The following is a 60,948-nucleotide window of genomic DNA, read 5'->3' on the forward strand; positions in this document are numbered from 1 at the left end:
GCATTAGGACATAGGTGCCAACCTCGTTGGAATGTATGTTTCGAGTAGTGATGCATTCTTACTCTTTCCTTTGATCGATATACCCTTTTGAATTTTGAATAAAATTTCTCTTTTGCCTGACGAAAAAAAAAATAGTTCGTTCAAACTCGGTCATAATTAAGTCTCTCGCAAAAGTTTTTAATTTTTGTCTGTGCAAACGCCTCCCCTTTTTTTTTGATCGGCAATAAAATATATTACATGTGTATGTTAGAAGTCTAGTTCATCACTAGATGTTGCATGTGCATCTAAATTCTCACTTGATCAAGTATTATACATCCATTAAACTAGCATATCTGTAATTGTGTTGTACTCGTGCGTGCTCGTGCTTGTATCGTGCCTGTACCGTGCTTTATCATTACCTTATCATGTGCCACAAAAATGTTGGCTTAGGTCGACCCGCTTATAGTGTCCGCGATATGCAATGTTAGCCCATACAATGTCGTGCTGACATTTAAATATGTCATGCCCGTATCATCTTGTGCGAATCGACTTGACTGACAGTAGATACTTCCAATTGGATTTACGTATTCAATAATGTCACTTGTAACCTTTATATAAGCCTTGGCTTGTAACATGTTCATCACTAAAATTGCTGATGAGGCATAGTTGTCACCCTATTGGATTCATGCAGACAGCCCACTTCTAATCTCTATATAAGCCTTTGCATGAAACACTATTATTTCATCCCTAGATATTGTTCCATCTAAATTTCATTTCTTCTCTCTCTCTCCCTCTCTCCAAAGGTCAGAAAACCTGAAGAACGATTTGTAGTGAGTTGAGAATGTAACTGTACCGAGGACGAAAAGCGCATTTTGTCGAGGAATTCCTTGAGGAATCATGGAACAACCTCATAAACAATGGTAAACGAAGGGAGGATTTTTGCGATTCAACTACTGAGGATGAAGAGCCTTTGCATGAAACACTATTATTTCATCCCTAGCTATTGTTCCATCTAAATTTTTATTTCCTCTCTCTCTCTCTCAAAATGTTTTTCTTTACTTTGGAACTCTTTAGTCGTTTTTAGTTCTCTTTTTATAATCTCTCTCTACGTCTCTCAGAATTTTGCAGGGTAAAAAGATTTAGGAAAAAGCAACCTATGAACTAACAACCTATTATTATAAAATAGGTTGCTCCAAAGATAGGTTGTGGAAAGGAATGGGCTTCAATCACTACAACAAATAAGGCTTTCAATAGCATGCCAAAAACGCTATAGTATCATATACATAGCGTTTAAGAGAGCGCCTTATTAGCCGATGCTATTAAAAGTCTTCGCTTTCAATAGCGTTCATTGTCCGCTATTGTTGATCTCTTTTATAACGGGCAATGAACGCTATGGAAAGTAATAGATAGCATTCAAAAAAATGTTGTATTAGCCCATGCTGTTAAAAGTGGGGCAGATCATAGCGTTTTCTGACTGCTATTTATCATAAACTTGTAACATCGTTTCCTGAATGCTATGTATTATAGGCCTTTGATAGCAGTCTTAGAACGCTATGTATTCTCTACAAATTACCTAAAAAGTATTTCATAAGCTCATTTGACAACACGTTTTTTGCCAAAATACTAAATGAACAAATGAACTACACATAAATTCATCCAGGATTTCATTCAAAACAAAAGAGAAATATATTTCCATCCAACATCAAGTAACTTTAAATGAAAATAAATTCAATAGCAAGCCTTCATGTCCTTCCAACATTTTGAAAGAGAATGGCATGAGTGAAACAATCTTATTGTCCCAAAAGTTGCCCACATGTCTTGACACAAAACGGGAAGTATTAGGGAAAAAACTTCAACTAAGTTCCAGCGGCACCATTGTAATCTCCATCTTCATCAAAGTGTGAGGAAATATTGATCTTTTCTTCCAACTCGAACACCTACATAGAGATATTGAACACTCATTATCCAGACATAATTTACTAATTCATCTACAAGAAAATGGAATTTCAGAAAACACCACTACTGACCAAGGTCCCCTACCGAGACTTCATACACACGACAAGCACATGCACAATAGATAAAGCACTATAGAGTTGGAAATTTTACAAATGTTAAGCCAATGTGTGCGTGATATCCAAAATTACATGCTACATAAGGGGCAAGTTTTGGTTGAGCAGAGTATTTCATTGACTTTCCAACTATTACTAGGCGATCAAATGTCCTAAGTTCAACTTTGTTTTACAACACATAACTCTTCCTGGACCTTGTACTGTGAGACAGCTTCTCTCGTTTAGTCAATAAGCATCTTTGTTTCCATTTCAGAATCAGAATGGCATAAAACAGAACTAGCATCAGCATCAAATAATCCTTGGTCATACTCATATATCCAGAATTCAAGTCCCTGGACTAAGTGATCACTAGGTGTCTCTCAAACTCTCAGTTTCCGTAATAGTTTTATTTCAGTTGACAAATTAACTGAATGTTAAATTTCTGAACTAAAAAGCAGAAATAATTTCTAACTCTTATATATGCTCTCCAACAATAGGTGTCTCTCAAACTCTCAGTTTCCGTAATAGTTTTATTTCAGTTGACAAATTAACTCATACTAAGAATGCTAAAAGCTAAGCACATACACAAGACAAAGATCGATAGGTTAATAACCACTATCACAATTCCACAATAGTGAAAATAAGAGTTACTGTTAAGATCTACCAAGGACTGCACAAAGTGAAACATCTAGAATTTTGACACTACAATATAATTTGTTGATGTTACCATACCTGATGAGGCCATTTTTTCACCATTTGCAATGGTTTGAGAGATATGTCCAAAAACTTACTCCTTTTTCCCAAATCAACTGTAAATTATTCCTTCTCCCAAATCTTTGTTGAAGAGTTTCAATATGTATTGTGACATGTGACAAGTTCAGTGTTCAACTCTACATAGCTCCTAACCAAGCTTTGAAACCAAGAACATAGAAGTAGAAGGAAGCTATTTTTTATGGAGCAATTAGATATCAACAAATATATATGATAGCTATAGCTATAAGCAAATCAACACATACACATTTACCCATTGCATAATCAAATTTCACAAAAACTGCAACTTGAAGGGAAAAAAACTAAACAACTATGAAATCACAATATCGGAGATTTGGTTCAAGAGCAGGGGATTTCTTTCGACTTGGTTAGAAGATTGGTGAATCGGGTGGCGCATGAGGTGGCCTCCTTGGCAAAGACGAGCAAGCTTTCTCTTGTCTGGAGGGCTAGGCTAATCCTCCTTGTTAAGCTTTGTCTTTTTTAAGCTTTGATAGCTCTTTTTTGTAGCCTTGAAGGCATGATTAGCGGATTAAAAAAAAAGAAGGGAAACCTAATGTCGCAGATTAGACAAAAGAATGTACCTGCATTTGATCATTTTCCGCTTTGTACGCCCACACACGAGAATACAGGAGATGATTTACTGTTCTACTGTTCTCTAAAGGATTACTAGATGAAAGACTGAGATTAGTAAAGGGCTTAAAAGCGCCTTAGGTATCTGCTATGTATGGGTAAAATTGCTTCGGCAAAAATTATTCTGGGTTTCATTCTTGTGATGTATTGGCTAAAAAGATCCAAGCAATGCTCAGTTCAACCACATTCCCGTGATGCTTGTGTGCAAATTAGACAAAAGATTGTACCTGAATTTGATCACCAAGATTGACAAATAGGGCATGAGGAATTACAGGAACTGTAAGCCACCGGTCCTCTTTCAAAACTTGAAGGCCCTGTACTTCTTTGTCTTGCAGTAGAACAGTGACCCCTGATCCGTCTGAATGGGGTTCGACCCCGAACACTTGGTCTGATCTGGTACAAGTTGGGTAGAGGGCAAATCTCCCCTGCATAAACCTAAAAGCAAGATTCACTCAGATGCAAGAATATAAAATTATCCCTCTATTGCAAATGCTAAAATATATAATTGTTTACTGAGGAAGAAACAAGGGTGTGGCCGGTGTTTCTTCAATTGTTGCCTAATTGTGAGCCTAAAATGTTCAAAAAAAATAAAAACAAACAAACAAACAAAACGTTAGTCTAAGTAGTCTGCATAAAACACATAAATAAAAAAGGAGCCACGGCCTTGCAATCTTTTGAGCGACATTTGTGTACAAACAAAATTTTCTTGCATCGTAGAATCCGTATCGTATCATATTTCTGTCCTGTTTCGGCATCTATGCTTCATAGCAAGCCGTTTGTTGCTGGAAATCCCAGAATTGCAGCAGAAGCTAATTTGCTTCCTGTTTTGTTTATAAAGATCACTAATTTCGCTGATGAATCTAGTGTTGAAGTGGATACTACCAGGGATACTTCTAGCGAAAGAAGTGGATACAACTCTTGGTTGAGGTGTGACTCTTTGTGAGTTGCCCCAACCAGGGGGACCATTGTGGGCGGATACATGGATTTAAACTAACCTAGTTTCTACTTATTGACCACTGCTATCTCTAACTCTTTCGGCTTTGGTTAACACAACTCGGAGGTTGTTCTTGCTACCTTTATACCATAAGAGGGGAAAGAGAGGGAAAGAACACTGTTTGCACATCAAACGGCTGAGAGTAATTTCAGTGGGAGGCTCAAAAAATCTTCTTGGTCCCTAATATCTGCTGAGAGGGACTAACTTGATGAGAGGTGAGGCCAACTACCCCACAAAGAAGACTAATCTCAACAATGAAAACAAAACAGTATATAGTAAAAAAAAACAATTGCACTATTAGGCTTTGGGATTTCATCTTCTTTTTAGGGCGGTTTTGTTGGTTAGTGACAACATGGACCACGGTGGTTAAGATAATGGTATTATTCGACAAATATGTAGCTAGTAACTAACATTGAATGCTCTAAAACATTGCATTTCAGTAGTTCATCTCAATATCCAGCAAACTAATCCATTTTCAGCATTTAACATCAAACTCCAAGACTTAAGTCTATAGTTCTAGCTTTCTCTTTACAATTTCAGCAGTCAGCTAATTTCAGTAACAATTATGTTATATTAAGCAACAAAAATATCATATTCCAACTCTTTATCTAAACAATATACTAATTTTCAGCACTCAATATCAAATTCACTTCCTGCATGTAATTCATAGTTCATGATTGCAATATCAGCACACCACAACAACAAATATGAGTTGAATAAATTTGACTTAGTACTTTTCCCAACTCCAAAAACTACTCATTAGATGATTCTTTAGTCTTTCGAGGTCAGAGTATCCAACCTTAACATACACAAATGAAAAAAAGAAAAACAAACTCGATCCTTCCTATACACCTCAATCACCCACAAAGTGGCATAGATCTAATTTTACAACATGACCATGCGAACACAAAACTTCAATGAACCTTGTTCTTGACACCACGTTTGCGATTGTAACTATTTTCAGGTCTTTCATGAAGAACATTGGATCGGGCCAACAAAAAATGTTAGACGTCTGCTGGAAATCTGTCATGATGGAATTGAAAGGTGTGCTCAAATGAGTAGAACATACCTCGATAGGGGAGAGCAAAATTCAAGTTAAGCCTGCCATCTTCTGCAAGCTGTCACTGCACCCTCAAGCACATTTCAATCAAGCCTGCTATCCTCTGCAAGCTGAAACATAAAATGTGAGAAAAAGATTGAAACAAAAATTCAGAAAAGTAAAAAATGCTGTTAGCACCAAAAGTAGTGACTTACGGGCACTTCTCGGTACTTCACTCCAAAATCTTGCAAGGAACCCAATCCATGAGAGTCCCTAATACCAATAAATTCCTCTAAGGTATCACATGGAGCACCAACAAAAGCTGATAACTTATTTAGCATAAACCATATTCTAGTAAGAAATATGGAACCAATACATATAACGGGGTTGAAATTATAGCCCACCTCATGCCCAGGCCTAAGAAAGCAAACAAAGCACAAGTGATGGCATGGGTACCTGAGAAAAACTTATTGTGATAGAGAAGAGCTTATTAACAAAGCTTCATGAGGGCGCACATATGGTAAGGAAAAAGACAGTTAACACTAGGCAAACCTGCAAACAAACTATTGCTGATTCAGCAACGAAAATTTTGCAAAAGCTTGGTCAAGTGCTTCACGTCCTCCAGCATCTTCACATCCATAGTTTGTACACAAATAAAGAACTCAACAGAAGGTGACAAATAAACACACACACACTCCCCCAATAAGAAGAATAAACATCTCAAGGAATTGGAATCACTAATCATCTACAGTAACCAATTGGGTTAAATTTTCGACCGCGCACCAATAGACATACACACAGGAGAATGCTAATCTTAGGGCAACATCAATAACCACTTGTTCATAGTGGTTGAATATTTGGCCTAGCCAAACAACATCCATTTGAGATTACCCACATATAAATTCACCACACCCATTTCATTTTTTTCCTCCTCTACCATTTGCATAACCATCCCTTTTAAACACCATCCACACCATTGTTCTACAGACAGAAACTAATTGGGAAAAAAAGTTGAACAGGTGGCGGGCAGATTTGTGTTACATGTGATTTCAAACTCAAATATTAAGCCCATAAAAAGTTCAAACCTAGAGCATATCAATAAAGTTCAAAGTAGAGCAGCCCCAAACTAAACCTGGAGTCGAAACCCTCAAAATTGAAATCCCAAAACAAAACCCCAAAATCGAGAACCGAAATTGAAAACCTAAAATAGATCCCTGAATCAAAACTCCAAAGTAAATCAAGAATAAACATTGAGAGTGCAATTATTCAACTAACCGAGTTGTGGTCGAGGTCAGACAAGCGATGGGGCTTGGAGATGACGAGTTTGAGGCCGGATGGTGGTACTGCTGGTGCTCGATTGGTGAAGGCAGTGGCTTTGAATCACGCCATTCCTTTGCTCTCCTCTCTTCGTGTGTGTTTCTGTGTGTGTGTGTGTGTATGTGTGTGTGTGAGAGAGAGAGAGAGAGAGAGAGAGAATGACGATGGTGAGATCGACGGAGAAAGAGAAGGGAGAGAGAGAAGGAATTTCCTAAATTGAGACTGGCACCTTTCTTATTAATTGGGTGAACGCTGTAAATTTTTTTTTTTAATATATGCGTGAACGTTGTAATTGAGTTAGTGGAATGCTATCAAAAGCCTTCCGCGGGACCACAGTGCCGTGCACGCTATAGATGCGCCTCTATTATAGCATTTTTTTTAAAACGCTGTAAGATTATGCTATTAAAACTCAAGTTTGTTGTAGTACAATTACTTACTAAGGTCAACCATTTGTGTACCCTGCAAGTACCTTGAAAATCTCGAAAACACTATGGAAGAATGCTTTCCAGATGAGAAACTACTAACTTGTATTTTAATGACACCCTCCCTACGGCCATCGTAAGACCACGTTGAACAACCTCTACTTAAGGAAAAAGTGATTTCTTAGATATGGAGGGATAATCATGCAAAGCAAAATGCCTAAGCACTAAAAAGAGGAAATAGCGAGTTGAACAGCCCTAGTGGATGGCTGTTTTTTCCGAGTTCATCTAGTCTTAGGTTCAACTCTCCCAAGCCTCGCTAACATATTCATTAACAAATATTATATGATGTTCTTCCCTTCCAAAAGGTAAACCAAAAAAAAACAAGGAACGGACATTTTGACAGACTCAGAGAAGTTCACAGCCCACCTTCAGGGCCTTTCCCTTAGCTGCAATAGAACAAAAAATGAATAATTGCACATGAAATCTTTCTCTAGATCCTTGTCCTTATCGCTTATCCTACCAAAGAGAATAACAAAATGCAATACACAGTGCAAAGTATAAAAATTTGGGAGTTAGAATATCGACTCAATGATATTATAGCTAATTGATTTTATACTACGGATATCAAGGTACCATTTTTGTAAAGATGTTTCCAATATCTATGAATAAGCTAAGAAATCTGATAAACTATTAAACATATAATAGCAATGGAAGCACCTAAAAACATACCACTTCCTTTCAGTAGGTATATGCAGGACACATTGTAGCTATTGTAACTTCGAAATGTACAGATCATGAACAAAATTTCACGTAAGCACTAGCAAAATTTCACTAAATCACATTACTAAACCATGGTTTGTATGCTGATAACCAAATCATGAACAAAAGACTGGCGAGAAAAAGAGTTAGACAAGAACCGTGCTAACCATGTTTTGTATGCTGATAACAAGATCATGAACAAGAGATTGGCGAGAAAAAGAGTTAGACAAGAACAGAATGTGGTCTCAAGCAAACGGGTGGACAATAACGTTTGTGGTCTTATTCGGAAAAAGATGAGAGGAGGAGTGATGCATCAAAATATGAAAGGGCAATATTCATTCAGAGCAATATTCCTTTTGCATTGCTGGCCAGGTAAAGAGTTCAACTTTGAAAGTGCAGAGGTTTTTCCAAATCTTCACACTAAGTGCACCAATGTGATTATCTGCATTATAGAGCTCTTCCCATTCCCATAGAATGATTTAACAGAGAACAAGCCAAATTTACTATCCCACTTGAGTTCAATCGAAAATTACTCAAGCCTTGTTTTCCTCCCAAACAAAAAGCCTTCTTCTGAAGTTGAGACTCCGGGAAAAGTTCACATGATCATACATTTCACCCAATTGCAATTGCAATATTTTTGTTTCGAAAGTATGCCCAATTAACCAAGAAATACAACAACGATTAACTGCCGCAAGACATCTATGAGCAATCATACTAGTCTTTTCCTTCATCAGTTCATCACTAGATAGTTAAACAAGTACTCTGGAGCTTGATTTTAAATAACACAGTACATACCTATCTTAAGTTTGAAAACACAGTACATACACATACAAAAAAAAATCCATCAAACACATATATCCATTGAGTAGTGCTACATGTACCGACCTCCCCGGTACCGAAATCGTACCGCCGGCCGCCGGTGGGCCGTCTCCGGCCACCGGACGGCCGATCCGAGCCGTCAAAAAATTTAAAAAAAAAAAAACGAGGGGGCCTACGCGGGAATCAACGGCATCCGAGGTGTGTAAGGTTCTTGATCCGAGCACCCTTTTTTCGTGTATATATGTATATTCGCGGGAATATACATATATACACGAAAAAAGGGTGCTCGGATCAAGCACCTTACACACCTCGGATGCCGTTGATTCCCGCGTAGGCCCCCTCGTTTTTTTTTTTTAAAATTTTTGGACGGCTCGGATCGGCCGTCCGGTGGCCGGAGACGGCCCACCGGCGGCCGGCGGTACGATTTCGGTACCGGGAGGTCGGTACCAATATCATTTCTGTATATCCATTACTACATAGCTAAGAGAAATGCTATACGGACCGATGGTGTGAACCGATCCTCTACCGACCTGAGCTGGCATGGAGGGGCCCACCCCCACTTACTCTCACCCTTCTCGTTTTGGGGTTGGCTGAAAAGGGCGGGTACAATTTGGGATAAAATTCAAAAAAAAAAAAATGGTTTTGTTCTTAAAACGTTTCTCTCTCTCTCTCTCTTAAAATCTCTTTTTGGGAAATACAGAGTACATTTCTCTCCCCAAATGGAATCTGCAACTTCTCTTGCTCACCACCACCACTGACGCCCATCACCGTCGACGCCTTCCCTCAAACTTATCGACGCTGGTCCGACGCAACCATCACCGCCTTCCCATCGTCACAGCTAGTGTCTCGCACCACCATCGATGTCCTTCTCCAAACTCACCAACGCAGGTCCAACGCAACCATCTCCACCGTCACCGCCTTCCTCTGGTCGTAACATGTCTAGGCCATCCCTCTGGCAAGGAAAACCCCAATCAACTTTGTGCTATTTTTTGAAAATCCCTAAATTAGGGCTTGTGAAGGTAAAAGGGAGATTTACCGTGTTTGCTTTGAATTTGTAGACATAACAATACTTTGATGAGAATTCTCATTCAAAAAGTCCTACAAATTCGTGTAGCAAACTTACCCTTCATTCGGATTAAAAAAAAAAAAAACTTACCCTTCATTTAGTAGCATACATTTTTTTTTTCATTTTCTCAACGTTTCTTGCCTGTTTTTGGTCTTAACCTTACTAGATTGTGGTTTGTTGTGTGGGTTTTGGAGCTAGAGGGGAATGCGGTGAGGAGGACAATAAGAACCAAATAGTTCCAAGGCACAATCAGTTGGCTGTGAGGAACGATTGGGATTTCAGGAAGCTGCTGCGGTCGCCAACGATTGCGAATGGTAGGTTTTGCCTAACACTCATGCGAAGAAGTCTGGAAAAAGGAAAGGATGAAATGGGATATGATTTGCATGAGTTCTAGCCAGGGTTTTTAGGAGTAGTGATTTACCTTTGTAATGGAAATAGTTATTGTTGGTTTCTTTTTTTGCTTGTTTTGTTGAATACTTTTTTTTTTCTTTTTCTTCTATAGCTTATTTCGGACAGTTGTTTATGGCCTTTAGAGCTTGTTATAGAAATAGCTTGATGAATTCTTGTCTCAACAACTTGGTCATTTATGGAAAATAAGTTGTTTCAAATGTTAAGAATTACACGATTGAGTACAAATTTTGTCTGATTTAAACACAAGGCTTGTGTATCCTGATAATAAGAATCAAAGGAGAAAGAAAATGATTGAAAAGGCTTGAATTTTGTTTGGTTTGCATAGTGATTGATTACTTGATTTTCACAAATTTCATTGTTCAATACCATTTGATTTTGGTGAAACACATGGTCTGTATAAGATAAAGGTGCACGGTGCACCCCTCCCCTATGTTACCGGATTAGAATTTGAGTTTTTGACGGCTTGCAGCTTCCATTACACAACAACAGGTTACAAAACAACTCTCCAGAGGAGGAGCTCCAAAACCAGAGCTCAACACTCAACTCACACTAGTTCTCTTTTACCCTCACTGCTCCCTGTATTTGCCACACATACAAGAGTAATACACCAATGAATTTATGAGCCAAAGGGGAGCCAATTTGCAACGACTAAATTGGGATAAGGCACACCAGCCAAAGCCCTTTTTCGAACTGGTCTTCTGATTTCTCTGCTCCTAGACCACCGAACTTCTAGAAGCCCTCCCAAATCAGGTCCAATTGTGAGCCAACCCTCACAGCTATGTGACTAGAAAATCCTCGTATGCTGTGGGCCACAGACATGCAAAGAACTTCAGAAAAGCTTGGTTGGAACTTGCCATACAAGAATAGGAAAACATCAAAAAGATGGACAATGGGATAAACAAAATTACAGAAAAAGGTTAATGAGATAATCAAATCTCAGTTCTTCGGTGGTGGTCGAGTGAATCTCCGGTGATTGGCGGTTCTTGGTGAGGGTGGGGCCAGGCGTTGGGGACAGTTGATTCACTCGGCTATGATGGTTGGTCGGTGAGTGGTGGAAGGCGTCGACGGTGGTGCGAGACACTAGCTGCATGCGACGATGGGAAGGCAGTGATGGTTGCGCCGGCCCGGCGTCGGTGAGTCAGGGGAAGGCGTCGACGGTGATGGGCATCGGTGTGTTGGTGAAGAAGAGAAGCTGCAGATTCAATTTGGAGAGAAATGTATTTCCCAGAGAGGGACAGAGATTTTCAAAACAATGAGAGAGAGAGAGACGTTTTATTAGGACCAAAATCCAAAATTTTTGAATTTCTTCCCAAACTGTGCCCGCCCTTTTGGGCCAAACCCGAAAAGAGAAGAGGTAGAGTAAGTGGGGGTGGGCCCCTCCATGCCAGCTCAGGTCGGTAGAGCGTCGGTTCACATCATCGGTCCTTATAGCATTTCTCCATAGGTAAATAGAAAATTTGATCAAACAAAAGAAACATAAGAAGCAAGTCTCTACAACTAAGAGTACCACACTTTCAACATATAAACTAGGCAACAAATTCTTATAGCAATCAGTTCTTTCCGAAGTATCATCCACCTCTTTAACTTCAAACTGCAATATCACGGTTCCATAGTTTACTAAAATGTCTATTCGGGCAGCCAATTCTAGCTCCAAAATAGGACCCAATTTTGTAAAGAATTCTTTCAGCCCAGCATGGCTTGTATCTTCCAGTAAGTTATCAATAAACAGAGTAACCCATTGAGCATCCCCTTGTTCTCCTCTGTTGAGATTTTCATATCCCACTTTAGCATCCAATTTACGTTTGTTACCCAACACAGGAATCCAACCTCATGCGTCACTTCTCAGTTTTTCCATCGACACCCAAAATTATTCCGTAGACATAAGCATACCAAAAATCAAAACCAGAAGAGAAGAACACCAGATAAACAAATGGAACTAAACAAAACAGAGCAGTGCAAAAACAAAAGCCTCAAAGAGATGGAACTTATACGAAGATACCACGGATGATGGCAAAAGGTGACTTTGCAACGAAGACCGGACGTTGGCGGTCCTAATCAGTGGAAACCAATCGAGCCTGAGCAGCGGAAAATTGGACACCCAATGCAAGCAAGAAAGTGACCCAGCAGCTGGAAAGGGCCCGCGACTACGAGAACGACTGGAGGAGGTGGGAAAACTCGAGGGAAGGTTCGGAGAGGGGAGAAAAGGATACGGAAAAGGAAGATGGGCCTGAGGCGTGGGGGAGAGATAGATCTGGGGTCGGGAAAGTGGTGGCCGGCGATTGCCGCCAGGGGAAGCGATGGAAGGGGCTAGGGTTTCATAATTCTAAATCGCCTAAATCCTAAGGGTGTATTGTTAGCTAAATGAAAGGGATTGAACGTTGTAATTGAGGTGAACGCTGTAATCGAGTTTCATGAAACGCTGAGAAATTTCTTCCGCTCCGCTACAGTACCGTGAACGCTATGGTAACCTCAATATACAACTCTATTATAGCATTTTTTTTTAAACGCTATAAAATTATGCAATTAAAAGTCATGTGTTATAGTGAGTGACTCTGTACCCATTTCCGAAGTGGAATCAGCACCACGAACGGAGTAAGCAGCGAAGGAAGTAGAGGCAGGCATGAAGGCAAGAGCAGTTATGGTTCCGTCAGTGCCTTCCCTTAGGTTTTTACCTTCCGTCCGTCCCTTCGGTAAGTTAGTTAGTCAATCAGTTCAGTCTCTGGGTTACTACAAGTGCTGTGACGAGATCTGTATTTCGGCTTGGTCGATCAAAGAGTAAGCTCTCCTCTGTCTTAACAAAGAAAGAATTTTAATCCTCTTATTATCCTTAGGAATCGATCTAGACTAGCTGCCAATCGTGTGCTGTGAATGTGCAGAGAGAAAATGGCGGCAAATGAAGGCCTGGTTGGATGCATGTAGTGATGTAGATGTACAGATCCCAAAGGGCTCAATTGTCCCTTCTAATCTTGCAAAACATACCTGAGGATCGATGTTAGAAGATTAGTTCATCGGTAGATATTGTCCATCTAAATTTAATTTGGTCAGGCATTATACATCCTTTAATCTAGTATATATACCTGTAATTTTGTCGTGCTCGTGTTGTTCCCGTGCCGTGCATGTGCTTTAACGTTGGCTTAGCCCCACCCATCTATAACCGTGTAGTTCCATGCATGCTGGCACACACCATATCATGCTAACATTTAAATTCGTCGTCCCAGTACAAACCTAACCCAATTGGTGCCTCTAATTACCTGAATAGGTGCTTCTAATCTACTTTAAATTTGGCCCCAATCTAAACATTATCATGCATGGAAGATAAAAATAATGCCCAAGTTTTTTTTTATACACAGCTAAAATCCCTGAAGAGATAAGAGTAACGAGTTAGCTGAGTGTAATGAGTTAGTGAAGTTCAGTTTTGCAGTTGTTTTCCAGTGGTTTTCTCGGCATTTTTAACAAAACAGTGGAAAAAATTTAAGTCTGAAAAAAAATCCTAACTTAGCTAGCTAACTTGGATGTATGTACATTACTCACAATTCTTTGTGATTTGGCGACAGAATTAAGATCCACTCGTAGCGAAAGGGCTTGTTTTGGAATCTAATTTTTAACGACCGGAATTTCATATGGTGTGCTTTTTTCTTATTTACGTAGCTAAAGTTTCGATCGTAATATGTGATTCAATTTTGATAATTATTCAGGTACCAAACCAGCTTAGGTTCACCTCTATTAAGCTTGGAAAACCAATGCCACCATTCAGATTCACAGTAATTTATATATCTAGGTCAAGTTTTACTTATGTGTATGATGTATAAGTGAATATCTTCTATAGATGCTTTTAATCTGCCGTAAATAATAAGGATTTGAATTCAAGATTCTCCACAATAAATTTTCTCGTCCAAATACAAGGTTTTTTTTTTTTTGGTAAGTGAAAATTTTATACCAACAAACGGAGCCAAAAAGCTACACAAAGCAACAAGGGCATCCCCCTGGAAACCTATACATCAAAAGCCCCAACAGAAGGCAAAAAACCAACTCAAAAACAGGAAAACAACATTCTATCAACAATTGTTAACAGCGAAAATTCGAGAGTCCAAGAGCCAAGCATCACAAAGACCTCGGTTCTGGGCCGAGAACTTCACTGTTGCCCAAGAGTTAGCCTTAGCTCGAATTGAATTAAAGATGGTCAGAGAAACCGCAGCCACATCTCTGGATCTGTCTTGAAAAATTCTCATGTTGCGCTCCCCCCAAATATAACTGCCAAAGAGAGCTTATAGAGAGAATTACGGATCCCTTTTCCCTTTCTGTTCTAGAGTGCCCACTCCAATTCCTGAGACAGGGGCAATATAGATCGAGTAATACCATTCCTAGATAGAATTTGTTGCCAAATTGAGGAAGAAAAATGGCAATCAAAAAATAGATGAGCGTGAGACTCCATGCCAGACGAACATAGGACACACTGAGGAGACACCACCATACCCCAACTCACCAACCTATCTCCAGAAGGCAATCTCCCCAAAACAGTCTGCCACTCAATAAAGCTCCACCTAGGAACTCCATAACCAAACCACACAATAGCATGCCAAGGTTGAACGGGATTTTGGTGCCTACATGCCTCCCAAGCAGATTTGGCAGAATATTTACCATCTGCAGTCAGAGTCCATATAACCGTGTCGCTAACAGATGGAGATGGCAGAAACCCATCAGGAGTTTCCCTCATAATTTCCATAATAGCCCTGTTACGTTGCCTAGGCCACTTCCAAACACCCTCATCAATGATAGAAGAGACCTCGGCCTGTAATGCTCTTCCCCTATGAGCCACCATAGTTTCTCCAAATCTCTTGTATAACGCCCAATAGGATGCCAATAATCTATCCATAAAAAAGTATCTGTACCATTACCAATGACATACCTAATCCACTCTTGGCAAGTATCCCTGAGCTTCAGCAATTTCCTAATCACCCAAGAAGCCTCACAAGGAATCTGAACCCCCCACAAACTTTGACCTCTCAAGATATAAACATGAACCCATTTAACCCATAACGTATCAGCTTTTTGACTGATGACCCAGAGATGCTTCATGTTGACAGCTTTGTTCCACTCTTTAATGGATCTAAAACCCAAGCCTCCCTCATTCTTTAGGACACAAAGTTTGGCCCAATTGACCTTAGCACCAATGTGCTTTAAATCTGCTCCAGACCATAAGAAAGCACAAAGCAAACTCTCAATCTCCTTGATAATTTTCTGAGGCAAAATAAAGGTAGCGCTCCAGTAACTCTGGATATTAAAGAGAACTGATATATTGAACTAGTTGGGCCCTTTCTCCTTACGAAAGAAATTTCTGGGTCCAACTATGAATTTTCGCCAAAATCCGCTCTTTCAAGACAGCAGAATCAGATGAAGTTAATCTAGTACTTATTAAGGGAACCCCCAAATACTGCACTGGAAGTTGTCCCACAGGAATGCCCAATAACTGAGACAGCTCTTGCTGTGTTGTACTAGGGACACCAGCAAAATAGATTGCACTCTTGAGCAAGTTGGGCTGCATTCCAAAAAATCCATGAAAATCCTTCAAAGTCTGAAAAATAATATGCAAGGATTTCTCAAGAGCGCTACTCAAAATGAAAAGATCATCTGCAAACACAACATGTGAAATTGCTTGAGCCTGACATTTTGGATGGTACGTGAACTCCCCAGCTTCTATATTCCATTGTAGCAAGGATGAGAAAGCTTCCATAACTAAGAGGAAAATGTAAGGAGAGATAGGATCCCCTTGCCTAAGATCTCTAGCTCCTAGAAAGTACCCTTCAAGCCCTCCATTAATCATAATAGAGAATTTAGGAGTTGTAATACATTCCTTTACCCAACCCACAAAAATGGTAGGAAACTCCATAGCTTTCATTGTGTCCAGCAAGAAATCCCAATCCACCGAATCATAGGCCTTCATGATACCAACTTTGATAGCACATCTAGGAGATCCATCATTTCTATGATAGTTCCTGATAAGCTCGTGCATAAGCAACACATTATCAACAATACTTCTGCCTTTAATAAAAGCTGATTGGGATTGACTCATTACAATTGGCAGAGCCTGTTGCAGTCAATTAGCCAACTCCTTAGTAACAACCTTATAAACCACATTGCAGCAATGGGTCGATACTCCTAAATAGAAATGGGATTTGAAGTCTTTGGAACCAGAGTAAGGGCAGTAGAGTTCCATTCCTTTAGAATATAGCCTTTCTCAAAGAAAAGAAGAACAGCATCAATCAAATCCTGCCCCACAATATCCCAATTATGCTGGAAAAAACTAGAGCAGAAGCTATCCGGGCCTGGGGCCTTATCCCCCTTTATGGACTTGAGAGCACCCCTGATTTCCTCCACTGTAATAGGTTTAACAAGGTCTCTGTGCATAGAGTCAGGGATTTTCCTCCTAATAATTTGATGTAAACAAGTTGTAGCATCTGTTCTATTTTGAAATTTAATACCTATCAAGCCTTTATAGAACTGAATGATTTCCTGTCGAATCTCTTCTGGCTTATCCAATTAACCTAACCCCATCAGCATTAACCAATTAAGCTCAAGATCTTCCAAATACAAGTTACACACCCACTTATTTAACAGTCATGCTACTTGCACATACACTTTTACACATATCTTGCATATACATTTTTATGGGGCCCACTTTGAGTCCCACCAATATGATCCGAACCGCTCATTATTTTTAAAATAATGTTTTAAAAGTTTCTATAAAAAATCAACTCGATAGGATATCGGTAAGAGCTTTTTCAGAAATCATAGGGTGAAACAGTCTGATTCGCACTGCGATTTCTAAAAAATTCCTTACCGATATCCTATCGAGTTGATTTTTTACAGAAACTCTTAAAACATTATTTTAAAAATAATGAGCGATTCGGATCATATTGGTGGAACCCGAGGTGGGCCCCATAAAAGTGTATGTGCAAGATACGGAGTATGTGTACAAATGTATGTGTCCTTAGCATTTTTGCTTAACAAATCCTTGGTTGTTACCTACCCTCCTCCATCTCTCTCTCTCTCTCTCTCTCTCTCTCTCTCTCTCTCTCTCTCTCATAAATCCCTTGCAATAAATGGCATCCGACGCGTGTAAGTGCTCGATCCGAACTTCCAAAAATTAGATGATCCGAGCCATTAAAAAATGGAAGAATGGTTCGAGCACTTACACATTTCGGATGCCGTTGATTCTCGCAAAGGCCCACTTGGTTTTTTTTTATAGAATTTTTGAACGGTTTGGATTGGCCGTCCGGTGACCGGAGTAGGCTCGGCAAGCGTGCGGTGGGCGGAGCGGTGGTTCGTGGGCGGTGGGTGTATCATTTTCGTTTTCTTTACTTGTGCAAATCGTGTGGTGTAATTGTGCAGAGAGAGGAATGGCGGCGAATGAAGGTCAAGCAGAAGGAAATCAACAAGGGCCACCGGATTGGAGAACCGATTTGGTAATTTTGTTGCATCCACTTTGCTTTAATTCTATCCAATCAGCCCATTTTTAGGGTTAATCCAACCTGTGAATTTAATCAGTTGATGAATTTCTTTAGCTTTCCTGTTTAAAAATTAAAAAAAGAAGTTTTTGGATCATTCAACTTTCTCCTGGATGATGTTTTTTGGGTTTTCTCCTTGCCTCATGTATCAACATCACGAGGGAGGCTCCTCTTTTTGTTTTTGTTTTCCCTCGATCTACCCTTTGCCGATAAAATAAATAAATTTGATGTCGGATTTTTTTGGATGATCAGTCTCCTTGATTTTTTTGGATCAATTTTCATTTGCTTGATTTTTTTGGATCAATTGATCAGTTGCTTCAAACATAGGGTTTTGGGTCACCTAAACATTTTGAATTTTTTCAACAGTTTTTTTATCGGCATTTTCCCTACATTTTTTAACCCCGATAAAAGCACCAAAAACCCCCCACAAAAAGCATTTCCGCATTTTTTTTTTTAACAGAAGTTTCTAATTATTTGCGGCGTTTCTGGAAATTATTGCCAGCGGAAAATAGAACCCGGGATAGTCATCCATCTCCGGCTAAATTATTTACTGGCGTTAATGTCAAACGCGGGGAAAATTGGTTTTTTTCATGAAATGCCAGATCTTGCCTTATTTTGGCGTGATATTCCGAGTACAAACCATAATTAATGTTCTTCACAATACAACTAAAGAGACTTAATTGGCTTATGTTCTTTAGAGTTGGTAATAGATGCTTGTAATCTACTTGGCCAGCAAAGAAAACGTTGATATCTACTAAGCAAAGTAATTATAGAAGACTAATTAAGACAGTAAAGATTATAATGGATTTTGATGAGGATTTGAATTAATAGTTTCTAAAGCCCTGAAAAAAAAGCCGCAGCGAGCATAGCACGGTGTTTTTCCTGGCGTTTCTGACAAACCCACGCAAAAGGCGGCATTGGGAAAAAAAAAATTTGTTTAACAAACACCAGTAAATATTCCTGGCATTTTTGGAAACTATTGCCGGCGATTAATAAAATCCTAGGAAAATGTCCAAGGCTGGCAAGTTTTCCAGCTCCAACAAAAAATTTAGTGTCGTTAATTGAAAAACGCACAAAAAAAGATTTAGGTCACAAAATGCTGGAGATTTCAGTATTATAAAGCTACTTTAGTTTTTTTTTTTACATTTTAGCCCCATTTCAGATGACATCGTGTTCATTGTACCACACTCACACAAGAGGAAAACTTGAAAAATTAAGAAAATATCCAATCTATACATACGAATTAACATTAGGCAAGCAAAAAAATTTAAAATGGTGCGGGGAAACCCCTCTTTTGTTGTTGTGTCAAATTCTCCGAATTTATATTTTGTATCGAATTGTATGCGATGAGATGAGGTGGTTTCAAAATTTTTAAAAATTTTGAGTTAGAGGTGTCAAGTAGGTCAAGTCTGCAAGGCCACGGTATGGTATGCCCCGACATGGCAGATCATGGCTATATGTGGTGGGACTGCTAAGCGAACATTATAGCGCATGCATGGCACAACCATGACACGGACACAATACAAGCACGAGCACCACACGACAAAATTACAAGTATACTACGTACTTTAAAGTTAATGCTGGAGCAAATAAAGACATTTTGCACCTCGATTTGATGTTAGGGTGACTATTCGGTTTGATGTTAGGGTGATGCCACTCTTCCTTTGTGGCTCCATCCAAAGTTTCATTGGATGTGTTTTCTTTTTTTTTTTCCTTTTGGTCTTCTCTTTTGCTTCAAGGTTCCTCTTATAGCTTGGGTTTTGGCCACCTCGATGTACCTTTTGTCGAATTCCTAATAAAATTTTGTTGCTTATCAAAAAAAAAAAAAATGAAGACATTGTCCGTCTAAATTTTCATTTGCACCAGCATTATCCTTTAAAGTAGTATGCCTATAATTGTGTCGTGCCTGTGGGTCAGGTATTCTGCAAGGCCATGGTATGGCCCGACATGGCAGATCATGGCTATAGGTGGTGGGTCGTTAAGTGAACTTTATTGCACGACACGACACGTGCACGATACAAGCACGAGCACGGCACGACTAAATTATAGGTATAGTACTTATTTAAAGTATAACATTGGAACAAATGAAACAAATGAAGACATTTTCGGTCTAAATTTTCATTTGTTCCAGCATTATCCTTTAAAGTAGTATACCCTGTAATTGTGCCGTGCTCGTGCTTAATCGTATCATTTCCGTGTCATGCTCGCACCATGCATGCATGTGCTTTAACGTTGGCTGAGCCCCACAACTTAAATCGTAACTTTTCAGCAAAATGGTTCGTAACATTTTCTTTATTAATCATACATAACATTTGGGGGTACAAATGATGCACATCAAAATAAAAGTGCGTATTAATTGTAATCTTTTCCGGTCAAGTTTTGACTTTCAAATACAACTCGCAATATATACTTATGTTTGAATCTTCAATAAATGCTTGTAATCTGTAAATCTGGCCAGCAAAGTAAACTTTACAAGTTCAACTAAGACCTCAGAGATTATCTCGGTTTGGGGTGAGGATTTGATTTCAAGATTCTCTGCATACAATAAGTTTTCTTGTCCAAATATTACACATCCACTTAATAACCCTAATTTTAGTTGTTACCAACCCTCTCCATTTCGCTGTAAAATCTCTCTCTCTCTCTCTCTCTCTCTCTCTCTCTCTCTCTCTCTCTCTCTCTCTCTCTCTCTCTTCTCTCTCTCTCTCTCAAAACCTTTCTCTAGTTCTTTTTAGTTCTCTTTCAAAGCATGGATTGTATATATCGGCAATGACAGGAAGCAATAATTAACAACCCCATTATGTTTTTTCTGAGTGAAATCATAAAATAATCCGGAAATACTACCACGAAATATTCTGGACTATTTTATAATCACACATTTCTGTAGGATCCATACACTTATTCTGAACGACTTTACGACCGCACGTTTCTTTGGGGTCCATATGCTTACTCTGAACAACTTTACAACCATACGTTTCTGTGGGGTCCATACACACGTTTCTGTGGACCCCACAAAAACGCGCATGTGATTGACCCCATAGATACGTGTGGTTGTCAAGTCGTCTAGAGTACCACGTGGCGGCCGTATTCCCGAATTATTGAATAAGTACTCATTTTTTCTTAAAATGCTTTATTAGACTTGTCATTCAGTGCATATATAAAACATTGACGAGATACCTGTCCCTTCTCGACGCTATAAATAAACCTCATAGAAGACAAATACACTTGCCCTTCTACTCTCTCTCTCTCTCTCTCTCTCTCTCTCCACAAATCCCTTGCATGTAAGTGCAAAGTGGTACCTCGTTGTCTTAGACAAGTAGACAACTGACATTTCACTCTCTCTCTCTCTGGTTTTTCTTTACTTGTGCAAATCTTGTGCTGGGATTGTGCAGATAGAAATGGCGGCGAATGAAGGTCAAGGAGGAGGGCTAGGAAATCACCAAGGTCCACCTGGTTGGACAGTTGAAGCAAGGCCTCGCACCAACGAAAAGTATTTGTGGAAAACTGATTGGGTACGTAAATATTTGTTACATCCACTTTTCTTTAATTCTATCCAATCAACCCCAATTTAGGGTTATTAATCCAACTTCTGAATTTAATAGGACCGTCCATTTCGGCAATCAACGGTTCGAATTGCCGAGACGATTGAGATCACGCACGGCACCTTGCAATCCGGACCGTTGATTGTAGAGACGGACGGTCTGGGTGTGCATAGCACCATCCCCCATTCCGAATTTCTTAGCTGTCCAAAACAAAAAAAGGTTGATGGCAAATGTTCATTTGCTTGATTTTTTTGGATCAATCTACGTTTGCTTGGTTTTCTAAAATTAGGGCTAGCGATTTACCTAGTTTTGAGTGGTACTAAAATTGCCCTAATGTGTTTTTTTAATTCTTCAATTCTTGAGATTAGAGATCTCTTTTATTTCATTCATGCAATCGCTTCAATTATAAAATAAAATTTAACTTTTCTGTGCATTTTTAAAACCCCACAGAAAGCCCCGAAAATGCCGCCCAAAACCCTTTCCGAGGGTTTTAAAAATCGTTGGTAATTATTCCCCGCATCTTTTGAAATTATTTGCGCGGGTTGGGAAAAACCCGGGAAAATGTCCAAGGCCAGCCACAGTCTTCCAGCTTTGGCCAAATATTTATCAGCGTTAATTATCAAACGCCCAGAAAACCGGTTACCAAAGCTTGAGTTTTCACTATCATAAGAGCCAATTTATTTCAGGGTTTTTTTTTTTTTTTTTGAATTTTGTCCCAAATTAAATAAACAAGCCAGACCTTTCCTTCGTGGGAGTGATTTGCAAAGGACGAAAGATAATTAATGTTCTTTACAATACAACTAACCAAAGAAAACGTTTTTGTCTTCTAAGAAAAGTAAATAAAGAAGTTTAATTAAGACAGTAAAGATTATCATGGATCGGATTTTTATGAGGTTTTGAAATTAATAATTTCTAGAATATGTATTTTCTAAATGCCCTAATTAAGAATACGCCGCAGAAAGACTAGCCCAGGATTTTTCCTGGCGTTTTAGACAAACCCACACGAAAGGTGGTGTCGGGAAGAAATTTCTTGACTTTACCAAACGCTAGTAATTATTCCTGGCATTTTTGGAAATTTTTTAGGCGGCAATTAATAAATCCCCGGGAAAACATCCGAGTCTGTCAAAACATTAGGCCGTTAATTGTAAAATGCCTGAAAATATATATATATATATATATATTTATTTATTTATTTATTTATTTATCGTCCGCCTGGAAAAAGTTTAGGACTATTTTGGTTTTCCCGCACAAAATGATGGGGTTTTCAATATGGTCCGGTTCCTCTCCAGTCCGCATCCACCTAATTGAAAAACCTTAAAAAAAAAAAAATCCTAATTGTTTAGATGTATTGAGATGATTTTTAAATAATCCAAAAAATAATAATAATTGGCCATTTGTTTCCATGGTGCATACGGAATTACTAACCCTAGAAATACTGCATCATTTGGCCTTCAAACAAGTGACTAAAAAAATTGGTTAAATCTAGAGTAACCCAAACTGCTTTTCTATCTCAACTTGCTATCTTGGGTCCTTCTGCATTAATCGTACTCCTAAAGTCTCAGGTTCAAAACCTCTTACGTCTTATCAACTCTTTTGGGGGCTAGTTCATACAGAGTTTTGCTCCGACTTTGATCGGGACCCCCTGCAAGTGAGCGATGGAATCAATCCCCTAGAATTATTCAAGCTGCGCACGCGAAAGCCGGCCCAGACGCTTGAGTTATCAAAAATCATGCTCCTCTGGGGCTTCAACATGAACTTACATAAAAAATTGTTGCATTTTGAATCTTTCCTTTCAGTCTGCTCGATTCTATCTTCTAGATTTCTCTCTCTTTTTTCGTTGTCAAAAACTTTTGTCCTGTCAGCAACGGGTCCTAAATTTAACGAAAGGGTTTTTGGATTATGCAGTTCTATTATGAACCAGGGACCCAGAGGCAATACCGGTCCCTAAAAAAAGCATGGGCTCGCTACGAGGAAACGAACCGGCAAAACCTTGAGGTCATCGCACAAGAGAGGACTCGATCACATGGACTCGAAAAGGCAAGCTCACGAGACTTAGCATCTTTCTGGCTAGCTATGTTTACATTAATTTTAGCTACCATTTCATTAATGCTGTTTTTCAAAATTCAATTTTACGCAAACGATTTTTTCAAAACTTGTTCGGTTAGGGGTTGGGTAACTTATTTTCCGTTGGTTTTCTTCGGTAAATAACTCGTGTTTTTTAAATTATTTAAATAGTTGCTTCCGATTTTCAAAAGCTATTTACGCTAAACGAACAAAAATTATCAATAGGACCGAGGAGTTTTCAGAAGATATTCAGAAGCAGTAGTAGTATTTTTCTGAAAAGTATTCTGTGAATCAAACCCAATTGTGAAAACAGAAACCAAAAGTACGGTTGATAGCAATTTCTATCTTAATGATTAAATTGCAATTTCTTATAGTTGTTTTTGTTAAATTGTAAAATCAGTAATTAATTCTTGTAATTTACATTTGCAGAAGCCAAACATGAAGAAATTAGCTAGAATGAAAATGAGAACAGCAAGCTTTGATTCTGCCAAACCACCCGAATCAGTCACATGGGCTTTCACCGACCCGGATAATGATCAGTGGGATCCATATGTTGGGGGTGAAAAGATCCATGGGCCTGAGAAAATGCTATGGGCTGAGAGCTTTGAACTTTCCATGCTTTGGAAAGATTGGCCTGGTAATTTAGGAGGTACTACTTCTCTTGAGGACCCTCTTAAATATACACACTTAACCCAAACTCCTAATATGGAGAAAGTAAAATACTATTTGTATCTTAATTCATAAAATACTATTTGTGTTTTGTTTTGTTTTTCTTTTTGGAGAAAGTAACCATAAATTCTCAATTAATAGATCGGCTTTTTATCACTAGTAAAAATCGTTGTTGAAAATACAAGACTTTTTTTTTTTTGCTCTGCAAACAAAACATTTTATATAGCTCGAAATGGAAACATCGAGAAAAAGCATTTAATCGCACCTCCAAAACACCACGGCTACTAACCGCGCGTGATCGATCTTTTACTATTTTTGTTATAAGGTCTTGGAGTAGAATTGAAGTATAAATCATCTCAGCAAAAGATTAAGTTGATCGGACGTCGATAACTCGGTGAACTATGTTACGTTTGTTCTTTCCAAAATGAATTGCAAATGTGCATGATTTTGAAAAATACATTTGCAAAACAACTAATTTCATGATTGATATATCATCTTGATTTTCTGCAATGATGTTCTACCTACTGAGCTCTACAAACTTAACAATTTGGATTATAACAATTTTGGTCATCTTGATTTCATGATTTTCGTTGTTCTGCTGTGCAATGATGTTAATGAACTGACAGCTTCCGCTCCGTTTTCAAGTATACAACTTACCGCAGGGGAGTCCTCCCTTTGCCAACCTCGTAGTTTTGCTCCGTTTCTGGTTTTAGGTGGCGTATGATTCTCGGGTGACCAATTTAGTTGGGATACTTGTCTCCGTTGGGATGCCATCTTGCCTACCTAGCGTCCATTTAATCTTTCTAATCATTCTTCAAAGATTAATAAATTCCTTTTTGTCGTTAAAAAAAAAAAATTATACCCTTGTTTCAGGAGATTTTGTGGAGGGGGCGATGGACGTTGATGCAAGAGCAGAGGAGATGGTTGGTGGGAGTGGGAATGCATAATTGCAAAGATCATCGGAGCTTATTTTGAGAGTGGTGTGTGTGTGTGTGTCTATATATATATATATATATATATATATATATATATATATAGTTCTTTTAAGGTCCATGGAGTTTTACCTTAATGCACTGAATATAATAACTATGTTGTCAATGTCTGTGTTTTTTTGTAAGCAGATTATATATCTTGTTCTATTTGAGATTGATCATACTATACATAGTCACCCTGGCTTTATATATATACTTCCTAGCAATCCTTAATTAACGCATTGTATTCGCACTACAACAAAATCATCTCTATTATATATGATCAGAGGGAAAAGAGAGACGGGGAACGTTCCGTCTCCCATTCCCATTGTGTGATTTGTGAACAAGAAATATATTCCGTTGCCAATTTGAAGAAAGGAAAAGAATATGAGGCGAAGAATTTAGTTTCGGTACCATATCATGAAGCGAATTGGCAAGTACATGGTTCGTCACAAGTTGGCAATGTGTACTTCTTTTGTCTCAAATACCTTAGTTGTAGTTGGATTGGAAGGAAAATATGAGCAAATGCATGCGCGCGCGCGCGCGCACACACAAATATATGCACATAGCTAGATGTATAACTACTATATTTTGATTTCCACTCGATCTCGTTCTAAGAAGTCATTTGATGAATAAGTTATAATCAGAAGTACATGTCTCTCTCACTGTATTAATATTAAATCTCTAACAGTCGGAGCCTACGCAAGGTTTATGCGTTGTACTATACCATATAGAAGAAGATTTCATCATACATAGTTAGGTAACCCACATCTTAATTAGTAAATTCTCATTCATATATATGTAGAAAATATTTGTTATAGCAAAAAAATAACAGAACATTGTTGGCTCATGTTTGGAAAGGGGGAGAAAATGAAACATTTTGGAGTCATTTCTAGTGTTCGCGCATGTACAATAGTATTACGGAGGCGAGTGCTACACAATGTTTTTGATACATTAGAATGACGTTCCTTGTGCTAGGAAACAGTGTGCTAAAGGCTTTATATTATTTGGATTCTTGTTGGGTAGTTTCTTAAATTGTTGAGAACTATTGAAGCATCTGAAAGTTGGAGTTTTGAAAAGTAATTTGTGATAGGTTTGGACCATCACAATTTAGTCCACACTGTTGGGCGTCATGGTGCACTAATAGTTGTTGGACTTACGAATCAGTCTAGTTGTCCATTTGCTTACCGATCCTTTTGGTCTTTTCGGTAAGCAAATGGACATGCAAGAGCATATTTAAAGACATTACTTGCATAATACTACTCCATAAGGAACCTTTGAGACAAAGGAAAAATGATAGTATTTCACTACAAAAGCCACTGCATAAGTTGTATATTCAATGTTCCCTTCCTTTCCGAGAACATGTTGAAATCCAGATCCCAGCTGAAGCTACGAATCAGAATCAAAATCAAAATGGTCCTGTTTCAGTGGAGAATCGGGATTGAAATTCTTTGATCGATATAAGTACAAATTGTGACAGGAAGGGAAGTAAACTGGAAGCAAAATCACTTCTCTATATCTTCCGTTTCTATTTGTACGTGAGTCCCTTGTTCAAGTGGGGGCACATGTAGAACCGTTCCTGGATGGGTACCTAAATCAATGAATGTAATGAACCACTTACAGCTATAGGCAACGCAAGGGGCAACCCACTTGATGGGCCTTCTGAGCCTGAAATTTAGTAACCCAGCTCGAAATCTAGTATATATTCTTTTTTTTAGATAGCCATTGGGCTTTCACTGGTAAATTTCTAGACCAATGATTAGAGTGCATATGCCTGCTTTTGTGTCCACTGAAAAAGTCCACAGTTTCAAAAAAAATATAGATCAAACTTGGGTTCATCTCCCTTTCTTACCCACCACTTGGAAGGATTTCTAGACTACGGACCATGTTCGGTTTGGATTTTGAGGAAAGTTTTTAAGAGTAACGAGTGGAGAGAGATAGAGAAAATTTATTGGGGATCGCGCACAGGGGTTTGGAGACCCCAAACGAACAATCCTACATGTCCCATACCACGTTCCACAACTCACTTTGCTTACAATTTTTTTTTGTATTTTTTCCCTTCCAAATTTTATGCAATTGAATTGTTCAATTATTGAAAAGCGGTTAAACCGCAGATTTTCTCCACTCACTCGTACAAGCATTGTGTGTGCCCAAACACTAGTGATAGGAAACGAAACATTCAACCTGTGCTTTTGATCCCGTTTCTTGATATATTTTTGCAATTTTTTAAAATTTTCATGTGGGTATTGAGATGGATTAGGGACAAAAGGCAATTTCATACAAAACTTCCCATTTTAGGATTCCATTCCAAGATGTACTAAAAGCTCCTTTAGTTTGGAGATATAGCAATTACTAGGAACGTATGATGGCATAGTAAAACTCTTGCTCTGCTATAATTTAGTTAGAGGTTCCATTTATCATTAGTTAGTAAGGAGGCTCTCTAAAACTAATACTCCAATGGAATCCTAAAATGGCTCTTACACGAGGCTCTCATCCAAAGTGTCAAAAATAGCAAAGCATTTTGTTACTTTTGTGCTCCAATGGACTCTCTAATTTACTTCTAAATTAGGCTTCTAAGTTTGGCTCCCAAATGGTTTGTTAAATCGAGGGACTTGTTTACGAGCCAAAAGAGAGAAAAGTAGAGAGAAGCAGGGAGAAAATCGCAAAAGTGGTAGGGAAATTGCAAGATTAACCAAGTTAATGTAATGTGCATCAGTGCATTTAGTGCTAGAAATCGTAACACTGAGATAACATACATCAAAGGCAAAAGACTTGTCTGGTGATTAAACATTAGACAAGATGAGTCCAGTAACATTCCAAAGATACAATACAACAACATCAAACGAGTGAAACTAAAAGGCCAGTCCTCATGCAAACAATGCCAACAGTGAACTGGAAACTCGCCTTACCGGCACCCCATCTGCTCAAGAAACTTGGCAAGTCTTGCGTGCTTCGCTGCCCACTGCTCGGCCAGTTTCTGCTCCTTGGCTTCCGCATCCCTTCTCAGTCCCACTAACTGGTCTCTGCACTCAGCTTCAATCCTCTCCAAAGCAGCATTCTGCTCCTCCCAAAGCGCCCTCACCTTTGCCTCCATCTCCTCGATTTTCTCCCTCCTTCGACATGCCTTCTCAGACTCCAGTTGCAGCTCCACTCTCTTCAACCTCCACGCCGCTTCCTTCTTATGCGCTGCCCAAGCGCGATGCCCTTCCTCCAATTCCCTACAGCATTCCGTCATCTCAGAAATCAACATATTCTCCCCGTGAGGAGGGGGGAAACGGCTGTCATGGTGATTTAGCCAAGGAATCGTGGGTGGGGGAGGAACAGTCGCCGGGGAGAGACTTAGGGTTACAGAAGGAGAATGTGGCCTAATATTGGTGTTATTACTAGAATTAGAAAGCCAAGGAGGAAGTAAAGACGGTGGTGGAGGAGCAGCAGTAGGCGGTGGATCGGAGCGAAGAAACCCTCCGTTTGAAGTCGCCATGGGAAATGTTGGATTAGGACGCTCTTTAACCAGCTTCTCTGCGAAATTCTCAAGTATTCGGTCGTACTTTCCGTCCTCAACGGGGTCTACAACCTATTATTATCAGCAAGGCAACATGAAATATTATTAACTTGAACAAAAAAGAATTACGAGATGATAAGAGGAGAGACAATGGTTAGAAACGGGCACAACCTTGCTGTTGTTCTTCTCCTTGTGCTCTCTCTGTTGCTTCTCTTTGAAAACTTCCCACCACTTTCCCAATCTCTTTGCTGTTCTTCCAGGGACTTCAGCTGCGATTTTCTTCCATTTGTTGCCGTGTTTGGCTTGGAGGCGGATCACTAAACGTTGTTCCTCTTCGGTTAGGGATCCCTTTTTAATGCCGGGTTTGAGATAGTTCTTCCACCTCTCTAGACAGGATTTGGCGTCGCGGTTGAGGGGTGTGTTCATACGCTGTGACACAAGGTTCCACTCTCTTGGTCCATATTGCTTGACGTAAGCACGCAATAGGGCATCTTCCTCAGGTCGCCACCTCTGTCTTTCCTTCATTTCCATGTGCAAATGATACTGCCCATTGGAGCAAACTCCTCATAATGTATCTGATAACAAAATGGAAAGCAGAATTACACAGACTTTTTCAGCAATTTAGGATTTAAGAATTCAGCGCAAAGAAACTGACCCCGTAACACTGGCAGGGTAAACTAACAGCTGCCCACTAGCAGGGTAAACTTAATAGCAGCCCACTACAGTAAAATGTTACTCTAAAAAAATGCTAAAATCTAGTGATAACCCGTAAATGGTTCTCTACCCTGATACGGAGAAGTGTCAACGAAAGAAGAATCCGAAGGGCTTCTCTAAAACAAGAAGAAACTGTAGGTAATTTAAAGAAACGCGAAGCAATCTGCACCGCAACATGGATTCCTCAATAAAAAAGATATTCACGGTATTTAAGGATAGAAGCTATAGCAAGCATCAAGAGATGCCATTTCCCTACCCTATGCATCAGAGGCCATGAGTTCATTAATACTTGGCTTCCTGCATTAGAATAATATATCCGCACGATTGCTAAATAATGAACTGCAACACAAGTTGATTCATGCAATTATGACCCGATTCCTTAAATCTGTTCTCTAGGATGATTCACAATGATGAAATTAGATCATCCATGAATTTTGGTAGCATCCGAGTTTGAAACTGAACATTGGGATCGACCAACCAATTAAGAGACAATTCTTAGTTCGCTCAAACAACATTGGCACTCAACGATGAAACAAAACACATGCAGAAGTTCACATTAGAAGAGAACTAAGAACCAGACATTAATAAGTTCTTGGTCATTAAGACATTAATAGCTGGCACTTCACCCATTATTAATGCTAGGTCTTGTGTTATACTTGGCTTCCTGTTTTAACATGAGCACCAGATCATCTGTAATGTGATATCATATTCTCATGACGAGGATAAGGGTAGCCCGTGTACCCAAATTGGTCAGTTGGATCCTTCAAGTGCCATATATATGTTTGAGGTAAGAAACCGCAAAACCACTACATAGCGGCCGACATTTAAATCTATGGAAGAGAGCTCACATTGGTAAAAAAGAAGACCTTTTAATCTCTCGCATGGATAGAAGATAAGACTTCCTTCTCATCTCGAAGATCATTTAAACCTCAGATACATTTCCAACTACTATGAAATTGTGTCAAAGAATTTCGTTAAAAACACTATGTCGAAATAGAAACAGGGCTTGCAATTCAAACCCCAAGAAATGATCAAAACTAGAAACAGAAGAACTCTAGAAAGTACAATTACAAGTCTCCAAAACAAGGACAACAATTCAGTGTTATACCTGTCGGTGTCATGAACACATTAACAACAGACATTGCAACAGATTGGGAAGGTATCACACCATACCTTAAAACCAAGTAAACACTGATTGTTTCACACTTCCCCGAATCCACAGCCTATTACAAACTCAAGCCAAGGATTTCCAATCTATCACATACATGCTGTGAACTAGAACCACTATTGGCCGTCCACGGTTACGACCATGTTCTTTTTGAGACTCAAGTCTCAATCTTTTCTTTCTGTGCACGGTTTTCAATAAATTTTCTCTCAATTATTACTCACATTTATCTATCTATCCCTCTCCACTTATTACCCAAAATCTAAAATCCCAAAACGAACATGGTCATAGACTCGTAATCTTATCAGTAGTTAGGTAACAAGATCTTGGAACTCAATACAAGGCAGCACGAGTGTTTGAGGGGTTTAGAATCCTTGGACTCAAAAAATGCACTAAAATTTTTACTCTTTTACATGTAATTTAACTCTTCTTTAATATTTTCGGAACCAAATTATTCCTAAATAGCTAAAGTAAATGAAAATTCGCTTAAATTTGTCGATAAGTAGATAATACAGCTCCAAAAAATCAAAATATATATTTATGTGGAACAAAAATCTTGGAGCCGCCCTGCCGATACCACTTTACCAACAATACTCGGCCAAACCGATACCGCTTTACCTACAATACTCGGGCAATATAGTCTCATGTCCGCCTACAGACGATCGTAGCGCAGTTACATATCGGAGTACACCGATTTGGGTTGATATGACAATGAGCTGTGCTTTGAAAAGTAGTAGTTCACTACCACATGGTCACTTACACAAGTAGTGTTTTTCTTTTTCCCTTGATAGATGTCTTGCCTACATCAATGTCTTGCCTATCTCTAAGGTGATGGAGAATGGAAACCGCTAAGCGGCATACGGGCGTACGGGCGGGACAAGCTGAAAGGGCATCAACCACAAAACTAAGCACTCGCATCTCGAGCGAGAATCAAACTCTCACCTTCCATCAGTCAGGAAGAGTTGAGAAGTGTCATTGGGCTCCAGTCAGTTAACAGTTCACGCATCTATCGCAAATAAATAAATAATCAAGGGGAGCTACAATATCCCTTAAAAAGCTGGGGAAAAAAAAAAATTTGTTCATCTGCTTCAACTAAGCTGAGCAAAAAAATAGAAACTGAAAATTTCCTGGCTTTTAAAATAAAGATAAGAACCATTAAAAAAAGGCCCGTAAATTAGAAATAGTCAATCCTAACTAGGAGCTTTTAACAGAGCAGAGAAAACCCCATCATAGCAGCAATGGAAAAGATAGAACTCCCAAAACTACATATATACATTTTGTAAATATAATATACCAAAAAAGAGAGAGCAATGATTGCTGCTTTTTTAATTCAAGAACTGAGAAGAAAAGGCCCGAGAGAGAGAGAGAGAGAGAGAGAGAGCGCTCACATTTCTGTTTGACAAACCTAGCATCTCCTTCGCGGCATTCGTTGTTTGATTTCTTTATCAAAACGGAGCAAAACCCAAACCGTTAAAAAAGGTCTCTACGGACTCCAACTCTAGAGAGAAAGAGAGAGAGAAATATGCTAGAGAGAGAGAATCGGCGACAGAGAAAGCAAGAAACAACGCCTAGACTAGAGAGAGAGAGAGAGACTTATAGAGAGACTGTGGGGGAAAAGAAGGGCACGCGAATGGAAGAAAAAGGCGAGAAACAAATCTCTCTCTCTCTCGTGGATGACGTGTGTAGGGGAATGAGGTTACGTAAGCGCGGGTGGTTATTCTGCCCTCTTCTTGAAACGAAGAAGTAATGTAGAGAGAGAGAGAGGGGGGGGGGGGATGTGAATTTAAGTTGGTTTAGAGAAAGAAACTGAAGCAGAATGACCAGAGGGAGAAATGTTAACGATAGTGGGTGCAAAGCTCGAATTCAGCGCCCATCAGCACCACTTTCCGCTTTTTGATCGGCTCCATATCGCTCAGTGTGCGGCCTGGAGTGAATTCTAAGCTCTAACGGAGCAGTAATTTTGGAAAATGACAGACCCATCGGTAGATTGATTTTATGGAGCGGTAGTATGTGGTAATTGAGAAAAGAAGAGGGAGTGAGTAGTCGTGGCTTACGTTATGGAGGATTCGGCTCAATCCCATGTTTGATTTTTATCCGATATCTATTATAACTAATTTTTTTACTGTATTTTAAAGTTTTTGGGTATTTTCTATATTTTTGTGTCTACGTATGGTAATTCAAGACTTTTGTAATCTTCAATTGCCCAATTATTGAGAACCAGACAAGGCTCAAGGGGGAGTGGTTTGCTGGGCCAAAACAACAGTGTTTTGGACGAACAACATGCATGCCGATCGTGCCAACAGGGTCTTGGATTAATAAAATTTCAAGAAAATTTACAAATCAACAAAAAAAAACGACATATATATGCTGAATGATAGAGGGAATTGCATTGGAGTGGTAAGAGAGGGAAAGAATGGAGAAGTGATGGTTAGGTTTTTTGGAATCTTGAAGTCATGGGAAGGTAAAAACTAAATTGCGCAAACATGGTATTGAAAACATACCCCAATAAAAATAACCATGTACCTTTGCTATATCATTTCATTTTGAAACCCTTTTCCCTTCCGGAATCATGTGCAATTTAGTTCTACTCGAAGTGCAACAATTAGGACAAAATGTGTGAGTAACACACACTCAGGAAAAAACGTCTCCATATCTTATCTTACAATGTAAAAGTTGATTTGGACATGATAATAACATCCAATTTGTCCTAAATGGGGGTATATTAGTCATTTTAAATAGCTTTTTCCATGTATATATGTGGGTGATACTTTTTGCTTGGCCTTCTCGGATCCGCTCTCCGTGCTCCTCCTCATGACCTGCAACGAAGACGGATGGCTGGTGGCAATCTTACGTCCCTCAGACGAGCAAGTAAGTACGAACAGAAGGAGAGAGAAGTAATGTAGCAAGATGTGACTGCGTACCTTTTTAAGGCTTATCCCCTCTTTTTGCAAATATATAGACATTTGGGGGACCTTTTTAAGGCTTATCCCCCTTTTTTGGCAAATATAGACATTTGAGGGACCAGGTTGCAATTTCCGGTGGTCAGCCATTGGTTAAACCCATCGTGTGTTAATTCGGCCAGGCTCGGGAGAAATTTTTGGGCGCCAGACAGATACCACACACATGGTATTCCGTTGACGATCTCAGCTGTCAAAACATATTTTGGACCTTTCAAATTTCTAAGAGAGATAAAAAGCAAAGAGAGTGGTCAATTCTACATCTAATTTTATGAAAATAAAGATTAAGCAAAAAATTAATCAAACTCTTATCGATATCTCCCACCGAGACCTTCATCGGAATATTGAGAATCCCTGGGACAGTATTCATTACTCTACAGAACCCCTAGTCCGTTCCACAGCATGTGGGTGGTGAGGTCGAAAATTGACAAAATTCTTGCGTACGGACAGCACAGTGCACCCAGCCACCCACTGACTTGATCTTTTTCTCTCTCTTCCAATTTTTCTCTTCAAACTCTCCCTCGTGCTGGACCACTGACGTGACTAGATATACGAAACAGCAAAAACACATTTTCACAATATAATGGCAAAACTACTGTGTGCAACGCAGTCCCATCGATCAGTGACATATCTCCATTCTGATTACTAACATCGGACCGTTCATTCCAGAAAAATGGAGCCCATGGCTCCCCTGGGAAGTGGACCAACCCATTTTTTGTACCAGCTGCAGCGCTCCTTCTCAATTCTTGTTTGCCCTTATGTAAAAAAAATTTGATTTTCGCACCTCGCAAATTTTTCGATACTTTCACTTTAGGGGTGTTGGGAGTAATTTCGTGAAGTGCACAATTTACATATATTTTACAAATGTAGGCTGTCTGGCTTAGCATGGATCCTTGAATCATCGGATTCTATTTTGATAGCTACATGCATTCCCTTTGCAGATACTAACAACGATGCTGTGCGCTACGCTCCTCTAATGCAACCCACGTAACAGGGTTTTCGTGTCCCGACGTATATTGGGTGGTATAAAATGATCAAATTCGATTATAGATTCGACTCATTCAAGCCACAAGTCCCGAGGAAAAATTATTCGAGGAGTAGAGTTTCTCTATGATTCAATTGCCAAAGACGAACGTGGTGCAAGTACCACTGTGTTCCCTTTGGGTCCATGGACTCAATCTCTTCATCCGTGCACGATTTTCAATTAGTCTCTCCTTCTATTGTTATTTTAATTTCTCTTTCAACCTTTCTCCACTCATCGTTATACTGAAAACTTCCGTCAAAATTCAAACCACACAAAGTCGGTTCCGAAAGAAAATTTACACAAAAACAAGAGATGCGCAGATGCTTTTCCCCTGCCTCCCTCCATAGGGTGCATTAATAAAGCACATGGTTGTAGGCAATCAATCATAGGCCGGGCGGTTGAGGGTAGCTAGAGGTAGACTAGAGCAGCAGGGGAGGGGGGGCGATGCCCTGATCATCATCTGGCGCTGCCATTATTAGAAGGAGGACGGGGGTGCCTGGGACCCACTACCCTAGTGCAGAAAAATGAGAGATAAATTTGTGGGTATAATTCCATCACCAAAAAGTATATGAAAATAATTTGAATAAAGTTTTAATGACTGCGAATCCATCCGCAAATCAACAGTTTTGGCACAATTATATTTGCAAAATCGTGTTTAAAAGTTGTGTTAATATCACTGTTTAATGCTTAATTTAAGTTAATCTTTTTTGGAGATGGGAGAGACTCGCTCTAGTTTCCATCTCCTCCGTTAATAAAAAAAAAAAACTCCTCCGTTGAGCTCAATTTTTAGACCATCGTAGGTCCGCCCAAGACTCACATCGAAGATCAACGTGAACAACTTTCACATGTACAGATGAGTGTCTTTTAAAAAACTTGTCTTAAACTAAACTTGTTTATAGTTTAAGGACTTTACACAAGTAACGACCATATTCAGTTTGGGTCTTAAGACACAATTCTTTTTCTCTGCGCTCACAGTCCCCAATAAATTTCTTCTTAATTATTACTCTTATTTTTCTATCTTTCTTCACTAGGGCGGAACCACCTTAAGTCTAAGGTGGGCTATAGCGCAGGTGGCTTTCCAGAAAACAAAAACAAAAAAAAAAATTATATGTAAAAATTTAGATTAATAAATTTTAGTCCAATCTATTTTCTCTTTTAGCCTAACCCATCCTACCAACCCATTTTGGACCAGCTCTCTAAGGCTCCGTTCCATAAATCTTCTTAAAAAATAAGCAGTTTATTTCACATTTTCAAATTCAAAAATAATGTAAATGAATTTTTTTTGGATCGTATATTGAGATCTTTCAAACAAGATCCATATTGCATATTTTTAGATTTCAATAAACTCATAATTTTTGAGCTTGAAATTACATTTTTAAAAAATAAAATTTTTTTCCTCTTTCTGGAACAGACTCTAAGCCTCTCTGTTAACATACGTTCTTTCCCCCTCTCCAGCGTTCTTTCTTTTATTTGTTCTCTCTCGTTCTCTCCCTCTCTACTACTGTCAACGGCTGAGTTCTTGTTGATTGTCAGAGTCGAAGAGCTGAAAACCCAGTTAAATCGACTCAAGAAACTTCATGAAACATCGGATGCTCGATCTTCTTAAATCGAATTTCAAGTACGTCAAATCACCAAGCTTCTGATCTATAAGTATTCCCTTATTATGCAAAGCATTGGCTGATATGCTTAGATTTTTACTTATATTGTTAAATGCATAACACTGACTGATGTACTTAGATTTGCTCTTATGTTATTAAATACAAAGCACTGGCTGGTGTGCTTAAATCTTTACTGATTTAATTGATGTATAACACTGGCTGATGTGCTTAAATTTAAAAACTAGAGCACTTTTTGAATTTGTTGGTGTTCAAGGGTTTTTACAAGGTCATTTTTTCCCCTTCATATTGTGCATATTAAAGGCACTACTGCATTAACTCTTAAAAAATAGATATTTGATGTCCTCACTTATTACAATCTACATTATGCGAGGTTCAGGATATGATGATGCTAGCAATATGCGCGGTGAATTGAATGGATTACATGTTTTATTTTTTAGAGATTGTCCGTATCCATATTATATACTATATTGTTTTGTGCACTAATTTTTTTTTTAAGATTAGCTCAAAACAAAATCAATTCCTAGTTCTGTCCTTGTCTTCACTCTTTACTCTAAAATTTCTGTCAAAGTCTAATCCGAATAGAGTCCCGTGTTTATGCTAAGTGGATTTTTCATTGATTTATGCGAAAAGAATAACCTGTCTTAACTCTTAACTCTCGTTCCCGCTCACGAATACGCACGGTCGTACACAAGTCGAGGCCAGAGGGAGTTAGGGGGTGGGACTGTAGTCCGCGTTTCACGGCACAAGGAGACGAGTCTGATGGGGACATGACCTTACTACTACTGCCAACACCAAACCCCCCCACCCCCCTTACCCCCTCTCAGTTGTCAGTGATACGTTACGTCGGGGGTTTCTTTTCTCTCTCTCTCTTCCTTCCTTCCTTTCTCTCTCTCTCACTGTGTATTACTATACTGTATATATATGTACGTAGGATCCGGACCCTTCTCTGTGATTTTGGGGGGTTAAAAAAACAGTACGCCCCCAAAGGGCCAAAAAAAAACACCCTAGCTAACAGAGGGATCATTCCGCTTCATCTTTTTACCCTCTCTGCCACTATTTATCTAGTATCTACTGCCTTTAACGGTTCATAATTTGTTTTCTTGACACTAAAGATTTGGAAATTGATATTTGCACTCTTTTTTTTGTTATTCACATTCTTTTTTTATTTTGTAGTATTGAAATTGTATGTATTTTTTTACTAAAAGACAAAAAAAAGAAAAGTGAATAACAAAAAATGGAGTGTGAATATCAGTTCTCAGATTTTCTCAATTTGTTTCTTGAATTATTAGGGTTTTGTGAATGTTGGACGGTCTTGATTGCGGCAAATGTTATCCGATCGACATGTAGAAAATTTACTAACATTTAAAGGAGCAAGGTAAAATAAAACGGAAGCAAAACAACATCCATGTGTTAGTCGTCGGTTTAGGAAAGTTCAAAATCTTTATTGTATCTGACAGTTTTTTCACATGGGTTTTCATGCATCCCTTAATCACTCTGGTTTAAACTTTTAGAATGTGTTTGCAGAAAATTCTTGAATTATCATATCATTGTCACTATCTCTTTTTTGTCAAAGTTTTGTATTTTCATCATAAAATAACACCTATAACAGTGGCAGACAAGTTTGTCATGTTAGAAAACTTATGGTAAGTGTAAAATGATACACAAACATCAAGGATGTAAGTGTAAATTAGGTCTGATAGGAGTATTATTGATTACTACCAAAAACTACTGTATTGCAGAGGTAGAGGAAAGGACAGAAGTGAGGGTATCTTTGGGGGGAGAAAATGTTGATGGTGACACATCAATCATGCTATAAAATTGAGGGAGATCCTCCCCTATAATCTCTACTCTCTGACCACTCCCCCCCTGCCCCACCCGGCCACCCCCTCTGGAAAAAGTTAAAGTGGGTATTGTTTTAGTGGGTGTCAAGTGGATATAGAGCATTCCAACAGTGAGCTGTCACAATACCATACCCCCCTCAATTCTCCACCTTTTGAGTCCAAATTAGAAAACCGAAATGCTACTGGTACATACAATTTGTGAACAGATTTTGTGGTGGGGTTCACCATGGGTCCCATACAAATGATCCGAGTCGTTCATTAAATGTAAAACATTTTTTCAAGGGTTTCTTTAAAAAATCAGCTCAATCCAATACCTATAGGTGCTTAATCTAATCATCTAACTTTTCATTACCCGGAAATCTGAATGAAAATTTAGATAATTGGATCGAGTACTTATAGGTATTAGATTGAGCTGATTTTTCATGGAGACTCTTGAAAAAATATTTTACATTTAATGAACGGCTTGGATCATTTGTGTGGGACCCTTAGTGGGCCCCACCACAAAATCTGTGCACAATCTGTACACAGATTGTCTGTACCAGTAGCATGGTTCATTAGAAAATGCTACTAGTAAAAATTTAAGGAGAATGGGTTATAAGTCTGTCCCTTAGAGACGGCATGCGTGTTGAGTTGATTTGAATCGTCTATGTTCTGCAATGGCCAATTTAGATTGCATATCGATTAAACAGATCTTGATCGTCCATTGCTGTTTGGCTTGAGATGCAATTTGACTTGTTCATTGTCGAGCATGAACTGCCCAAATCGATCCAACAGGAATACTACTGTCCCTAAGGGGACAGTAGGCACCCCTAGTTCAGGGTGTGGACCAACATTTTTCTGCCAACTTTGATTATCGTAATCGTTTTACTTTTCAACACTTGTCGAGAACGTCGCTTGTGATAAAAGTTTGTGTCGATTGGATACCACGCGTTTTATTTGCCAGAACATTTTATGATTTTTCCAAAAACTAGTAGAAATAAAGTTTGAAACAATGGAATTCGAACTCGTTTCTTGCAAGACAAATATATTTTAGAAACATGTCAAACGGTATTTGATCAGTACGATTCTTCCAATAACTAACGTTCTCGACAAAGTAATTAACGATTTCGTTCATCAAAAAGACCCTGCAATGGACACAATCGGACGGTTTAGACTCCGTTCTGCTAAGAGAGATATATAAGTACTTATTTTTTAAAGTAAATATGAAATACTAAATAAGAATAATCTGTCTCATAAAATAAAAAATAAAAATCTTAACAAAACGAGACGTTAGTCCCTTCGAGGGATCGGAGAGCATCTCCCTCCACAACAAAAATATACCCTACTTGATGCACCCAAACAGTTCACCTCATATATACACTATCATTTCCACTAGAGGGTTTTATTTGTGAACAGAAAAGACAGTACAAGGGAAAGCCTGTAGATCTATTGGGATCTGTGAGAGAGAGGGAAAAAAAGTAGAGAGAGAGAGGGGCCAGTCCCCTCACTATGTTAACCTGAGGTGGTCAGAAGCTCCTCCCAAGTCTCAAAAACAAAGTTGGTTAGGCGAATGGGAAACATACAAAATCCTTTCTTTAAACAATATTTTGTCCTGCCCCCCTCCCCTCTCTCAGAGGACTGTTGCTGCCCTCAAGTATTTAAAGGCTGTTTTCAGGTTTTCTAATCACTGTTTATTTCGATGCTACGCTAGCCTAATCGATGTGTAGTACAAAATACTCCCGCCGTCCGAATTTAATAATTGCTTGTTTAATTTTAATTGAATAAAAATAAGTTATATTTTTAAATTGATAATGAATTTCCGAATTTAATAGTTGCTCGTTTAATTCTAATTAAATAAGAGATGAGTTATATATTTAAATTGATAATGAATTTTATATCTAATAAGAATTTTGTTTGATAAATCTCAATTAATTTAATAAAATAATATTTTTTAAATTACACAAAATATTATAAATTACAAGATATACTCCAATCGATTGAAAAATTACACAAACCACATAAAAAGACTATTAAATCCGGACGGAAGGAGTAGGTCAAAATTGGGTTAAGGGTGTAGACGAGCCGAGCTTCATAGTGCTCAAGCTTGGCTCGTTCGTAAACGTGCCCCTTAACGAGCTGAACTTGACTAATTTTGAGAGTCAAGCTCGGCTCATTTGGCTTGTTTGAAAAACGAACTCAAAACTCGAGCTCGAGCTCTGCTCAATTTGTAAACGAGCCAACCGAGCTTAACGGGCCGAGCCAAGAGCTGCTCGATTTGTTTGTAGCTCTTGTAGTCTGTTGGAGAGTGGGGTTTAAAATCGAAATGGGATCCTCTCATTGGACGATTCTGTCCAGGCTGTTTCCGGCCTCTTCCCTTGTTCATTTTGATGATCAAGAGCATCCAATTAGTACCCAAAAAATTCATGTTAATCGAAATTGTTTGATGCGTTCTCGGAATATATTTATCACTAGAAAAATGAATTTTTATCCAGTGTAGCAATGTTTGCTATCCTCATCTTTCTATAGATAAATATGTTTCGAAAACACATCAAGCGATATCTAGTGTTGCCTTGTTGGGTTTTTTCCAATATGGATCACGCAGTCCAAGAGCTTTTACCCTAACTCGGCCCAATTCTTGTTTTGGCACTTAAAATTGAGATCCTTAGGCCCAATTTGGGCCGTGCAATGGACCTGGTCAGAAATATTTCCCAAACCACCAGCCCATGATTGTTCAAAAACCCCGAAGCATGATAAGATTCGCATATTTATTTTGTTCAAAAAAATGTATATATTTTATTTAACTCTTCTATTAAAACTCCCATAGAGTTTTTTTTTTCTTTTTCCTTTTTTCTTTTTCAAGGAGTGTGCAAGTGCCTGGACGTAATGATAAAAAAGAAGTAAAAATTACGACATGGACGGAGCTAAGATTTAAACTTCAGGGATGCCGAAACTTTATATTCCAGGTTTAGAGTCTCCAACCCAATCCCATCGGGAGTTTTACCATATCTTTCTCAGGATTCGAGACCTATGTTTTATTTAGAAAAATGATTTTAAATCTTCATCCTAGACTTTTTTTTATTTCCCCCACAATTTTTGTTATCAAATCATTACGTCAAGCCTTTAATACAATTTTTTCCCCTAACTCCACTTCACCAAGATTTTACCGAGAACAATACGTCTGCACTAATTTCTTAACCTGTGAACGGAGCAGGTGTGCGCACACTAGCAACCCCAAACCCGAGTTCACAAAGCCTTGAGATTTTTTGTGCAACTTGTAAGAACCATTTGACAAGGGAATCACAAAATTTTTTTTTGTAACCAATTAGAGTTTGCGGTATAAATTCAAAATTCAACTGTGTTATCCACGAAAGAGGATGTCCCAATATGCCATTGTTTTTCCTGCCGAAAGGCTTTGTATTCAACTGTGTTATCCATGAGGAAGATAAGGTATATATACCATTCTTTTTTCTTTTTAACCCTACATAGATGGACAGGGTTTTTGTCAACGGGCTCGCAACTCAATGATAATTTCTCACCTATTATTCCACGCGGAAGGCGAGGGTTCAATTCTCGCCAGGAGCGCAAGTGCTTGGTGTGATGGTTAACGACCTTTGAGCTTGCCCCATCCGTTTTTAGCTGAGTTGTACCTCTTCTTCATCCCCTTAGGCCTTAGGAGTAGGCTAAACATCTATCGAGTGATAATTTAAGAAAAAGGAGTAGAAGATAGATAGATAGGGTTTCCCTTTCTTTTTCGACTTGATAAGTTAGTTTAATCCACTCTTCTGATATTACACTTGCCCCAATTGCGGGGTTGGTGTTGTACAGTGAGGTGCACAGTATTGTGTTACACACCTTTGAGCCATCGGATCATGCATCCGACGACTCGGATCTCATCTCGGCAACCAACGATCGAGAGCCATTCATTGCCAAGATGAGATCCTAACCGTCGGATGCACGATGTGATTAGGGATGGCAATTACCTCCGATCCGCCCTCGCCTCCGACCTCCCCGCCCCGATCCGAGCGGGTATTCCCCGATCCGATAGACAAATGGGGCGGGTATGGTATTTGCTTCCCCCGCCCCGTTTTAACCCGATCCGAACCCAATTGTAGATATTTATATTTTTGTATGTATATGTCTAAATAAATTTCATTGTTTTGATATAATAAGAGCAATATACCAATTAATAAAACACTAATTTATGTCTTTGTTTTTTTTATTTCTATTTTTTTCAACTCTCATTAATCATCAATATCTTGTTTTTTTTTTTCAAAACACTCTAAAAAGAACAAAACTAGTCAAATTATTATGGTGAATGGGGACTCGATTTTTCCCCGACCCCGACCCCGACACCTCTCCAATTTCCCCCTCTCCGACTCCGATCCGATATAGAATGGGGCGGGTTTGGGGGACGCAAAATCCAACCCGATCCGCCTCATTGCCATCCCTAGATTTGATGGCTCGGAGGTGCGCAACACCATGCTGCGCACACCACTGCACAACACCATCACCCAATTTGATATGGAATTAGTTTTGTAGAGTTACTTAAACCTGTTTGAATTTCGAAGGAATTGGAAACATAATTAAGAGCTTCGATTTATTTATACTTCTAATGAGAATATATATAGGTTTATTTAATTTCTATTTCAACCACTTGAGGCACTTAGACGGATTTAGTTTAATAGAGATTTTATATGCAATATGTATTTTATTGATAAATTCTTATTGGTTCTGTTAAATCAAAATTTTAAAATAACAAAAAAATTCTAAATCGAAACCATATTACTAGTAATTTAAAAATGACACGAATCTCTAAAAAAAAGCCAATCAAATTGGAATAGACGGCCCGAGCCTCAATTCCACATCTTTATATATATATATATATATATATATATATATATATATATATCCTTAATTGACCTACCGAACAAACATGAAATTCACACACACACACATGTTGTACGGGCGCTAAGCTTGCTAAAACCAAGCTTTTCACAAGTAGCTCAAGTTAGGCTAACTCGGCTCGGTTCATTTAGTAAAGAGCCAAGCTTGAACATAATTTATAAAGGTTGTTTAGTAACCGACCTGAGCTCAAGTAAGCCATAGCCGGGCTTGGCCCAAGCCCATTAATAAAGGCTTCTTTAGCATTCGGACCGTGCTCGAGTTCTTACTTGCTAATCGAGCTCGAGTTCACTAAATTCGAGACAATCTAAGTTTCGAACACTCTGAATCTTGCTTTCGCTCCTTTGCACCCCTTAGAGCAAGTTTATCAGCTCATGTAAACTACCTATATAGCCATTTTACATCACCAAAAGTGAGAAAAGTACTCTGCAGCAGAATCGGTAAAGGAGGAGGTAAACTCCCTCCAGTTACAGTTCCAAGGTAAAAGAAGAGTGCGACTGTTCACAAGCTTTCTCATTTCTTTATTGTTTTCTCTCTCTCTCTCTCTCTCTCTCTCTCTCTCTCTCTCTCTCTCTCTCTCTCTCTCTCCTCAAAAAAGAAAAAAAGGAAATAAAAGTAATATTTTTTTAATAGAGAATATGTTAAATAGATGGTATTGATGTAGTGTTGAAAGAAATATGAGTAGATAAAATAAAAAAAGTGCACTGTTTACGAGCAATTTTACCAATCTACTGATAAACTTGCTCTTAGACATCCTTAACAAATTGGAAATGCAATTTTACAAATTAAATTCTACACATTTTTCCTTTGTGCTAAAAAAACAGCTGATAGATATGAAGGGTGAATGCGTAGAAGTGAAGTGGAAAAGTCTCGAAAAAAAAAAAACTGGAAAACGTGAAGCAATAACTTCAATTAATGCCCAGCGGATGGAGCACATGATGGTTGTTCAGAAAACCCGAGTCACAGACCTCTACAAGTGGGCCATATGCCCGAGGATGCTGCCGAGCGGGTATAGAGCGGCCGGATGCCGATCCGGCCGCTCATCTCAGCATGGATGATTCGGATCGAATCTAAAAGTATATAAATCTGAACCGTTCATTGTTCGAGTAAAATCTGAGCCGTTGATTGCCAAGATGAGTATCTTCCGGTATCTCTCTCTCCAAGCCTGCATGTGAGGTGGGTTTGTAACAACCCAATCCGGGGCCCTACTCCCTTCAATGTGAAATCAATGCTGTTTGATGCACATATAATTAATACCGTTGCTTGAGGTTTTCACGTGAGGCATAAAATTGTACCTTTGTCCCTACTGGAGTAAAAATTTTGGTACTGATGTTCAATAAAATCGAAAATTGATATTTGCGCTCCCTTTTTTTTAGGCAAACGCTCCACTTTTTTCATGAAGTATGTTGAAAATGGAGCGCCTGCATTAAAAAAATGAGCGCGAATATCAATTCCTATAAAATTTCACCTAAAACATTATGGTACTACTGTTCATAAAATTTCCCCTGAGGCACGTATCATCTCAATCTATCACGGGCCAGTGCCGGAAATGCGCATATGCCAAAGTGCGCCAAACGCACACGTTGCCAGTTACGATCAAGGCAAAGGCATTTACACAGAGTTTAATCACTTCCTGGGTTTTGGCATCCGTTCCACACGACACCGGTCCACACCCCCAAATCAATTAGCAGATTAGTTTTTAATCGTTCCACATCCCCCTATCGCTGTTTATTAGGAGGAAATCAATTTTTTTTTTTGGGTCCCGTCTGAATGGATCTCTCAAAAAACCTTTCACCTTTCTCCCCCCTTAACTAAAACAATCAATGAATAGGGTCAATTTTCACTTCATATTTCTTTCACCTTTCTTTGGTTATTCAAATCAAATTCTTTGAAAGGTTGCATCTTTTCACTCCCACAAACATTACCTCGTTCGTTTAAGGATTTTGAATTTTGAATTCTAATCATTATTTTATTTTTCTTCAATTATTTTTCTCTTTATCTCTCTTCAATTATTATCTCTATTTTCAATCATTATTCCATTTCTCTCCACACTAATTACCTATAAATTAAAATCCAAAATCCCAAAACGAACATTTTAAAACCATCAACATTTTAACACGTCAATCTCAAACATCTATTACAAAATAGAACAATACCCAATACTATATGGGGATATCATATCATAACAATAAAAACATGATAGATATATCATTATAGCTGCGGGCTACAATACTTTTTTTGTAATTTCATGCAGCCACCTCAGCTTTTGCTGGTTCTCACTTAAACCCCACCCCAAAACCAAACAAGTCAAAAAGTAGTAGTAAAAAACTAAAGTGGAATTATAAAAAGTTACCACAAATCCACTTTTCTAAACCTATCACCCTTTTTCTTCTACTATTGCTAATCGCCCACTTTCCTTCAGATTTTCCCGAGAAAAAAGAGAAAAAACAGAAGGCGGGAAAACTGGAATTTTTTTTCCTTCCAAATTTTCAGACGCGGAAGTTCTTGCCCATGAAAGTCTGGCCGAACTGCCAATGAGCGGGTGCCACGTTCCATGAGGTGGAGGAGCGGCGGTCACTGGCCGTGACTCGGAAGGACAAGGCCTGGCCGACGAGGACGGCGTTGGATTGCCAGTTCTGCCCCCAGTTGCGGCTCATGGGCATCCACTGGGTGTTGGCTCCTTTGACGCTGACCCTCACGATGTCCCCTGCGCCCGCAACGTTGCTGACCAAAACCAAGTTGAAGTAGCTGAAGCCGTTGATCGTGAACCTGATCCCTCCTTCCTTTCTGCACGCCACTCTGAAAAAAAAATACACAACAAATGGGTGGTTATTGAAATTGTGCGATACTAAAATTTCAACATGTGCACTATGGAGACGGACGAAAATGAACAAATTTGATAACAGAGTTTAAAAAACACATTGACCGGAACACATTTATCATAAAACAAAATGCATTTCGACCCAATTCCCTCGTGTGTATTTTTCAAGAAAATGAATGTGTTTGGAGATAATACAGATCAATATCAAACCGTTCGATATTCTTAACAAGCTCTATAATAAGAACAGGCTTCCTTATCAAAATGAGCCGCGGGAAGAAGCCCAAAAATGACCCAATGATCCCGACATTTTATAATCAATAATTCTAAAATCACAAATACACTCACAAGTCATGTGGGTCCTATACACATCGGAGGTGTTTGCGTGTGTGAGCTCAGCATAGCTTGTTAGTGTGTTTGTGTACGTGTTTTTGGTTTGTAGCATAATTGTTTTATAATTAGAGAAGATCCTCGTCCATTAACATAGTAGTGGCCTGGTGGGAGTATTTATATGTGCACACGGTTGGGTAAATATTTTAGTGCAATGAACTTAAAGTACCAAACTACCCTCAACCAAAGATCAAACTACCCTCTTGCCCCTGACAATTATTTGGGTCCGAACCGTGGTGCAGTCTGAGTAATTTCCTGAATTCCCGGAATGCCATCAGTCATGGTGGCTTTGTGGACGGTTTTCTCAACAGGGGTCTGGGGGTAGTTATGTCATTTCGTGATAGGATTCGACTAGACAGCACGACAGCGCGCCGAAAGTGACGAAACCGTTCGAAATTCCTTTACGACAGACACTGGACAGATTCGGTCAAAATAGAGAAGAAATGGGATGGGTATTTCTGTCCAACTAATAAAGTCCTTATCCAGAAGTAACCGCATGCGGAGTTTCTTGAAAAACAATTTATAGTATAATAAAAACGGTATAATAAAGCTTGCCATCTCTTCTTAAGAACAAAAAATGCTTAATGCTAATTTTTTCCTCAACAATGCTACGTAGGTAGATTTATGTGTATATATCTGCACACAAATAAGTACAAAACCATGAAATGAGCGTGAAACGTCCGTTATTTTTGAGAAGTTCACAAACGATTTCACACACATCGGTGTCGAGATGTACACAGACTTTCCCGTTTTAAACTGGGGGAGCATGCGGTATACGTTTTGGTCCATCCGGGCCGTCCATATTCGGCGATGGACGGCTCCAAATTCATCTCGGCAATGAACGGATGCTCTGGGGTTCCCATTTTCCATACCAGTCTAAAATCATTTCTCTTACCTAAAACGCCATCCATTCCAATCAATGCAACTTCCGTGAACCCTCGCTCTGCCACAACGAGAAAAGTACCAGAAACCCTACCGCCGCACCCCCCACACGTGAACAGAATCCCTCCAGAAGTAATTACACAGAACAACTGGGCACCATTGTCCAATAACCACATTCTAACTTTTCTTATCTATACTAGTAATATTATTCTACTCTTTTCGCAGTTTTTAAACACAAAAAATCAAATATTATGCATTTTGAAAATTAAAAAAAAAAAAGGTGATAAATGGGGGAGTTAAAAATCTGGTGCCCGGGAACTAGAGAAACTAGAGTCTGGACCCCATACGGCGTCGAAACCAAGCAAATCAAAACGCAACACAAGTTCAATTCCTGTACTGAAATTTTCTATACCTCAGTACCGGTGCATTTTCGGCGATTAAATCGAATAAAAATGGTAAAAACATAACACAAAACTGTTCACACAATCTAACAGCCCAAAACATCTATGTACAGAAGTAGATTAATTTTTCGGTACAAAGAATCTCGGGGTTTTTTAGATTCCACCCACAGAAGAAAAAAGGGGAGAGAGAGACTGACCGGCGGAAAGCGACGGGGACGATACCGGCCTTGTACTGGGCCATCTTGAGGAACATGGGCATGGCGAGGTCGAAGTGGGGACGGGGCGGGTTGCACCAGCCGCCGTTGTCGCTGGGTTGGGCGAAGTTGGGCGGGCAGAAGTTGGTGGCCGTCACCAGTATAGACGGGCTGCCCGGGTGGCACCACTGGGGGTCGTTGTCGCACTTGAGCTCGAAGCACGCGCCGCAGCTCAGCCCGTTGTTGAACAGCGCCGTGCTCAGCGCCGCCGTGTTCACCCCGTAGCCTTGGCTGTACAGGTTTCCGTACCCACACGCCCCACCTATAAAAAAACAAAAAAAAAAAACCGCAAAATCAATACCGCCACTCTCTTACGGTTATAGATCCAATGAGGACCAATTAGAAAAATATGCACGACTAAAAATAGAATGTGTAGGTTTTTCAGGTTCCAATCGAGTAATTAATTCAGATCTGGGGAAAGAAAAGCTCTAGATTCAAAACTAAACCAGAGCTTTTCAAGGGTTTACGGGGAAAATGCAAGGCATGGCTTAGGAGATTTCAGATTTGGCGGGAAAATGCAGGGCACGGGTTAAGGTTTGCAGCGGGAAAAATTCAGGACCGAAGTTGGGAGAACAAGCTTTTTTCACGAAGATACAGAGGGGTTCGGAAATGGGTTAGAAACAGAGGAGCGAAAAATAAAGAACCTAGTACAACAGGAGGTATTTTACAGTTCGTAAATCGAAGAACAGTTTAAAGAAGTGAGGGAAATCGCAGTATGTTATGTACCCATGGTGCCAGAGGCGTCGCTGCCGCCGTAGAAGGTGGCGTGGGCGGTCTCCCACTGGCCGCCGGAGTAAACTCCGGGGATCCTGGCGCTAGCGAAACCAACAAGCGAGACCAGAGCAGCAATGCAGAAGAGCGGCCTCAGTAGTGGAGCCATTTCACACGCTCACTGAAACTGGAGAAACAGAGCGTAGTGGGTTTCTTCTGAAGAGAGAGAGAGAGTGTGTGTTTGCGTTTTGGAGAGAGAGAGTGGGGGAAGTGGAAGGGTGGGATTGGGGCGAATTGAAAGCGGGAGGAAGGTGGGGTACTTATGCTAGGGAAGGCAAGGGGGCGAATCACATGAGGTGCAGGGACCCACCATTATTACCGTGTAATATTACTGGTCTCCTTCTCCGTGATCCCCAAACCCCCCCACCCCCCCCCCCGCTCTCTCTCTCTCTCGTGCAGGGACCCACCATTATTACCGTGTACTGTAATTTTTACTGCTCTCCTTCTCCGTGATCTCTCTCTCTCTCTCTTTCTCTCTCTCTCTCTCTCTCCTCTTTTCTTTTCTACTTTTGCTATAAATTAAACTGTTAGAGCATCTCCAATTCATACAAAATAGAGGATGGATGTAACACATTGAGGGGAGATTTTGTAATTTATTTCACTTTTTCTTCACTTTTTCTACTTTTTGGGAGAATCTTTGAGGGACCCACCGTCCTTTTTAGAGTTTGGTCCTCCAAAAGTAAATTTGGTCCTCTAAAAATGGAGGACCAAAAGTAAATTTGGAGTACAAATTTCCTCCAAACTCTAAAAAGGACGGTGGGTCCCTCAAAAATTCTCCCAAAAAAGTACAAAAAGTGAAGAAAAAGTGGAATAAATTACAAAATCTCCCCTCAATGTGTTACATCCATCCTCTATTTTGTATGGATTGGAGATGCTCTTATGAGCATCTGCATCACATCAGGGACGCTACTTCTCTGGTGCCGCTATAATAACCAGCCAAAAGAGGGAATTGGCCTTGCATCAGCCTCTTCTCTCTTGACATCAAACTAACATTGCTACAGTACCTCGTGGAAAACCAAGAGGAACTATTCACAGGTTAAACATTAATTTAATGTTTTCAATTCAAACTTTGTTTAAACTTTTCATATTTGGTTCTAAGACTTTCTTAGGGAGCTCGTTAAAAGCCTTAGAGTTAAAAATTCATTATGATCATTTAGGATAAAAGGATTAGAAAAATAAAAATTTTGCACTGGTTCAAACAGATTAAAAATTAAAACATTTAATTTTTTAACCATATTTTTTAGTAATATATAAACAACGTAAAAAAATTAAGTTTTACAATTTTCAATTCGTTTGAACCGGTGCGAAAATCTTATTTTTTTATCATTTTATCATAAATACGAATATTTAATTGAGAAGAGAGTGAGAATAAAGAGTCTGATGCAGTGAACATTGTAAAAATGGCTAGCTAAAGTAATAAAGTAAGTTTTCAAGGTATAATTTGGTCCAAAATTTAAAGAGTCTTGTGCGGATGCCCTTACTTTCCTATTTGTAACTTCAAAAAATAAAAAACAAGCCACGTTAGCATTGTGCTCAACCAAAAAAAGAGGAATTTTTAGAAAAGTTGATTATAATTTTTTCAATAAAATTAAGGGAAACTTAAATATTCATCTTCAGGTGGTGTTTTACTTTTGAAAAAAAAGAACTTTTTGAAAAAAGAAGGTAATTTCAAACTCAAATATAATGAAAATAAATTTTTAATTTTTTTTTTTGCATCTTTTAAAAGATCTTAATGAGATCTATCAAACAAGATCCATATTGATAGAAAAATTATTTGCATAAACACATAATTTTTGAGCTTAAAATTACATTCTTTTTCAAAAAGTTATTTTTGGAAAAAGTGGAACACCCAATCAATCTTTTACCTACTTATGTTTGATAAATTTAAATAAAATTGATTACTTTTATTTTTTTATCCTATTACTTTTATATTTCAAATTAAATCGCATCAAAACAATCATAATTCATGATTTTTTTGGTAATTTTAATATGATTGATTAATTTTATATTTCAATGATAATATTTTGGGAGTATGTCATGTTTATTAAATCGGTTTCAAGCTAGATTACGTGGCGATGAAACGTTAAAATCGACGTGGTAATTTAACCATGAAACGCTGATCACGATAACACCTGTTTTGATGGTAATTTAACCATATTTCATGGAATAAGATCAATTAACCATATTCCTAAAATTAAGGGAGACTTAAATATTCATCCTCAATATCTTACCTACTTTTGTTTCCATCCTGGTCAGTTTAAATATTTAAGTTTTCATCCTCTCTCTTTTTTAATTCCAATGGTGCCCTTATATAATATGTTGGATATGGTATATATATCACGGATTTTTTGGATGAAATCATAAAGACCAGGGTCATGTCTGTTATTATGGGATATTAAATCCCGTAATATACGCTTTCTTTTTCTATAATGATCGGAAAAAAAACGCTTTCCAATTTCGAAAAGGAAAAAACGCCATTCAATTGCAAATCAAAAACATAGACCTCCACCGTCCTCCACGAAAACACAGACCGTCCTCTCACCAATCGCAAAAACATAGACCTCTCTCCACCAACCGTTATTCCTCCTCGTCGTCGCCATCTTCATCACCGTCCTCCATCACCTAACCCGGGTCCCCTCACCGTACATTGTCACTGTCACTGTCCTCCATCGCCCTCGCTGTCCTCCATCGCCGTTGCCCATTTCAAAACCTCCATTCGTCCTCTGCTACTTCTTTTGTCAATCGGGGGCGCAAGAAGGAGGAGTAAACTCTTTGCCGCAGAGTCCTCGCATGAAATCGATGACGGGGCCAGCCGGTGCGAGTCAACGACGTCACTGTTCTATGGGTGAGGATAAACCTTCAATTTGTCATGTATTTTACCAACCAAGCATTTGTCATTTTTTTGGTCATGTGTTTTACCAACCAAGCATTTGTCATTTTTTTTAAACTACTGTATGTTTGAAAGAAAACATGGTTTGGATGAAAACGAAGACGAGATAAATTTGCTTTGTGGATTATAGGTATAAGTCAACCAGACATGATAAAGTGATCATGTTTTATGAAATTAACATGATAAGTTGACCACATTTTTGCATGTATTGATCATGTTAAAATGCTCACGTATTAACCAAAAATGTCATATTTTTACTTGATCTTATTCCATGAAATATGTTAAATTACCATCAAAACAGGTGTTATTGTGATCAGCGTTTCATGGTTAAATTACCATGTCGATTTCAACGTTTCATGACCATTCGTATCTAGCTTGAAACCGATTTAATAACCATGACATACTCCCAAAATATTATCATTGAAATATAAAAGTAATCAATCATATTAAAATTACCAAAAAATCATGAATTATGATTATTTTGATGCGATATAATTTGAAATATAAAAGTAATAGGATAAAAAATAAAAGTAATCAATCATATTTAAATTTACCAGATTGCACTGAATTAGAAACATAATCCAATCCAATCTCACTAATTGGGAAAACAATCCAATCCAATCCCACTAAATTAGGAAAGCAATATAACATAATATATGTATAATATAGTGAAAAACGTAAGAAATGTAATTCACACACTTAGAGGATGAAAATATAAGCATGAAAAAATGATGGGATGAATTCTTACATGTCATGGATAAAATATGATGAATATTTAAATATTCCTAAAATTAAAGGAATTGAAATGTTTCCAATCATCAAGGTAGACAGTTGGCCATATTCTGAATATCTAAGAATTATTTTTTTCAGGAAAAAAATTAAGAATGTAATATGACATAGAATGCATAATATGTTAACGACATTTACAATACACAAGGAGTTGGCATATATTCCGAAGTAAAAAAAAAAAAAAAAACAAGGAGATGGCATGGAGAGCAAAACCAGACATGTAAGGAATTTGTCTTTTTCAAGATCTTGTATGCAAAACTTTATCATGGCCGCTGATTTTGCAATTCTTTTTTTTTGTTAACGCCACTCCTCTGCAAGTATATTTTTGGTGCAGGGGAGTGGCGTTAACAGAAAAATGGGTGACAAAATCATTTCCCTTTATCATTTGCTATTAAATTAATTGAGATGTGCACAAGTTGATTTGAATGCTTTGAATTATGTAAAAAGTGTCTCACAGCACCCCCTTTTACATCTTCACTGTGACTCACTGTTTAAGTGTGTTTCTTATTTGATATTCGGATGCTCGGGCCAGTTTGTGTTTGCATTGATTAATTCCGACGTTCTGATTTTAACGATCGGATAAAACTTTTAGTAGTCCCTAGGTTTGAAAAGTTAAATCTCTGTGAGATTTGAACAAGCGATGTCATGAAGAACAACATTTATTCACTTTTTCATTTTCATGTGGCCATACCAATTGGGGCAAGGATGTTCACACTAATGATTAATTTATGCAACACAGTTTTTTTGTTTTGTCCTTAATTCAAATTTAATTTTTTTGCATTTGTTAATTTTACGGCAAATTTTTTGGAAATACGGGTGAGTAAGGTCGAGAGGAATCGAAAAAGTAGAAAACTATGGTTGTGTTCGGTTCACATTTTAGTTTAGTTTTAGCTTAGTTTTTCAATCATTACCTTACTTTTTTCTCCAATCATTACCCTATTTTTCCAATCATTACTCTATTTCTCCAATTATTACTTTCTCATCTCTCTCTATCTCTCTCCAATCATTACCTTATTTCTCTCTCCATCCACTATCAAAACTGACTTTTTGAGCTTTTCTTTGGATATCTTCCACAATACTTATGTAAAAATCATAATTTTTTATTTTTCTAATTCCTCTCATCTTTACCCACCCATATCATATAAAAGTTTGGTGTAAAATTAATAAATGTCAAAAAAAAAAAATTCAACAAGTTTGAACCAAAAAAATATTCTGCATAAGTTAATCACTAACCTAAACAAGATTACAAATTTCCAAAAGCCATTCTTTATTTATTCAGTTAATAAAGCAAAGAGAAGTTGGATGAAAAGTGAAAAATCTACTACACCAGTAGTAATAAATAAAAAGATGAAAACATGGGGAAGTGGGTCCTAGTTAAAGCACCATAGCGGATGTTTATGCGCGGTGCCGCCGGATGCTCCTTATAAACAGTTAATTAATGCGGGATTATGAAAAATGATTAGATTATCAAAAGTCGCAGTGCGTTTGTTTATCCAAAAAACAAGAGTCTCAATCACACTTTGAAAGATTTAATTCCGTACCAATACGGTTTTTCCGTATTTTAGTCTCGAGCTTCATTAATTAATTAAGAACGGTCTCCTTTCACTAGGCAAAGACATGGCATGTATCGACTTTATTATGAACGGATGGACATTTGGCTTTAATGGGATTGGCTTTTAAACATACCGTTCTCGCTGACTTTACGCGCACCTCAACTAATTTTTTGAAGACTCAATTCGTTAGGTACATGTGTGAAGGATTCGGTCCCGCATCGGATAAGTATAAAAAGGATTAGACCTTAATATAAAGTTGGTCGCTCGCCACTTACAAGGCTTAGCCTTTTAAGTGGATATGGATTATTCAATGTATATATGGTCCAGACGATGTAGTATAGACTTCATGAATACTCCCCAATGGATTGAATTTTTTTTGAAAAGTATCGTGTAGATTAGCACAACAGGTATCTGTAGCACATTCTTTTTTAGGAACGTGTTAGAAATTCATTGATGAATATGATCATTACAACCTACTGTAATTAATTAATACAATTGATACAAAGACTTATTACACACGGAAACACAGATAACACATCCAAAACAAATAAAGGATTCAAGTCCAACGATAAATTGATCAGATGGTCAGATGAGCTGCCGCGCATGCTATAGCACATTCAAATCTTCAAACATCGAACCTAGGAGATGTTTTTGAGATAATGAGTGAGGAAAGATAGAGAAATGATAACAATAATTTAAAAAAAATTATTAAAGACCGTACGAAGAGAAGGAAGTTGGGTTTTAAAAACCAAAACGAACACGGTCCACGGACAATGGGAAATTTGGATTCTTGTAAATGCACAGCATGAGTTGTAGATCATTTTTGAAGAAAAAAATAAGTAACTTATCGTTTCTTTTTTTTTTCGACTGTCAGGAGGTTTGAACCAGTTTACGCGCATTTCAAAAATAGACCATCCATGCCCGGGAGACAAGATTCACAAGAGATTTCTCTTTCTCCACCTGGCCCCAAGAGGTTGCTAAGCTTCGAAATAAAGATGCCTGAGTTTACCGTTCATTCTTGTTATTACTTGAGCTACCCCTTGGATTGTGGATATTTCTCCTTATAAAAATGATGAGGACAAAATAAGGTGTGTTTTTTTTTGTTTTTTTTCATCTTTCGGTGAATTGACAAATTGAAGCATAAATATACTCTAAACTGGAAAAAGAAAAAGGGAAGATCGAAAACTTGTTTTTTAGTTCCACAATCAAAACAAATTGTTTTATTTAATTTGTTTGTAATATCTGGAGTGTGACATATATAGCCATGATATATGTCCTATATTTGTAGGATAAGTACCACCTTGAATAAGCAGCAAATGTGTCATGTGGATTCTTTAATTTGACAAGATTATTTCCATTGTTGGATTGATGCTACTTGCTCTTAAATTTAAATTGAAAAAATGAAAGAAACTTTCCCTCTAAAAAAATCCAAAAAAATTAAAGTACCCGGCCATTCGAGAAAACTCTATCTTTGATAAGTGATTTTCCACCAATGGCTTATACCCGCTGGTGGAAGTGTATAGGAGCCCGCGGGGACTAGCCCCCGCCCAAATTTGATTATATTTTGCGGAGTGTATTTTTGTAATCGAATATTTTGGTGAACTTGTGCGTAGCTCGATTTATCCGGAACCTTCAACTTAACGACATGATAAACACAACATTCTGAATGTTTGACTTCCATGTCATTCGAACATGACAAACACTTATTAGCTTTCTCTTCTTGAATGCTCGAAATAGAAAAAAGGACAAAACTCACTTCTATTTATTATTTTTTTCAAAGGAGAACATGAAACAGACTTCTATTTATTAGTAAGGTCTCATGGCCACAAATTAAAATCTGCAGAAGGCATATTATTGGGCAGGTGGGTTAGGTTCAGCCGATTACATTCACCCTCCCCACACGGCCACACCAATCCACTACTTGTACGGTTTTACCCCTGCTTTAGTACTATAATCTAGTAGAATATGAATGAAATTAATTTGCTTCGAATGCCTTAAAGGAAAGTGATTTTGACACTTCACATTTAGTCATTGACACTTCACTTTTTATGACTCTTTATCCTATGTGAAATTACCAAATTATCCTTTATTTAGTTAGTGGTCATCCACTTTCTTACACATAGAAGGGTATTGTTGTAATTTCAAATAGGAAAAAGACAAAAAAATGGAGTGCCAAAATTAGTTTTCTACTGCAAATTTCATTTTTATTCTTATTCTCGGCCAAGATGTGCGACTTTTCAAATTATTTTTGAGAAGAAAAACCCAAAAAGTAAAAAAATGCATGCTAATCAACATGAGAAAAGATTCAATGTTGAGGTTTTGGCAAAATTGAGATCCCAAATAGAGACTCTCAGTGCCGCATGATGATAAATGAAATTTGCGATGTTCAAAAAAAAAAATTGAGAATGAAAGTCTCTCCCAATAACAATCCGATTATGGGTACAACAGATGCACCAATTCCATGCGTGGTTTTCATCACGGATCACGTACAAATGATTATTTCGGAGACGTTCATTTCGCAAAGAATAATTTCTAAATTTTCAGTGTAAAAAAACAGCTCAAACTACTTGACCAATTCGTCTAATTTTCTTGTTTCTAAATTCCAGAGCGAGAAGTCTTAACCACAAATTAAACAAATCGATCAAGCACTTACGATATCACTTTGGTCTATTTTTTACATGGCAAATACAAAATTTTATTTTATTTTACTTTGAAGTGAACCCCTCGGATCATATATATGCATGGAAACTCAAGAGGACACCCCTTGACCCAATCCATCGGTTAGCCTTAGAATTAATTACTTGTCTCTTTTCCTCCATTTTAAGACCCAGCAGGTTGAATCGTGATATAAGTATTATTCAGAGTTCTTCCTGAGAAGTTTAGGAGTGTTAGCCGGGTACCACACATGTGGTACCGTGTCGGCAATTCCAGTCGTCCAAATGGGTTTTAGATTGTCCGGATTTTAGAGAGAGAATGGTGGGGTGAGGGGAGAGAGATGATATAAAATTGGACCCAAAAACAGGTTTGGATCGTCGACAGGTACCCTCACGTGATACCTGCCCGGGGGAGGGAGGGGGGCTGCTGTCCCCAAGGGGACAGTAGCATGCTGCTGCACCTCATTTTGGGGCCCACCCCGGTCTCGCTCCGATGATCTGAATTGTTCATTTTGTAGAGCTCGTCAAGTTGAACTACTATGCAAAAAATCAGCTTAATTGGATATCATTAAGTACCTGATCGGAACCTTTTTATCTTAAAAAGAATGGATCCGAAACACTGGATCAAATCCACTTTAACCCATGGACTGAGAGTTATATGGGCTCCGATTAGGTATTTAATGATATCCAATTAAGCTGATTTTTTGCATAGTTGTTGTACTCGACGAGCTCTACAAAGTGAACGATTCAGATCATCGGAGCGAGACCGGGGTGGGCCCCAAAATTGGGACAGCAGAGCCCCCCCGCGTCCCTGCCCGGGACCCACAAATTTCCGTCTTTTGAGTAGTAAATGAAAGTTTCTAACGTTTTGCAACAGTTGGTTTGGTTGCTTTTGCAGTGAAATCTACATCCTGCTGTTATTTTCCCCCCATTTCGAGTTAAATGTCAACACTATACATTCATAGGAGTATTATGACTTCTACACGTGTAGGTGTCATTCCACATCAACTTTAAATTGGTTGCTTTTTGACTTTATATTTCCACAAAATTGCACTGTTTTTTTTTTTTTTTTTTTGTGGTAATGAAGGAGAAATAACTAGATTAAGCAATAATAAGCTTGGGATATTTAACCATACACTGTCTTATTATACTGAAATAACACCACAGGGGTGCAACATAAAAAATAGATAAATCCTAGAGAGCATAGTAAGAGCTTCCTTGACAAGAATATCCGTGCATTTGTTTTATTCCCGATGGAAATGGCTAATCTTAACGGATGTGAACCTCTCCCCAAGGTACTTGCATTGCAAGATACTCAAAGAGTGATGAGCCAGCTGTTTTGGCATTCAAAATTTGAAGGATTTGGGTGGCATCCAGACATACTTCCATCCGGCATGGGCACTGGCTTTTTTAGCACGCTGGAAAAGCTTTTGATTTTTAAGGTGGTTTTGGCACTCCAAGTCAAAAAAAACAAAAAGGTGGTTTTGGCGCTCAACTTAATTTTTATCCAAATATGCTAATTTTTCCCATTATCATCCTAAAACGTATGAGATGGATGGATTCTTATGTCATTTTATCCGGGCAATAAAGGGAGTGCATTCGCAAGCAAATTTACTTGTGTTAATCGCACCAAATAGACCATTTGAATAGCATACAGAAAAAAAATTCTTGACTCTCCCTCTCTCTAAGAATCTCCAAACCTTAGCCGCCAATAGCCCTTTCTCTCTCCCCCTTCTCAGATGGCGGGAGGGGAGGGATCCCCCTCCGATCTCTCTCCCTCTGTTCTCTTCCCCCAACCGTCGAACCGTCTTCTCTCTCAATCTCACGACTGAAGTTCGGGCGTCTATTGAGAACTTTTCAGCCATATCGTTTTTGGGCGACGTTCCGGGGCTTCGATTTCAGTGGTTTTGGGTAAGATGTTGTCCTCAGCCTCCATCTTCTCAGATATGTGACTTGATGCCGTCTACCGTGTTTGCTGTGCGACCGCCTTCCAACGATGTGTTCCTATTTTGTGAAGCAGAGGTGGTGCTTTTGAGTCTATCAAGGTGGTTGCGAAAGAGTGCCGGCGGATGTCTAGGTAGTGTTTCTTTTATTTTATTTTTTGTTTTAATAATGTCCTCTCTTTGGGGGTTTGTCCTCCTACGAGGGGTTTCTTCTCATTCTGTGGCGCATGTATGTGCTTATGCTCTCTTCTCATTCATGGGGGATTCTTTGATGAATACTACATTTCAACTTTTGGCAAAAAAAAAATAGCATACAGAGAAAGTACTTCTAAAGTTTGACAAATAGACCATCTGAATGTTCGTTTTGTGAGTTGAGGCCTCCTTTGTAGTTGCTTTTCTCCGTCTTTTGAGGGTGGCTATCCGTTCCCGATGTATGATTTTCATATCAACAAAAGTACTTATAAAATTTGACCAAAAAAAAAAATTAGCATTTTGAGAAGCTAGACATTTAGGTAAATGGTCAGAGACACATTGCTTCACCATTTTTATTTGTAGAAAAGTGTCTTTTGGTGATATTAATTACTAGCATAAAAGAAAAACCACAACCATTGAATTGGTACAATGATACAATTCCAATTGAAAGACAAGCATACTATTATTATCGTAATTATAACAAAGGATGCCGACCATTGTAAGTAGGGCCAAAACGTACCCTAGCCATAACCAGTTGTATATCAACAATTAACCCATGCTCTGAGACTTAAGGGGTTTGTTTCCTCCGAAAATCTCAATTTTGTAATCTCGCAGGTGCTTTCAATTTCTTGAGGACCAGTTTATACAGAGCTTTACTAATTAGCTTTGTTCTGCCTTTAATTGGCCTACTCGCAAGTGGGCGGTGAGAATTGAGTCTCCATAATTAGTCGAGGTGCGCGTAAACTGATCTCGGACACCTGAATTATCAAAAAGGAAGTTGTATATAGACAATTCCAACATTTCAAGCCAATGAAAATGGCCTTGTTACCTTTGGGTTCCCAACAGAATCCAAATAAACCGATGAAGAAGCATCAACAGTTCAACTGTAATGATGATACCACATTTTTTTTTTCTAAGAAAGAGCATCTCCAAGCAGTTGAATTCCTTTTTGGCAACGCCAAAGTAATTTATAACTTGATACAATGTCGGAATGCGATCTTGTATTTATTTATCTCTCTCCACTCGTTACTCTAAAAAAACCTCCCTCAAAATTCAAACCAAACAGATTGATTTGACTAGTTCAATTATTTTACCTTTTTTTAATCAGTAGTTCAATTATTTTACCTTAACTACCAATTTTCTACCATCAAGTCTGAGCCTGTTCGGTTTGGATTTTGAGGGAGATTTTAAAATGTAATGAGTGGAGAGAGATAAATAGAGAAAATTTATTGAGAACCGGGGCAGAGATTTTGAATTCCTTAAAAACGGGGTAAAAATTACTCCTACTAGAATTCTAGCAAAAATTTTATAACAAAGGAGTTTTTTCATTAAAGAACTTATTCAAATAAATGCACCAAACGAGTCAAAAATATCCCATCATTCTGTAAGAAAATTATGCACATAGATTTTGTAATCTTTACACCAGATCTGGAAAAGCTTACACTTTGCGTAATTGTTGTATGTATATATGTCAGAGCATGTCACAGGCAATTAATAATGACTTTGAATCCATGTGCATGGGCTATTTAAGACAAAAAGAAAAAGAAAAGAAAAGAAAAACCCAATAATAAAAGGAGAGGGAGATTAATAAATTCAAACACAATCCATATACAGAAATGGCCCCATGCACTCATGTGAGCCGAATAATAATTGATTTGGTTGCTTACTTCTTCATGTTCTTGGTCTCTCTCTCTCTCTCTCTCTCTCTCTCTCTCTCTCTCTCTGCTTCCTTCTTCATGTTCTTGCTCTCTCTCTCTCTCTCTCCCCAACCCCCACCATGTGCCTTCACTTATTGTCTATAGCCTTCTCTGTTTTTTCAACAACTTATCATTTCTTGCTTAATTAAGGACTCTAGAATATAGGGCTACATGAACAAAATAATTGTGGGGAGAGCGATCCGGTTCTGCTCTTGGATTTTTGGTACAACGAGGATCTAATCTCTGGACATTAATTCCTCTTTGAGACATCCCGAAGCCTACAAAACGAACCGTTACACGCCAGCCAAAATGCACTTCGAAGCCTTAAGTCACTCTAAACTGAGGCCGGAAGGACATCGAGTCAAGTGGGGTCACTAGACCTCCAATTTCTCCCTAAGGGTATTTTCACGAGAGGCATTTCGAAGGGTATAGGGGTATTGACCTGTCTATATAAAGTAAACGGGTCGGGTTGGTTTGGGTATGACTTGACCCATATTCGACTCAGCCCATCTCAACCCGCCTACTATCAACTCGAATTCGATCTGTCCATATTTAACTCATAACTCATTTCTATTTGTCCAAACCTGCCCATATGCCAGCTCTATTATAAACTACTATTATTTAGGCTTTTAATTAATTTGCTTTTTGCTCTTATTAATCAAAGGGTGGTGATACGGTTAGGGGTAGGGTTTGATGCACTTTTTATAGGGTAGCTAAGATTAGGGAGGTGTCCCACTTACCACGACCAACCAGATCTAAGCAGATCGGCCAAGTCATCAAACAAAATTTATGTGAATTTTTACTCTGTTCCAACAACAACAATAACAGCAAGCAACCAAACAAGACACAAGCCCAACACCCCACGCCAAGACATGTGAGCATGGCACCAAGAACCCCTCAATCGTGGCATGTAAGCATGTGATTTGAAATCTTCCCTCTCATCTATCCACCGTTTTAGCGTTTGTATTGTATCACGCTATGCTTTTTTTTTGTAATGCAGGGTGTCCC

The 60,948-nt window shown here is 38.5% G+C and overlaps 4 protein-coding genes and 1 long non-coding RNA gene across 6 annotated transcripts; 1 reads left to right on the forward strand and 4 right to left on the reverse strand.

Annotated features, from left to right (window-relative positions):
* Positions 1-4,123: 4,123 nt before the first annotated feature.
* Positions 4,124-7,025, reverse strand: LOC131326405 (uncharacterized). Of its 2 annotated transcripts, none has more exons than XR_009199997.1 (3): positions 5,866-7,025; positions 5,677-5,734; positions 4,124-5,585 (listed from the first exon to the last, which is right to left on the reverse strand). It is a non-coding gene; the product is annotated as an uncharacterized LOC131326405 (long non-coding RNA). The 2 variants fall into 2 exon arrangements; XR_009199996.1 differs by having other exon boundaries at positions 4,124-5,592.
* Positions 7,026-14,558: 7,533 nt separating this feature from the next.
* LOC131327886 (uncharacterized) lies at positions 14,559-16,660 on the reverse strand. Its single transcript, XM_058361012.1, has 4 exons — positions 16,445-16,660; positions 15,602-16,340; positions 15,162-15,438; positions 14,559-15,120 (listed from the first exon to the last, which is right to left on the reverse strand). Exons 1-4 carry the CDS (start codon positions 16,658-16,660, stop codon positions 14,559-14,561), a joined length of 1,794 nt encoding a protein of 597 aa, XP_058216995.1.
* A 4,289-nt stretch (positions 16,661-20,949) lies between these two features.
* Positions 20,950-23,625, forward strand: LOC131327887 (uncharacterized). Its single transcript, XM_058361013.1, has 3 exons — positions 20,950-21,269; positions 23,205-23,374; positions 23,535-23,625. Exons 1-3 carry the CDS (start codon positions 21,156-21,158, stop codon positions 23,623-23,625), a joined length of 375 nt encoding a protein of 124 aa, XP_058216996.1. The 5' UTR covers positions 20,950-21,155.
* A 4,075-nt stretch (positions 23,626-27,700) lies between these two features.
* LOC131326406 (transcription factor AS1) lies at positions 27,701-32,463 on the reverse strand. Its single transcript, XM_058359189.1, has 3 exons — positions 31,773-32,463; positions 28,677-29,080; positions 27,701-28,577 (listed from the first exon to the last, which is right to left on the reverse strand). Exons 2-3 carry the CDS (start codon positions 29,034-29,036, stop codon positions 27,909-27,911), a joined length of 1,029 nt encoding a protein of 342 aa, XP_058215172.1. The 5' UTR covers positions 29,037-29,080; positions 31,773-32,463; the 3' UTR covers positions 27,701-27,908.
* A 12,336-nt stretch (positions 32,464-44,799) lies between these two features.
* LOC131326408 (expansin-A6-like) lies at positions 44,800-48,457 on the reverse strand. Its single transcript, XM_058359190.1, has 3 exons — positions 48,178-48,457; positions 47,395-47,713; positions 44,800-45,505 (listed from the first exon to the last, which is right to left on the reverse strand). Exons 1-3 carry the CDS (start codon positions 48,329-48,331, stop codon positions 45,196-45,198), a joined length of 783 nt encoding a protein of 260 aa, XP_058215173.1. The 5' UTR covers positions 48,332-48,457; the 3' UTR covers positions 44,800-45,195.
* Between the last annotated feature and the right edge of the window lie 12,491 nt (positions 48,458-60,948).

The sequence above is a fragment of the Rhododendron vialii genome, chromosome 5a, assembly GCF_030253575.1.
Source record: "Rhododendron vialii isolate Sample 1 chromosome 5a, ASM3025357v1".
NCBI classification, from domain to species: domain Eukaryota; kingdom Viridiplantae; phylum Streptophyta; class Magnoliopsida; order Ericales; family Ericaceae; genus Rhododendron; species Rhododendron vialii.

Coding starts and splice junctions, on each gene's coding strand:
- LOC131327886 (XM_058361012.1), bottom strand. CDS start 16,660: ATGCACAGAGACCTTGTTAAACCTATTACAGTGGAGGAAATCAGGGGT. Junction 16,341..16,444: donor ACTCTACTGCCCTTACTCTG/GTTCCAAAGACT, acceptor TGACTGCAACAG/GCTCTGCCAATTGTAATGAG. Junction 15,439..15,601: donor GATTTTGGCGAAAATTCATA/GTTGGACCCAGA, acceptor GGTCTGGAGCAG/ATTTAAAGCACATTGGTGCT.
- LOC131327887 (XM_058361013.1), top strand. CDS start 21,156: ATGGCGGCGAATGAAGGTCAAGGAGGAGGGCTAGGAAATCACCAAGGT. Junction 21,270..23,204: donor ATTTGTGGAAAACTGATTGG/GTACGTAAATAT, acceptor TGGATTATGCAG/TTCTATTATGAACCAGGGAC. Junction 23,375..23,534: donor GCATCTTTCTGGCTAGCTAT/GTTTACATTAAT, acceptor TTATTTAAATAG/TTGCTTCCGATTTTCAAAAG.
- LOC131326406 (XM_058359189.1), bottom strand. CDS start 29,036: ATGGAAATGAAGGAAAGACAGAGGTGGCGACCTGAGGAAGATGCCCTA. Junction 28,578..28,676: donor AGGAGAAGAACAACAGCAAG/GTTGTGCCCGTT, acceptor TGATAATAATAG/GTTGTAGACCCCGTTGAGGA.
- LOC131326408 (XM_058359190.1), bottom strand. CDS start 48,331: ATGGCTCCACTACTGAGGCCGCTCTTCTGCATTGCTGCTCTGGTCTCG. Junction 47,714..48,177: donor CGACGCCTCTGGCACCATGG/GTACATAACATA, acceptor GTTTTTTTATAG/GTGGGGCGTGTGGGTACGGA. Junction 45,506..47,394: donor GTCCCCGTCGCTTTCCGCCG/GTCAGTCTCTCT, acceptor TTTTTTTTTCAG/AGTGGCGTGCAGAAAGGAAG.